Source organism: Hypanus sabinus, chromosome 2 (assembly GCF_030144855.1).
Source record: "Hypanus sabinus isolate sHypSab1 chromosome 2, sHypSab1.hap1, whole genome shotgun sequence".
NCBI lineage: Eukaryota > Metazoa > Chordata > Chondrichthyes > Myliobatiformes > Dasyatidae > Hypanus > Hypanus sabinus.
The window spans coordinates 3,145,799-3,217,887 of record NC_082707.1 but is presented as its reverse complement, the minus strand read 5'-3'; the positions used below and the strand labels follow the sequence as shown (position 1 = coordinate 3,217,887).

The 72,089-nt window shown below is 45.0% G+C and overlaps 1 long non-coding RNA gene across 1 annotated transcript; it reads right to left on the bottom strand.

Moving 5' to 3' along the window:
- Positions 1–58,185: 58,185 nt before the first annotated feature.
- On the bottom strand, positions 58,186–65,421 carry LOC132406126 (uncharacterized). Its single transcript, XR_009516072.1, has 2 exons — positions 64,510–65,421; positions 58,186–58,756 (listed from the first exon to the last, which is right to left on the bottom strand). It is a non-coding gene; the product is annotated as an uncharacterized LOC132406126 (long non-coding RNA).
- Between the last annotated feature and the right edge of the window lie 6,668 nt (positions 65,422–72,089).

The window sequence follows — 72,089 nt, the reverse complement described above, 5'->3', positions numbered from 1 at the left end:
CAGTCTCCAGGTCCAAGTTCCCAGTCTCCAGGTCCAAGTTCCCAGTCTCCAGGTCCAAGGTCCCAGTCTCCAGGTCCAAGGTCCCAGTCTCCAGGTCCAAGGTCCCAGTCTCCTGGTCCAAGGTCCCAGTCTCCTGGTCCAAGGTCCCAGTCTCCAGGTCCCAGGTCCAAGTTCCCAGTCTCCAGGTCCAAGTTCCCAGTCTCCAGGTCCAAGGACCACGGCAGTCCAAGTTCCCAGTCTCTAGGTCCAAGTTCCCAGTCTTCAGGTCCAAGGTCCCAGTCTCCAGGTCCCAGGTCCAAGTTCCCAGTCTCCAGGTCCAAGGTCCCAGTCTCCAGGTCCAAGGTCCCAGTCTCCAGGTCCCAGGTCCCAGTCTCCAGGTCCAAGGTCCCAGTCTCCTGGTCCAAGGTCCCAGTCTCCAGGTCCCACGTCCAAGTTTCCAGTCTCCAGGTCCAAGGACCATGGCAGTCCAAGTTCCCAGTCTCCAGGTCCAAGGTCCCAGTCTCCTGGTCCAAGGCCCCAGTCTCCAGGTCCCAGGTCCAAGTTCCCAGTCTCCAGGTCCATGGCAGTCCAAGTTCCCAGTCTCCAGGTCCAAGGTCCCAGTCTCCTGGTCCAAGGTCCCAGTCTCCAGGTCCAAGGTCCAAGTTCCCAGTCTCCAGGTCCAAGGTCCAAGACCCCAGTCTCCAGGTCCCAGGTCCAAGTTCCCAGTCTCCAGGTCCAAGGTCCCAGTCTTCTGGTCCCAGGTCCAAGTTCCCAGTCTCCAGGTCCCAGGTCCAAGTTCCCAGTCTCCAGGTCCCAGGTCCAAGTTCCCAGTCTCCAGGTCCCAGGTCCAAGTTCACAGTCTCCAGGTCCCAGGTCCAAGTTCACAGTCTCCAGGTCCCAGGTCCAAGTTCCCAGTCTCCAGGTCCCAGGTCCAAGTTCACAGTCTCCAGGTCCCAGGTCCAAGTTCACAGTCTCCAGGTCCCAGGTCCAAGTTCCCAGTCTCCAGGTCCCAGGTCCGCGGCGGTCCTAGCCCCCAGGGTCCCAGTCATGGCCGTGACAATCCAAGTCCAAGGTCCGCGGCGATTCAAGTCCCTAGCCTCCTAGTCTGAGGTTCGTGTTCCTCTTTGTCATCCTCGATTTCCCGGTTCTCTGTGTAGCGAGTAATAAACGCTATTTTATTGAACCTAAGGAAGACGAGTTTGTGTCCTGCTTGTGGGTCCTCTCCCAGCACCCTTGCCCCCACCTTTGTGACAGTTTCTACTTGTGCTCCAACCTCCCCATCCTCTGCCTCTTCACTTTGGTTCCCACCCCCCAGCAATTCTAATTTAAACTCTCCCCATAGTATTAGCAAACCTCCCTGCCAGAATATTAGTCCCCCTTGGATTCAAGTGCAACCCATCCTCTTTGTACAGGTCACTCCTGCCCCGAAAGAGGTCTCAATGATCCAGAAATCTGAATCCCTGCCCCCTGCTCCAATCCCTGAGCCACACATTTATCCTCCACCTCACTCTATTCCCATACTCACTGTCACGTGACACAGGAAGCAATCCTGAGATTACTACCTTTGGGGTCCTGCTTCTCAGCTTCCTTCCTAAGTCCCTGTATTCTGTTTTCACAATCTCCCCCCTTTTTCTACCTATGTTGTTGGTACTAATATGCACCACGACCTCTGGCTGTTCACCTTCCCACCTCACTGAGTACTGAACACTCATTTCTAAGTACTCAACAACTCTGGTTTTCAGTATCATTTATGTATCTATTTGCTTGTTTATTATTGTTTCTGTTTTGCAGTTGGTTTTTTGCACGTTGACTGTTTGTCAGATTTTGTGAGGCGTCTTTCATTGAATCTGTTGCGTTTCTTGTACTTACTGTGAATGCTGGCAAGACAAATAATCTCAGGGTGGTATATGGTGACAGAAGACCATAATGTCAAGGAGCAGAATTAGACCAATCTGCTCTGCCTTTTCATTATGGATGACCCAATTTTCCTCTCGGCCCAAACCTCCTCCCTTCTCCCAGAATGCCTTCATGTCCCAACCAATCCAGAATCAATCAACCTCTACCTTAAGTATACGTAAAGGCTTCCACAGATTCACCACTCCTGGCTAAAGAAATTCCTCCTCCATTTTAAAAGGATGCCCCTCTATTCTGAGGCTGTGTTCTCTGGTCTTAGACTCCCCCTCCTTAAAAAACCCTCTACAGCCACTCTATCAAGGCCTTTCATGATTCAGTGGTGTATCTAAGGTATGGCACGTGCCCTGGACGCCACTTGAGGGGGGGGGGGGGGGTGGGCGGCACTGAGCAGTTTCTATTAAAGTCAGACAAGCCATCACCGGAGGGTGAAAAAAGAATTTTCTTCAGATGTATGATCTGTCTTTGATGATCATGGGTGAGGAGCACTAGGGTGGCCTTATTTCAGAGCATTGTGTCAGAAGACCATGAAACGTTCCTTCACGAAGAAGGAAAGTGGAGCTGAAGGACAGAAGAGATGAAAGTTGGAGGTGGTGGAAGCCAAGAAGTCAAGCAAGTTTTTCATGCCCTTCTTTGAAAAGCCTGGAACAAGTAGTTCAGCACGTTCCATGGAGTCGCCTGTACCTGCTACAGATTTGTTAGAATCCAAAGGTGGATCAAGTACAAATACGTCACAAGCTGAGGAGGAAGTAAAGTCAGATAAATCCAAGTATGTCAGGATTAAAAGTGAGGCTGTCACAGAGAACGTGGACATGACAGGAGGGGAAGATGATGATGATGGTGGTGGTGGTGATGTTGAGTTTATTGATGAGATTTTACCTGACGACGCTGAAGCTAGTGAACTGGATGGTGTCAAAGAGCCTTGAACTGTCATACCAGAAGTGGTTGAACAGCATGACATTGGACTTCCGAAGTTCGACAAGGATACTGGAAAAGCAATTCTGCCTGATGAGTTGAGAACAGAAATAATAAAGCTGGGTTCGAAGTATTTCCAGAACAGTGAGGGGCCTTTCCTACCAACAAATAACCACTCAATGAACAAAACTTGGTTCAAAAGGAAATTGGGAAATGGTCGTGGTGAACAAGTGACTCACTCATGGCTGGTCTATTCCCCTTCTAAAAAGTCTGCATTTTGTATCTGTTGTCTTCTCTAGTCCCGGTCAGACCATCAATCCTCATTGGAGCAGGAACTTGGATTCAACCAGTGGAAAGCACCTGAAAGGATTAGTGTTCATGAAAATGCCAAGAATCATCGGGAATGTTTCACACAGTGGAAAGAAATGGAAGGAAATATAGCTGGAAACAGGAGTTATTGATGTGGTATTTCAGTCACGGATTGAGAAGGAAAAGTAGAAGAGGAGCGCTATCTTGACGAGAATCCTTCGTCAAGCATGTGTGATTGATAACACATAATGTGATAGCACATAAAATTCCTTGCAACTCAGAACCTGGCTTTGTGAGGACACAGGGAGTCACTTCAGCTAGACAATGACTCCAATGTGGAAAATTTCCTTGGCTTACTGAAACTACTGACCATCTTTGACCCTTTCATAAAAGAACACCTCACTCCTTTGGAAAGTCATCCTGGATCCATGTCTTATCTTTCACCAGGTGTCCAGAACGAATTTGTCCACATGATGGCATCCACTGTTTGCTAAAGTTTACTGAGAAGCATTCGTAAAGCCAAATACTATGGTCTCATGTTTCACTCGACTCCTGATCAGGCACACAGTGAGCAGATGTCAGAAGCAGTGAGGTATGTGGAAGTTGATTTTGAGAGGAAAGCAGTCTGTGTTAGAGAGTCCTTCCTTGGTTTTATCTAGATAAGCCAGAAGGATGCTGAGAGCTTGGTTGAAGACATCTTGAAACAGCTAGAGAAGGACAAAATGGAGCTATAAGATTGACGGTCACAGTGCTATGACAATGCTGCTGTGATGGCTGGACACAAAAGTGTTGTTCATCAAAGAATAAGTGAGAAAAACAACCTGGAAGTGTTCGTGAATTGTGACAATCACTCAGTCAACTTGGTGGGTGTACATGCAGCTAAGCAAGATACAATGATGGTCATGTTTTTTGGAACCATCTGAGCTCTCTGTGTTTTTCTCTTGTTCAACACAGCGCTGGGAAAATCTCAAAGGCCGTGCCTGTGGTTGTTAAGTGGAAGTCTGAAACCAGGTGGAGTGCAAGGACAGAAGCAGTGAAGCCTGTCAAGGAGTACCTTGAGGAGATACTTCAAGTTCTCCAGGACATGATAGACAATGAAAACGAGACCAGTGAAACAAGAAGTGATGCAAGGCAGCTGTACAACCACATGTTGAGTTATGATTTTCTGATTTTGCTAGGATTTTGGAACAAAGTATTCATTCACATTGACCATATTCAAAAGAGGCTGCAGGATCCTAGCATGAACTTCCACGATGCTGCCCTGGATTTGAAAGCCCTCTGAGATCATTTTTATGGATCCTCCTCGCTTGCCTCCCGAAAAAGACCACAAATTCCCTCTCAGCTCAGATACAAGATAGCATAGCAATTCTCCATTGGTAATTTCCCCACTTATCTGCAGTTATAACCCAAACATTCCAGATACAGAAACCCATTACAGCATTAAATAACATTACAGAGAAGTCATTTCATTATAACAATACAGAGAAGCCATTTTGTTAGCCTGAACAGTTAACACCACAGTTACTGGTACTGAGAGCCCTACTTGAGGTAAGGACATGTTCGGCACAACTTTGTGGGCTGAAGGGCCTGTATTGTGCTGTAGGTTTTCTATGATGAAAGAGAAGGGTTGGTCAGTGAGTCACTTGAAGGAGTCGATTTCTGTCAAGAATGGAATATTGAAGTTGAAAGACGTCAGAGACAAAAGAAACAAATGGCTGATGAGAACTCGAGAGACGCTTGGTTAACAGGTAAGGAGGAAATGGAAAGAGTCATGAAGGGAACACTCAACCACCTTCACAGAGAAACAGACAAAAGGTTCGCTCGTTTGCACAACACTGACACCAAGTTTGGGTTCCTTCTCGATGTCGAGGGAATGTGCTACAGCACCGACAGTAACAACCTAAAGAAGTGTGAAAATTTGGGTGAATTGCACTGCTCTAATATTGATGGATTGTAGCTATATGAAGAAATTTTGGATTGCAGAATGTTGTAATCAAGGCAGGTCAACATGAAGAGCTTCTTGAATTTATTGATCAGTAAAAATGAAACAACGTTCCTCCAGGACCCTGGTGCTACATGAAACAACACAAAACTACACTAGACTTCAGACCTACAGGGACTACATAAAGTGCACAAAACAGTGCAAGACAGTACAATAATTAATAAACAAGACAATAGGCATAGTAAAGGGCAAAGTACAATATAATAATAAATAATGTAAATATAAACAATATTTAGCAGGAATTAAGAAAGAAATGAGCAAAAATTGCAAAGGGAGTGGAGTGGTGTTCAGTTGAGTGTGTGTGTGAGGGAGCGAGAATAAGAATCAGGTTTCATATCACTGACATGTGGAATTTGTTGTTTTGCAGCAGCAGTACATTGTAATAGCTAATAATAAAACACAAAAAAGAAATATATATACACACACACACACACATATAATTAAATAAGCAGTGCAAAATGAGAACAAACATAGTGAGGTAGTGTAATGAAATATAGTCACTGTCATGCCTTCTTTGTAATTGTATCAATATGCTGGGCCCAGGATAGATCTTCAGAGATGTAAGCACCCAGGAACTTGAAACTGCTCACCCTTTCCACTACTGATGCTGTGATGAGGACTAGTGTGTTTTCCTGACTTTCCCATCCAGAAGTCCACAATAAATTCCTGAAGTCCAAAAGACTGGTGAAAAGGGCAAGGATCCAGGGATTCTAACAATAACTTGCTGACTTGTGTAATGAAAACTTGCTTGAGCTACTCAAGGTTGGCAAGTATTACAGTGCTACAGCAGTATTGTGAAACACTTCACAGACAGTATACAGTTGATGTTGGTACAGCTGTAACTTTTAAGCAGCTACAGTCCCTGCTTAGTGAGGACTTTTATTTACATCCAAGCTAAATTCAGAAGCACGCCTGCAATTATTTCTTCATTCCAGTTAAGCGCACAACATGCAGTAAGCTGAAAAGTATCTTCCGGATTATGAATAAAATGTGGTTCTGTCGCTGCCAAAGTATCACAAAATAGGAGGAGCAGGAGCCATTTGGCGTGAAACAACAGGCGCAGGATCAGTAGAGTAGGGTCTGAGGAGTGTGGCAGAATAGAGGGATCTGGGAAAATACCACACGTGTCAAAGGTAGGTAGAATCTTAAAAAGAGCTTTCACACATTGGCCTTCTTAAATCAAAGTATTGAATACAAGAGTTGGATGTCATGTTAAAGTTGTATAAGACGTTGGTGAGGCCTAATTTGGAGTACTGTGTGCAGTTCTGGTCACCGACCTACAGAAGAGATGTAAATAAGATTGAAAGAGTGCAGGGAGAATTTACAAGGACGTTACTGGGCCTGGAGTTGGAGGGAAAGGTTGAATAGGTTAGGACTTCTTTCCCTGCAGCATAGGAGAGTGAGGGGAAATTTGACAGAGGTGTACAAAATTGTAAGGAGCATAGATAGGGGGAATGCAAGCAGGCTTTTTCCACTGAGGTTGGTTGAGGCTACAAGCAGAGCTCATAGGTTAAGTGTGCAAGGTGAAAAGTTTAAGGGGAATATGAGGGGCATTTTCTTCACTCAGAGAGTGGTGTGAGTGTGGAACAAACTGCTAGTGCAAGTGGTGGATGCAGGTTCAGAGAAGTTTGAATAGGTACATGGATGGGAAACCTGGGGTCCAGCTGAGAGTTGATGGTATGAGGCAGAATAACAGTTCAGCACAGAGTAGATGGGATGAAGGGCCTGTTTGTGCGCTGTAGTTCTCTGTGCATCTGTAAGAGCCATGTATCTATTTTCTGTCTCTATTGCATATTGTGTGGCATGTTTATTATGGGTAATTTGTCATATGGGTTGGGGCATCGAAGCAAATGAGTGTAGTTACATATTCATGCTTCATCTAAATTCAGTTTAGTTTAGTTAGAGCCAGAGATCCAGCCAGAATGATGCTTTTTTGTTGAGGTCACTAATGCTAACACTTAGGCCGTTATATCATTATGAGACCGCTTATTTTGTTATTTCGCTAGTTTTAGATTTGTCAGTTTTCTTTTGCTGTGAGAATTCTCATCTTTTCCAGTTTCTTACTAAAGGATTGAATGTACTGGTTTGAATTTTGAAACTTTGAGTTCACTCAAACTGTTCTCATAAGGCATGCTCCCCAATCCAGGCAACATCCTTGTAAATCTCCCCTTCACCCTTTCTATAGTTTCCACATCCTTCCTGTAGTGAGGTGACCAGAACTGAGCACAGTACTCCAAGTGGGTCTGACCAGGGTCCTATATAGCTGCAACATTACCTCTCGGCTCTTAAACTCAGTCCCACATTGGATGAAGGACAATGCACCTTCTTAACCACCTTCATCCTTCTTAACTACAGAGTCAACCTGCGCAGAAGCTTTGAGTGTCCTATGGACTCGGACCCCAAGATCCCTCTGACAGTTCACACTGCCAAGAGTCTTACCATTAATATTATATTATGTCTTCAAATTTGACCTACCAAAATGAACCACTTCAGACTTAACTGGGTTGAAGTCCATCTGCCACTTCACAGCCCAGTTCTACACCCTATTAATGTCTCGCTTTAACCTGTGACAGCCCTCCACACTATCCACACCTCCAACCTTTGTGTCATCAGCAAACTTACTAACCCATCCCATCACTTCCTCATCCAGGTTATTCATAAAAATCACAAAGAGAAGAGGTCCCAGAACAAATCCCTGAGGCACTCCACTGGTCAGCGACCTCCATGCAGAATATGACCCGTCTACAACTACTCTTCACCTTCTGTGGGCAAGTCCATTCTGGATCCACAAAGCTAAGTCCCCTTCGATATGACAAGGTTCCGCATGGAAGGTTAGTTAGGAAGGTTCAATCGTTGGGTATTAATATTGAAGTAGTAAAATGGATTCAACAATGGCTAGATGGGAGATGCCAGAGAGTAGTGGTGAGTAACTGTTTGTCAGGTTGGAGGCCGGTGACTACTGGTGTGCCTCAGGGATCTGTACTGGGTCCAATGTTGTTTGTCATATATATTAATGATCTGGATGATGGGGTGGTAAATTGGATTAGTAAGTATGCAGATGATACTAAGGTAGGTGGCATTGTGGATAATGAAGTAGTTTTTCAAAACTTGCAGAGAGATCTAGGCCAGTTAGAAGAGTGGGCTAAACGATGGCAGATGGAGTTTAATTCTGATAAGTGTGAAGTGCTACATTTTGGTAGGAATAATCCAAATAGGACATACACGGTAAATTGTAGGGCATTGAAGAATGCAGTAGAACAGAGTGATCTAGGAATAATGGTGCATAGTTCCCTGAAGGTGGAATCTCATGTGGATAGGGTGGTGAAGAAAGCTTTTGGTATGTTGGCCTTTATAAATCAGAACATTGAGTATAGGAGTTGGGATGTAATGTTAAAATTGTACAAGGCATTGGTAAGGCCAAATTTGGAGTATTGTGTACAGTTCTGGTCACCGAATTATAGGAAAGATGTCAACGAAATAGAAAGAGTACAGAGAAGATTTACGAGAATGTTACCTGGGTTTCAGCACCTAAGTTACAGGGAAAGGTTGAACAAGTTAGGTCTTTATTCTTTGGAGCATAGAAGGTTGAGGGGGGACTTGATAGAGGTATTTAAATTATGAGGGGGATAGATAGAGTTGACATGGATAGGCTTTTTCCATTGAGAGTAGGGGAGATTCAAACAAGAGGACATCAGTCGAGAGTTAGGGGGCAAAAGTTTAAGGGTAACACGAGGGGGGATTTATTTACTCAGAGAGTGGTGGCTGTGTGGAATGAGCTTCCAGTAGAAGTGGTAGAGGCAGGTTCGATACTGTCATTTAAAGTAAAGTTGAATAGGTATATGGAGGGTTATGGGCTGAGTGCGGGTCAGTGGGACTAGGTGAGAGTAAACGTTCGGCATGGACTAGAAGGGCTGAGATGGCCTGTTTCCATGCTGTAATTGTTATATGGTTATATGGATCCCATGCCTCTGTATCTTCTCAATAAGCCTTGCATGGAGTACCTTATCAAATGCCTTACTGAAATCCATATACACTACATCTACTGCTCCACCTTTATCAATGTGCTTAGTCACATCCTCAAAAAATTCAGTCAGGCTTGTAAGGCATGACCTGCCTTTGGACAAAGCCATGCTGACTATTCCTAATCATTTTATGCTTCTCCAAATGTTCATAAATCCTGACTCTCAGGATCTTTTCCATCTACATACCAACCACTGAGGTAAGACTCACTGGTCTATAATTTCCTGGGCTATCTCTACTCTCTTTCTTGAATAAAGGAGCAACATCAGCAACCCTCCATTCCTCTGGAACCCTTCCAGTCCCCATTGATGATGCAAAGATAATTGCCACAGGCTCAGCAATCTCCTCACTCGCCTCCCACAGTAGCCTGGGATACATCTCATCTGGTCCCAGAGACTTATCCAACTTGATGCTTTCCAAAAGCTTCAGCACATCCTCTTTCTTAATGTTTATATGCTCAAGCTTTTCAATCCACTGTAAGTCATCCCTACAATTGTCAAGATCCTTTTCCGTAGTGAATACTGAATATTAAGTATCTCTGCTATCTCTTCCAGTTCCATACACACTTTTTCACTGTTACATTTGATTGGTCCTATTCTCTCATGACTTATCCTCTTGCTCTTCACATATTTGTAGAATACTTGCAACGTCAAAGATATCTCGCACATTTAGATCTGTTAGTTCTTTCACAGTGTCCATATATTTTCTTACTAGCCTTCCTCTACCACGTTTCCCAGGCATTCTATTTCTCCCTTTCTGATAACATGGCCCAGGAATTTAGGTTTCCTCTCATTTAGCGTTCTCATTAAAGGTCTTTTTATATGGGCACGTTGGATTTCTGTCTCATTAGTTACCCTATCTCTATATGATATTTTCAGCGTTCTTCTAAGAAACCACATTGCTTCTAAGTTTCTTTGGAGTTCTGGTTTTATAGTCCATGTTTCAGAAGCATACAGCAAGACTGACCAGATGTAACCAGAATTGTGATAACTATCTCCAAAATGCTCTCCCACTGACAGTCCTAACACCTGACCAGGTTCATTTTTCAATAAATCAAGAACAACCTCTCCTCTTGTAGGCTTATCTACATATTGTGTCAGGAAACCTTCCTGAACACACCTAACAAACTCAACCCCATCTGAACCCCTCACTCTAGGGAGATGCCAATCAATATTTGGGAAATTAAAATCTCCCACCACAACAACCCTGTACTATTACACCTTTCCAGAATCTGTCTCCCTATCTGCTCCTCGATGTCCCTGTTACTATTGGGTGGACTATAAAAAACACCCAGTAGAGTTATTGACCCCTTCCTGTTCCTAACTTCCACCCACAGAGGCTCAGAAGACAATCCCTCCATGGCGTCCACCTTTTCTGCAGCCGTGACACTATCTCTGATCAACGGTGCCACACCCCCACCTCTTTTACCTCCCTCCCTGTCCTTTCTGAAACATCTAAAACCCGACAGTCTAAGTAACCATTCTGGCCCCTGAGTCATCCAAGTCTCTGTAATGGCCTCAACATCAAAGCTCCAAGTACTGATCCATCCGCTTTTTCATGATGCTTCTTGTATTAAAATATACACATCTCATCGGTCTGAGCACCTGCCTATCTTCCCTCTCGCACTGTCTCCAAGCTTTCTCTGTTTCTGAGCCATCAGCCCCTTCCTCCGTCTCTTCAGTTTGGTTCTCACCCCTCAGCAATCCTAGTTTAAACTTTCCCCAATAGCCTTAGTAAACCTTCCTGCCAGGATATTGGTTCCCTTGGGATTCAAGTGCAACCCGTCCTTTTTGTACAGGTCACTCCTGCCCCAAAAGAGGTCTCAATGATCCAGAAATTTGAATCCCTGCCCCCTGCTCCAATCCCTCAGCCACACATTTATCCTCCACCTCATCCTTTTCCTATATTCACTGTCGCGTGGCACAGGCAGTAATCCCGAGATTACTAACTTTAAGGTCCTGCTTCTCAACTTCCTTCCTAACTCCCTGTAGTCTGTTTTTGACAAACAGACAGACATACTTTATTGATCCCAAGGGAAATTGAGTTTCGTTACAGCTGTGCCAACTAAGAATAGTGAAGAAATATATAAAACCATAAATAATTAAATAATAATAAGTTAATCATGTCAAGTGGAAATAAGTCCAGGACCAACCTATTGGTTCAGGGTGTCTGACACTCCGAGGGAGGAGTTGTGAAGTTTGATGGCCACAGGTAGGAATGACTTCCTATGACTTCCTAAATGTGAAGTTATCCACTTTGGAAGCAGGAACAAGAGGGCAGAGTATTGTCTGAACGGTGTAGAGTTAGGTAAGGGAGAAATGCAAAGAGACCTAGGAGTCCTAGTTCATCAGTCAATGAAGGTGAATGAGCAAGTGCAACAGGCAGTGAAGAGGGCAAATGGAATGTTGGCCTTTATTACAAGGGGAATTGAGTACAAGAGCAAGGATGTTCTTTTGCATTTGTACAGGGCCCTGGTGAGACCACACCTGGAATATTGTGTACAGTTTTGGTCTCCAGGTTTAAGGAAGGACATTCTGGTAATTGAGGAAGTGCAGCGTAGATTCACTAGGTTGATTCCTGGGATGGCAGGGCTGTCTTACGCAGAGAGATTGGAGAGATTGGGCTTGTACACACTGGAATTGAGGAGATTGAGAGGGGATCTGATTGAAACGTTTAAGATAATTAAAGGATTTGATAGGATTGAGGCAGGAAATATGTTCCAGATGTTGGGAGAGTCCAGTACCAGAGGGCATGGATTGAGAATAAGAGGTCAGTTATTTAAAACAGAGTTGAGGAAGAACTTCTTCTCCCAGAGAGTTGTGGAGGTGTGGAATGCACTGCCTCAGAAGACGGTGGAGGCCAATTCTCTGGATGCTTTCAAGAAGGAGCTAGATAGATATCTGATGGATAGGGGAATCAAGGGATATGGGGACAAGGCAGGGACTGGGTATTGCTAGTGAATGATCAGCCATGATCTCAGAATGGCGGTGCAGACTCGAGGGGCCGAATGGTCTACTTCTGCACCTATTGTCTATTGACGCTCAGTGTTATATCTCGGTGGAATGAGTCTCTGGCTGAATGTACTCCTGTGCCTAACCAGTACATTATGGAGTGGATGGGAGACATTGTCCAAGATGGCATGCAACTTGGACTGCTTCCTCTTTTCAGGCACCACCATCAGAGAGTCCAGTTCCACCCCCACAACTTCACTGGCCTTACGAATCAGTTTGTTGATTTTGTTGGTGTCTGCTACCCTCAGTCTGCTGCCCCAGCATACAACAGCAAACATGATAGCACTGGCCACCACAGACTCGTAGAACATCCTCAGCATCATCTGGCAGATGCTAAAGGACCTCAGTCTCCTCAGGAAATAGAGACGGCTCTGACCCTTCTTGTAGACAGCCTCAGTGTTCTTTGACCAGTCCAGTTTATTGTCCGTTCGTAACCCAAGGTAGCTGTAATCCTCCACCATGTCCACACTGACCCCTTGGATGGAAACAGGGATCACCGGTGCCTTAGACCTCCTCAGGTCCACCACCAGCTCCTTATTCTTTTTCACATTAAGCTGCAGATGATTCTGCTTTCACCATGTGACAAAGTTTCCCACCATCGCCCTGTACTCAGCCTCATCTCCCCTGCTGATGCATCCAACTATGGTAGAGTCCTCCTTTCAGGTTTTCAGGACCTCCTCCATTTTCCTGCCTATGTTGTTGGTACCAATATGACCACAATCTCTGGCTGTTCACTTTCCTACTTCAGGATATCGTGGATGCAATCAGAAACATCCTGGACCCTGGCACCTGGGAGGCAAACTACCATCCATGTTTCTTTCCTGTGTCCACAGAATCACCTGCCTGAACCCCTAACTATAGAGTCCCCTATCACTGCTGCCATCCTTTTCCTTTCCCTACCCTTCTGAGCCAAAGGATCAGACTCTGCCAGAGATGCAGCCACTGTTGCTTTCCCCAAGTAGGTCGTCCCCACCAACAGTACTCAAACAAGAGTACTTATCATTAAGGGGGACAGCCACAGGTGTACTCTCTGGTATCTGACTCTTGCCCTTCCCTCTGTTCCTGACTATTACTCACTTACCTGTCTCCCCAGGCCCTGGTGTGACCACCTGCCTATAACTCCTCTCTATCACCTCCTCACTTTCCCTGACCAAAGGTCATGGTGCTGCATCTCCAGTTCCCTAACCCGGTCCCTAAGGAGCTGCAGCTCGATGTACCTGGCGCAGATGTGACCTTCCAGGAGGCTGGGAGTCTCCTAGACATCCCACATCTGACACTCAGTACAGAACACCGGCCTCACAGACATACTTCTTGTTTCTATTTCTCACAGGTAACCTACCTTGCATTGACCTGTTATTGCCTGAGCCCCACTGAGACAAAGCCCTCCTACTTAGTCTACCTCTGCTCTGTCATCCCCTACTCTGATGCCCGCTCTATAAAGCTGTCTCCTTTTTAAACACTTCAAGCTGGTTCGAGTAGGTTATACAATTGGTACAACATTGTGGGCTGAAAGGCCTGTATTGAGCTGGAAGGTTCTGTGTTGTAGTTTATTTTATTTAGTGGTACAGAGCAAGTCGTCCATTCCATCCTTCGAGCCACACAGCGCATCGCCCGACAAACCCAATTAACCCGAACCTAATGGCAGGACAATTTACAATGATCCAGTAATTCCTGAGAAGTACTGTGATATTTCTTGGTTTCTGAAATACAGTGGATTCTGGTTAAATGGAGGAGGCGCATATTTGGGACAACTCTGTACTGATCTTGTTCACATACAGTCAATGAAAAGAACACAGCATGTTACACTACATGAACTCCTCCATCGATAACTATTAGCAACCAGAAGGACTAATAATGTTCCAATTGGTTTAGCATTTTATTTAAATATAGACTTTTATGTGACTGCATGTTTACTTGTTTTTTTTACGTGCAATGAGTGCCTTGCATTGTATGTGACCGTTGGCACTGTGTACACCTTGGCCCCGGAGTAACGCTGGTTGGTTTGGTTGTACTCATGAGTACTCAAGTATGGTTGAAGGACAATTAAATGTAATTGAGAAAGTGAAGATTTGACCCTGACTGGACATGTTTCAGTTGGATGTTAAAGAGCAGGGAGAAGCGGATTGTAATTGAGAAAGTGAAGATTTGACCCTGACTGGACGTGTTTCAGATCGGTGTTAGAGAGCAGGGAGAAGCGGATTGTAATTGGGAAAGTGAAGATTTGACCCTGACTGGACACGTTTCAGTTGGATGTTAAAGAGCAGGGAGAAGCGGATTGTAATTGGGAAAGTGAAGATTTGACCCTGACTGGACACGTTTCAGTTGGATGTTAGAGAGCAGGGAGAAGCGGATTGTAATTGGGAAAGTGAAGATTTGACCCTGACTGGACACGTTTCAGTTGGATGTTAGAGAGCAGGGAGAAGCGGATTGTAATTGGGAAAGTGAAGATTTGACCCTGACTGGACACGTTTCAGTTGGATGTTAGAGAGCAGGGAGAAGCGGATTGTAATTGGGAAAGTGAAGATTTGACCCTGACTGAACATGTTTCAGATCGGTGTTAGAGAGCAGGGAGAAGCAGATTGTAATTGACCAAGTGCTTCCCGTTCCTGAAATCTTTGTTGTTGCTGGACAGTAATCTGACTTTGGTACCATATACCTCGATAAAGGCCTGTTTCAAATTGTTACACTGCAATATTAAATGTAAGTTGATGGGGAAGATCCTGAGAGGTAGGATATATGAACATTTGGAGAGGCATAATATGATTAGGAATAGTCAGTATGGCTTTGTCAAGGGCAGGTCGTGCCTTACGAGCCTGATTGAATTTTTTGAGGATGTGACTAAACACACTGATGAAGGAAGAGCAGTAGATGTAGTGTATATGGATTTCAGCAAGGCATTTGATAAGGGACCCCATGCAAGGCTTATTGAGAAAGTAAGGAGGCATGGGATCCAAGGGGACATTGCTTTGTGGATCCAGAACTGGCTTGCCCACAGAAGGCAAACAGTTGCTGTAGATGGGTCCTATTCTGCAGGGAGGTCGGTCACCAGTGGGGTGCCTCAGGGCTCTGTTCTGGGACCCTTACTCTTCGTGATTTTTATAAATGACCTGGATGAGGAAGTGGAGGTTTGGGTTCGTAAGTTTTCTGATGACACAAAAATTGGGGGTGTTGTGGATAGTTGTGGAGGGCTGTCAGATGTTACAGGATAGGATGCAAAACTGGGCTGAGAAATGGCAGATGGAGTTCAACCCAGATAAGTGTGAGGTGGTTCAGTTTGGTCGGTGAAATATGATGGCAGAATACAGCATTAATGGTAAGACTCCTGACAGTGTGTAGGATCAGAGGGATCTTGGGGTCTGAGTCCATAGGACACTCAAAGCTGCTGAGCAGGTTACTCTGTGGTTAAGAAGGCATACGGTGCATTGGCCTTCATCAACCATGGGATTGAGTTTAAGAGCCCTGAGGTAATGTTACAACTGTATAAGACCTGGTCAGACCCCACTTGGAGTACTGTGCTCAATTCTGGTTCCTCACTACAGGAAGGACGTGGAAACCATAGGAAGGGTGCAGAGGAGATTTACAAGGATGTTGCCTGGATTGGAGAGCATGTGTATGAGAACAGGTTGAGTGAACTTAGCCTTTTCTCCTTAGAGCGATAGAGGATGAGAGGTGATCTGATAGAGATGCACAAGATAATGAGAGGCATTGATCATGTGGATAGACAGAGGCTTTTTTCCTGGACTGAAATGACTAGCATGAGAGGGCATAGTTTTAAGGTACTTGGAAGTAGATACAGAACAGATGTCAGGGGTAAGCTTTTTATGCAGAGTGGTGAGTGCGTGGAATGGGCTGCCAGTGACGGAGGTGGAGGCAGATACAATAGAGTCTTTTAAGAGACTCCTGGATAGGTACATGGAGCTTAGAAAAATTGAGGGCTCTGGGTAAGCCTAGGTAGTTCTAAGGTAAGGACATGTTCGGCACAGGTTTGTGGGCCGAAGGGCCTGTATTGTGCTGTAGGTTTTCTATGTTTCTATGTAAAATTTTTGTGCTTTGACTAGTCCCACAAGGACCATAAGGACATAAGACATAGGGACAGAACTAAACCATTCAGCCCATCGAGTCTGCTCCACCATTCCATCATGGCTGTTTTATTATCCCTCTCAACCCTATTCTCCTGCAATCTCCCCGTAATCTTTGACACCCTGACTAATCAGAAACCTTACTTCTGCTTTAAGTATTCCAAATGACTTGGCATCCACAGCTGTTTTCTACAGACACTGACTTCTACAGGTTCACCACCTTCTGGCTAAAGAAATTCCTCATTCCTGTTCTAAGTGGTGTCCCTGTAATAGGGCTGTGCCTGCTGGTCCTGGGCTCCCCCACTCTCAGAAACATCCACTCTATCTAGGCATTTCACTATTCGATAGACTCCCCTTCATTCTTCTAAACTCCAGTAAGTACAGGGCCAGAGCCATCAAACACTCCTCATAAGTTAACCCCTTCACTCCCAGTAACCTCCTCTGGACTCTCCAATGCCAGCGTAACTGGTCAGGGATAATGTCACAGCAGTGCTCAGTCAGGACAGACTGCATCACTCATCTATTGAGGCTTTATGAGTGGAACCGAGGAATAAGAAAGGTATGACCAAGTTACTGGGGCTTTGTTATAGACCACAGAACAGTTCACGGGATTGAGCAACCAATTTCAAGAGACTTTTGTAAGAAACATTTTTTTATAATAAATAATTTTAACTTTCCACATATTGACTGGGAATACCATTCTGTAGAAGGACTAGATGGGATAGAGTTTGTCAAATGAGTTCAGGAAAGTTTCCTTCATCAGTATGTAGAAGTTCCAATGAGAGCACACGCGATACCGGATCTGCTATTAGAGAATGAGGCAGGGCAGGTGACAGGTGTATGTTTAGGGGAACACTTTGTATCCAGTGATCATAATGCTATTAGTTTCAAAGTAAATATGCAAGTAGATGGATCTGGTCTATGGATTGTGTTTCTGATTGGAGAAAGGATCTGGCACGTGTGGATTGGGACAGGCTGTTTCCTGGCAAAGCTGCACTTGGTAAGTGGGAGTTCTCCAGAAGTGAAATGTTGAGAGAACAAAGCTTCTATGTACCTGTTAGAATAAAAGTTAAATATAACAGGTTTAGGGAACCTTGGTTTTCAAATGATATTGAGGTCCTGGTTAAGAGAAAAAGTGAGGTGTATTACAGGTTTAGACAGGCAGGTGATTATGGAGTACATATGGAGTGCTTATGGTTCCTGATGAAGGGTCTCGGCCCAAAACGTTAGCTATTCTTTTCTCACGGATGCTGCCTGACCTGCTGAGTTCTTCCAGCGTTGTGTACGTATTCTTTGATCCACAGCATCTGCAGTTGTATTTTTATGGAGTACAAGACATGCATGAGAACGTCTAAGAAAGAAATCAGGAGGGTTAAAAGAAGGTATGACATTGCCCTAGCAGTCAAACTGAAGGAGAATACCAAGGGATTCTACAGATATAGAAACTTAGAAAACCTACAGCACAATCCAGGCCCTTCGGCCCACAAAGTTGTGCCGAACATGATTAGTGCTGAGATGATTATTGAGTTCAGGAAGAGGGAGCCAGAAGTCCATAAGCCAGTCCTCATGTTAAGAGCAAAAGGATTGCAAAGGACAAGATTGGTCCTCCAGAAGATCAGAATGGTAATCCATGTGTGGAGCCAAAAGAGATGGGGCAGAGCTGAAGTAGATTTTTCCATCCGTGTTTACTCAGGAGATGGACAAGAGTCTGTAGAGGTGAGGTTGTGCCGCAGTGAGGGCATGGACCCTATACAGAGGAGGAGGTGTTTGCTGTCTTTGGGTGAATCAGGGTGGATAAATCCCCAGGGCCTGACAAGGTGTTCCCTGTGACCCTGTAGGAGGCAAGTGCAGAAATTGCTGGAGCCCTAGAAGAGATATTTAAAACATCCTTAGCAACAGAAGAGGTACCAGACGACTGGAGGATAGTCAATGTTGTTCCACTGTTTAAAAAAAGCTCTATAGGCCAGTGAGTCTGACATGACTTGTGGGAAGGTTTGTGGAAGAATTCTAAGGCATTGCATATGAGTATTTGGATAGACATGGACTAATTAGGGATAGACAGCATGTCTTTGTGCATGGTAGGTCATATCTAGTCAATCTTATAGAGTTTTTTGAGGAGGTTACCAGGAAACTCAATGAAGAGAAGGCAAGGGAGGAGGTGTAGGAACACTTGTTCTGCTTGCAAGGGTAAGTACCAGGTGGGAGTGGGGAGGGATGAATGGACAATGGAGTCCATTCATAGGGCGATCCCTGTGGAAAGCAGAAAGTAGGTGAGGGGAGGGAAAGATGTACTTGGTGATGGGATCCTCTTGGAGGAATCGGAGGTTTTGGAAAATTATGTGCTGATGAGGTGGTAGGTGAGGACAAAAGGAACCCTATCCCTGGTAGGGTGGTGGGAAGATAGGGTGAGAGCAGATGTGCATGAAATGGAAGAGATGCGGTTGAGGGCTGCATTGATGGTGGAAGGGAAGCCCCCTTCTTTGAAAAAGGAGAACATCTCCTTCGTTCTAGAATGAAAAGCCTCATCCTGCGAGCAGATGCGGCGGGAATGGAGGAATTGAAAGGAGATGGTGTGATAGGGTGGGAAGAGGTATAGTCCAGGTAGCTGTGAGAATTAGGGGATTTATAAAAGATATCAGTCTCCGGAGATAGAGACAGAGAGTTCGAGAAAGGGAAGGGAAGTGTTGGAAATAGACCAGGTAATTTTGAGGGCAGGGTGGAAGTTGGAGGCAAAGTTGATGAATTTGACGAGTTCAGCACGGGTGCAGGAAGCAGCACGAATGCAGTCATCTAAGTAGCGTAGAAAAAGTGTGGATGGTCACCAGTGTAGACATAGGACATAGACTGTTCCAAGTAGCTGACAAACAGGCAGGCATAGCTGGGATCCATACGAATGCCCATGGCTACACCTTTTGATTGAAGGAAGTGGGAGGAGCCAAAGGAAAAATTATTGAAAGTGAGGACAAGTTCTGCTAGGTGGAGGAGGGTGGTGGTGGAGGGGGAACTGGTTGGGTCTGGTGTCCAGAAAGAAACAGAGTGCTTTGAGACCATCGTGATGGAGGATGGAGATGTGCAGGGACTGGACATCAATGGTGAAAATAAGATGATCAGGACCAGGGAACTTGAAATAATTGAAAAGATCAAGAGTGAGGTGTCATAGATGTAGGTAGGAAGGGACCGAACCAAGGTGGGGGGGGGGGGGGGGAATAAAGCAAAGTTGTGGTATGCAGACACAAGTTTAATGGGGCAGGAACAGGCAGAAACAATGGATCTAGCTGGACAATCAAGTTGATGTATATTGGGTAGGAGATAGAAATGGGAGGTGTGGGGTAAGGGAACTATAAAGTTGTTGGCAGTGGATGGGAGATTCCCAGAGTTAATAAAGTCGGTGATGGTGTGGGTGACAATGGCCTGGTGTTCCTTAGTGGGGTCCTGTTCGAGGGGTAAGTAAGGGAGGTATCTGAGAGTTGTCGCTGGTCCTCAGCAAGGTAGAGGTTAGTCTGTCAGACTGCTACAGCACTTCCCTTATCTGCGGGTTTGATGGTGAGGTTAGGATTAGTGCGGAGGGAGTGGTGAGCCCAGCGTTCAGAAAGAGTATGATTGGAATAGGAGAGGGAAGTGGCAAATTTGGGACGGTTGATGCCCTGTGGGCAGATGGCAATGAAAAGGTCCTGAGCAGGCAGAAGATCAGAGCAGGATGTCCAGGAGGAGGAGGAGGGCTGAAGACAGGAGAAGGGTCATTGGTACGGGGTGGGGAGTCCTTCCCAAAGAAATAGGCTCGGAGACGGAGACAGAGGCGGCGGAAGAAGAGATCAGCGTCATGACGGGTGTGGAACTCACTGAGGTGTTGGTGCAGGGGGAAAAAGGTGAGGCCCTTACTGAGGACAGAACGTTCTGTCCCAGAGAGGGGAAGGTCAGAGGGATATGTAAAGACTCAGAATGATGAGAGCTGGGATCGGGTTGGTGGTGTCTGAGAAGCGAAGAGGGTTGGGGTGTTCGGGGTTGGTGGGGTGGGAGGAAGATTGAGACTCCATGGACCCAGGAGTTGATGGTGGGGGCTGAGAGACAGGGTTTTGCAGATTGCTGGTGGGGAAGGAGAGTTGGGGGTTCCAGTGGCAGCACATGAAGACCTGGCCTGGATGTGCTGTTGGTCAAGGTCTAGGCTGGAGTCTGAGTTTGAGGTTGTCCAACTAGCTGTTTGGAGGTGTCTGGGGTCATTGGAACCAGCATTGACAGTGGTGGAATCTGTGTTCTGAATCCAGTCGGAATTGTTGGAATCAGTGTTGACAATGGTAGTGTTACCAGTGCAGAAGTGCCCCTGGCCATCAGGGTTGGGGATGGATTCAGAGAGATTCATAATCTGGAGATGTCTGATGGTATTGAGGTGGCAGTGGGGCAGTCTGGGTATTACTCTGTATTCCTGTGCTAAGCCCAGAATAAAGCCTCTTTCTAAAGGCTCTATTTCTACTCCTCAGGGTTGGTTAAGTACTCTGTAATTTACTGTCAATTGCACCAGGCTCACAGTTGATAGCCTCCCCCTGCCTAAATTAAACTAAAAATATATCAACACACGAACATTTGGTTTCATAACCACAAGATGCTGGAAATCCAGAGCAACACACACAAAATGCTGGAGGAACTCAGGAGGTCAGGCAGCATATATGGAAGTGAATAAACAGTTGACATTTTGGGCCGAGACCCTTCATCAGGACTAGAACAGAAGGGGCAAGATGTCAGAGTAAGGACAGGGGAGGGGAAGAGGACAAGCTGGAAGGTGATGGGGGAAGCCAGGTGGGTGGGGGAGGTAAATGGCTGGAGAGGAAGTTATCTCCTAGGAGAGGAGGTGAGACAGAGAAGGAGGTGATAGGCATGTGAGGAGAAGAGGCCAGAGTGGGGAATTGAAGGAGGAGGGAAAAATATATTTACTGGAAGGAGAAATCAATGTTCATGCCATCAGAATAGAGGCTAACCCTACCATTCACTATGTAATTCCTATCATGGTTTGCCTTCCCAAAGTGCCACATCTCTGCTGTCTGCATTAAATTCCATCCGTCATTTTTCAGACCATTTTTCTGCTTGTCCAGATCTCTCTGTAAGCTTTGATAGCCACATTCAAATACTCTGCTAATATTCTAATAATCTGTGTTAACAGAGGCCAGCACACCATACGAGTACAGTCGCAGTACATCTGCCCCTACGGCTTCCAGCCAAACACCAGTTATCAGGCACTTCCGCATCACCATGGCAACTTCAGCCATTTTGGATTGAACTCCTGACATCTGTTCGATGAAAAGTCGTACAAACGTCAGTTTAAGTTATGATGGCTTCAGGCATTAGGAAACATAAAATCAATTCAAACTACTCTGCAGACCTTGACAATGTTAGAGTCTACACAAAGTCCTCTTGGCTTAGACCTTCCAGAATAGTTAGATTTGTTCCCTGAAAAGGTTTTGAAGTTCCTTAGATGTATGAGTCAAGAGTCAAGGATGTTAAATGTCATTTCCATTATACAACTGAAAAGGAGAATGAAATAATTGTTACTCCTGATCCAACATAGCACAAAGTACACGGTAAGATAAAGAACACTGTAATAATAGTGGGTTAATGAGTGGAGGTGTTGATCAGTCTTACTGCTTGGGCAAAGTAACTGTTTTTGAGTCTGGTGGTCCTGGTCTGGATGCTATGTAGCCTCCTCCCTGATGGGAGTGGGACAAACAGTCCATGAGCAGGGTGGAAGGATCCTTTATGATGTTACTGGCCTTTTTCCAGCACTGTTCTCTCTCTCTCTGTACATATGTGTATGTGTGTGTGTGTGTAGTATAGCGATGTCTTGTCTATTGTGGTGGGTAGGCTGGTGCCAATAATGAGTTGGGCAGTTCTAACTACCTGTTGTAGAGTGTCCTGTCCATCATAAGACCATATGTCATAGGAGCAGTATTAGGCCATTTATCCCATCGAGTCTGCTCTGCCATTCAATCATAGCTGATCCTTTTAAACCCTCCTCAGCTCCACTCCCTGGTCTTCAACCATAACCTTGTCCAATTAAGAACCTATCAATCTCTGCCTTACATACAGCCAATGACCTGGCCTCCACAGCTGCATGTGGCACACACAAATTCACTACCCTCTGGCTAAAGAAATCTCTCCACATCTCTGTTTTAAATGGGTGCCCCTCTATCCTGAGGCTATACCCTCTTGTCCTAGACTTCCACACTGTGGGAACATCCGTTGCACATCTACTCTGTCTAGGCCTTTCAACATTCGAAAGGTTTCAATGAGTTTCCCTCCATCCTTCTGAATTCCAGTGAGTACAGACCCAGAACCATCAAACGTTCCTCATATGATAACCCTTTCATTCCTGGAATCATCCTTGTGAACCACCTCTGGAATCTCTCCAATACCAGCACATCTTTTCTTAGATGAGGAGCCCAGGAATGTTCACAAAACTCAAGGTGAGGCCTCACCAGTGCCTTATAAAGCCTCAGCATCACATCCCTGCTCTTGTTTTCTAGACCTCTTGAAATGAATGCTAACACTGCATTTGCCTTCCTCACCACCAACTCAAGCTGCAAGTTAACCCTTAGGGTGCTCTGCGCAGGGACTCTCAAGTCCATTTACATCTCAAATTTTTGGATTTTCTCCCAGTTTAGACAATAGTCTGCACATTTGCAACATTGTATTTAATTTGCTTCTGTCAGTGTTCCTGAGTTACAGGATGGGGTTGCCACCTCATGCCCAAACCTTTTCCTTTCACAGCTGATCTTGGGACTTGGGTCTTGGTCATGACGGAGTTGTCATGGGCCACTGGTCACACTTTATGTTCAGATGCAGACTGAGGTTTATCTACCTCATGGAAACATTTTGATGTTTATCATCAAACTTCTTTTGGAAGTTAGGAATGAGGCACAAATCTTCAAAACTCAAAGTTCAAAGTAAATTTATTATCAAAGTACCATGTCACCATATACAACCCTGAGGTTCATATTCTTGCAGGCATGCTCAGTAAATAAAAAAAAAAGCATAATGATATCAGCAAAAGACTGCATCAACAGGGTGGACATTGAGTGTGCAAAAGACAAGCAACTGCTAAATATATACACGATAAAAATACTGAGAACATGAGAAATGGAGTCTTTGAAAGTGAATCCATGGCTGTAGAAACAGTTCAGTGTTGGGGTGAGTGAGGTTGAGTGAATTTACCCCTCTGGTTCAAGAGCCTGATGGTTGAGGGGTAATAACAATGGTGTGGGTTCTGAGGCTGCTCTACCTCCTCCTTGATGGCAGCAGTGAGAGGAGAGCATGGCCTGGGTGGTGGGGTCCCTGATGATGGATGCTGCTTTCCTGTGACAGCACTCCATGCAGATGTGGGGAGGGATTTACCTGTGATGGTCTGGGCTGTATTCACTATTTTTTGTATTTTCTGTTTGGGGTATTGGTGTTTCCATGCCAGGCCGTGCTGCAGCCAGTCAATACACTCTCCATCACACATTTGCCAAAGTTTTAGATGTCATGCCAGATCTTCATAAGCTTCTAAGGAAGTAGAGGTGCTGCCGTACTTTCTTTGTAATTGTACTTACGCGCTGGACCCAGGAAAGGCCCTTTGAAATTATAACACCAAGGAATTTAAAGTTGTTGACCCTCTCCATCTCTGACTGCCCGATGACATCACAAATGGTTCATTGAGCATTAATAGAACAAAATGAGTTGAAATCAGACAACAGAGGCTGAAGCTAGTAGCAGAAGGGAGAAAGATAACCCACAAATAAGAAACATTCCTTTCAAATTTATAGATAAGAGTCAACCAATCATATAGCCCCTATTCAAATAATGCAGCACAAAATAAGCTTCCAGAACTTTCTGGAATGTTAAATCGAACTGAAATCATGAGGGAACACACTAAACAACTGCATATACATACTGTGACCGCTAGGAAACATACTAAACCGTTACATTCACATAAGTAGTTATAAAGTACTAGCAGGTAATATAATTGTTAAACTGCAAAGAGAATAGCGATGAACAGTCTAATCCAACATGTGTCCTTTGTGTTATCAGCTAACACAACCAATGCACATGCTCAGGGAAGCCTGAGCATGTCCAACACATAGCATGTTGGTAATGTTATTCAGAACAACACAAGCAACAGCAATAACGACAGCAAAACAAGCCCTTTCCCAAGCTCACACCCACTTACTCTGTCACACCACACAGTCAGGTCTCCAACCCCAGGGCAGGACGCCTACAGGCCCTCAGTTCTTGGTCCCAGACTCTCACTCATCATGTCTCCAACCTCCTGTGTCTGGCCTGGACTCACAGACTCAACCTTGGGCTTCTGACCTCCAGACTCTTGGACCTTTCTGGCTTCTATCTCTAGACTGCCCAACCCCTGGACTTTATCTTGAGGCTTTACTCTTTGGACTTGACTAACCTCTAGTATTGAGTCTAGGACTTGCCAATCACGGGTTTGATCTTCAGGCCTTGACCCCTCAATCACAGGCCTCTTTCCATCTGACCTGTGGGATTTCACCCAACGAAGGGCAGCACAGAGCACCCAGAAAGTCCCATTAGATGGGCTGCTCATTGACAATGCACTGGCCAGGCCACGTTTGAATAGTGGGAGTAATTTGGGGTTCACTCTCACTGAGCATAGAACATTACAGCATAGCGTAGATGCTTCAGCCCACGATTGTGTGCCGATCCTTTAACCTATGCTGTGATCAATCTAACCTTTCTGTCATGTATAACTCTCCAAAGATGCCTTATTTACATCTTCCCTGTAGGTAGATGACCAAAACTCCACACAATACTCCAAATTAGGCCTCACCAATGTCTTAGACAACTTCAACATAACATCCCAACTTCTGAACTTAGTACATTCATTTATGAAGACCAATGTCCAAAAGCTTTCTTTACAACCCAGTCTACCTGTGACGCCACTTACAATGAATGGAGCTATATTCCCAGAAACCTCTGCTCTACTACATTCCTCAGTGCCCTACCACTCACTGTGTTGGTGTGTGGCCAAGGGGTTAAGGCGTTCGTCTAGTGATCTAAAGGTCACTAGTTCGAGCCTTGGCTGAGGCTGTGTGAGTGTCCTTGAGGAAGGGGCTTAACCACACAATGCTCTGCGATGACACTGGTACCAAGCTGTATGAGTCCTAATGCCCTTCCCTTGGACAACATCGGTGGCATGGAGAGGGGAGACTTGCAGCTTGGGCAACTGCTGGTCTTCCATTAAAAAAAAACCTTGCCCAGGTTTGTGCCCTGGAAACTTTCCAAGGTGCAAATCCATGGTCTATCGAGACTAACAGAGGCCTACACTACATACTACTCACCATGTAAGTCTGATGCCTGTTTGTCCTCCCAAAGTGCACAATTCTCTGCATTAAATTTCATCTGCCATTTTCAGCACATTTTTCCAGCTTTGATAGTCTTCCTCACAGTCCACTACACCCCTGATCTTGATGTCATCCGCAAATTTACTGATCCAGTTGACCACTTTGTCATCCAGATCATTGATATAGATGACAAACAGCAAAGGACCCAGCACCAATCCCTGCGACACACCACTAGTCATGGGCCTCCAGCGAGAGAGACAACCATCTGCTTTAGCTTCCACCACAAATCCAATGTTGAATCGAATTGATTACTTCATCCTGAACACCAGGTGACTGACCATGATCAGAGAACATGTTCATGTTGTTTGGGCCCATGATGTTGTCCCAAGCTTGTAACCTGCTCAAAGATCAACCTAACCCTACCCTCCTAAACAGACTTCCATTTCTCCACCATCTTTCTGCCTATCTTGGAGTCTCTTAATTTTCCACAAACTATCTGCCTCCACCAACATCTCTGGCAGAGTTTTCCATGAATGCTGCACTCAGCACGAGCCTCAGGACCCACACCACCAGCTTCCTAATATTTACTTAATTATTGTGTTTGCACAGTTTGTTGTCTTTTGTACCTTGGTTGTTTTTCCATCCTGTTGGATGCAGTTTTTCATTGCTTCTATTGCGTTTCTTGTATTTAATATGCATGCCCACAGGAAAATGTATCGTAGGGTTGTGTGTGACAGAGATGTGCTTTGACAATAAATTTACTTTGAACTTTGAATTTTGTAATGTCAAGGTATATAAAGCTGTAGGATGATGGGACTAGTTCCATGTAATTGATGGTTGCCATGGAGACAGGGCCGTTCCTGCGCTGTGTGATCTGGGCATGGTATCGGGCGGCTGGGGAATGCTCATCATACGACGGCAGAACAACTCCCCACGCTCAAGCACCAGGGCTTGCATGTCAGCACACGCATCAGGCCTTCTGAGGAACTTTGATTATCATCAAATGGCTCATTCTCTGTGGTTTCTGCTCCTTCCCTCCCAGTGACAGAATGAGTGAGTTATGGAGATCTCTACTGTGCTCTCTGCTTGATTTGTTTTGATAGTACTTGCTGACTCCCCTTCCACTTGTTGTCAGGAATGTGGCAGGCCTATAAGATTGTTTAATATCATTTCCAGAACACAAGTGTAAAGGGGTAAACGGGAGGAAGTCTTTTTTGATGCCAATGGCGCAGTCTTCCACAAAGAGGGGAGAGAGGCTGTGGCAGTAGCAGCCTGCTGCCCAGGACAGCAGAGCCTCCCGTATTGGGGAACTCCCTGCTTGTGGATGGCTCAGAATGGGAACTAGAACATAGCCCACTGTGTTATACCAACCTTTAGACCTGCTCTAAGATCATTCTAACCTTTCCTTCCTCATAGCCTTCCATTTTTCTATCATCCACGAGGAGCATTTAGGTCTGTACTTGCTGGAGTTTAGAAGAATGGGGAGGGGAAGGAACCTCTTTGAAACCCATCAAATTTTGAAAGGCTTAGATAGAGTGAACATGCAGAGGGTGTTTCCTAGAGTAGGGGAGTTTGGGACCAGACAGCACAACTTCAAGATAGAGATACGTCCATTTTGAATAGACATGAGGAGTAATTTCTTTAGCCAGAGGGTGGAGAATCTGTAGAAATCACTGCCACAGACATCTGTGGAGACCAATTCATTGGGTATATTTAAAGCTGAGGTTAAAGGGTTCTTGTTTGGTCAGGGTGTCAAACATTACAGGGAGAGGGCTGGAGAATGTGGTTGAGAGGGAGAATAAATCAGCCATCAGGAATGGTGGAGCAGGGTCAATGGGCTGAATGGCCTAATTCTGCTCCTATGTCTAATGGTCTTATGTGCCTAGCTAAGTTTCTTAAATGTCCCTAATCTATCTCTCTCTACCAGAGCCTGTCAGGGCATTCCATATACCCACCAATCTCTGTCAAAAAACTTCCCTCTGACATCCCCCTATACTTTCCTCAAATCTGTGAAAACTATGCCCTTTCATATTAACAATTTCCACCCTAGGGAAAAGTCTCTGGCTGTCCACTCAATCTATGCCTCTTATCATCTTGTACACTTTTATCAAGTCACTTCTCATCTTCCTTTGTTCCAAAAAGAAAAGTCCTAGATCTCTCAACCGATCGTCATGAGACATGCTCAAAGTTCAAAGTAAATTTATTACAAAGTACATATATGTCACCATATACAGCCCTCAGATTTGCTTTCTTGCGGGTTTACTTGGGGCATCAAGGGATATGGTTAGAAGGGAGGTGTATAGGGTTGAATGGGATTCAGGATCAACCATGATGGAATGGTGGAGCAGACTCGATGGGCAGAATGGCCTAATTCTGATCCTATGTCTTACAGTCAAATTCAATAAATCCAATAACCGTAATAGAATCAATGAAAAACCACATCAACAGGGCAGACAATCAGTGCGCAAAAGACAACAGACTGTGCAAATATAAAAAGAAAGAAAATAGAGATAATAAAAATAAATAAACAATAAATCTTGAGAGAAAAGATGAAAAATCTTTGAAAGTGAGTCTGTTTGTTGTGGGAACAGTTCAGTGTAAAGCTGAGTGACCTGAAGCTCCTGTACCTTCTTCCTGATATCAGCAGTGAGAAGAGAGCATGACCTGGGTGGTGGTTGTTGCTCTGTGTAGAAGTGCTCAATGATCGGGAGGACTTTACCTGTTATCGACCAGGCTGTATCCACTACTTTTTGTAAAACTTTCTGTTCAAGGGCACAGTTTGACTTCTTTTGTGCACTGGTTGTTTGTCAGTCTTTATTTATATATAATTTTTCATAAATTCTGTAGTATTTGCTGTTTTCCTGTAAATGCTTACAAGAAAATGGTAGCATATGTTAACATAAATGTGATTGGATCATAAATCTATTTGAGCTTTGAACAAGTTACACATTCACTTCCCAGTCAGGACTGTGAAGTCAGCAAACATGAGGAAATCTGCAGATGCTGGAAATTCAAGAACACACACAAAGTGCTGGTGAAACACAGCAGGCCAGGCAGCCTCAGTCCTGACGAAGGATCTCCGCCCGAAGTGTCAACTCTGCTTCTTCCTATTGATGCTGCCTGGTCTGCTGCGTTCCACCAGCACTTTTCGTGTGTTGTGAGATGAGCAAGGTAGGTATTTCTTCTCTGACAGAAGTCAGAGCTGCACCCTATCAACTTCTCAGCTGCTGAGTCTTAAATTCTTATCCTGGTGTTAAAATCCTCCAAAGTTCAAGTTTAATTGTCATTCCACCTTGCCCATGAATAAAGCCAAATGAAACAGCCACACAGACCACACAACACGTGCAAAAATCTTAGCTAGGGCACCTAAGACTTTTGCACAGTACTGTAACTTCAGTATGCTACTTGCAGTTTTCAATTTACATGTTCTTGTTTGACTATCTGCTCTATTGACAGAACTCCAGACTTCTCCCTAACAGCAAGCTTAAAAGGCGTTGAGCACATTAGGGGGAGAAATGGATGGCCATTTACTGTGTGTGCCAAGGACTCTTGCACAGTTCTGTATAGGGTAGCAGTATACATACAGTTACACAAAATGTATATCTAGCCCAAGTCCCTGAGTGACATGTCCTGCAGATTGATGGTGCATGGATAATTGTTGGCAAGAACAAGCTCTCAGTCCACAGATGAATGCACGCAAACACGAAGTATGCCTCATCTTCCTCTGTGAATAGAGAAAGGCATCACCGAGGGGAGGGACATGCCCTCAATCCAGCATGGACGTCACGCCACATCACCTCCGGCATCTCCTTTCCTAGATTGCAACTTGAAGCCTAGTCTGCACTGCAACAGAGACCATGCAGCTGCCCTGCCATCAGTCTCCCCAATGAACCAGTTAACCGGGTTTGCAGTATTCTACATACCAATATCCAACGTGGTCTTGTGATGACAAGAAAGATGTCCAAAACAATCAGTCACCATTAGATTGTATACCGCCTTCGAGTATCAGCCCCGAAGCCTTTCTGGCACAGGTAGTATATGAGTCACTCTTCCCTCGAAGCCGCACTGGTGCACGGTTGCACAGTTACTGAAATGCTCCCGTGCACATAGCCTCTGTTGCTGCGCTGCCCGAATTGGACGCAGGTTACAAACTGTGGAAGCTTTTCTTTGTGGTACTGAATTTCATTATACACTTCAATTAACAAATAAGATCCAAAGTATGTGATTTTTCAATTTTCTTCTAAATATTCATAGTGTGTATATTACAGAAACATTTAAAGTTCCACGCAGATTTCAGGATGTGTAAAAATTTCCTGCTCGGAACAATGGCTGGTCCGTGCAACTGTAAAATGATTTAGAGGGAATGTTGGAAAGGGTCCACACCAAACCCACCTCCTCCACGATCAAGCAATTCACTGATAAGGTACACTTACAAAAGCTGGAGTTCTTAATGCCCAGCAGTGCCTTGTGATCATAAAAAAAAGATATTTAAAAAAGAGAAAACCACTTGTAGTGGGTCTCTGAGAGGCTGCCATCTTACCCATGGCGGAGACTCTCCCTATCCCTGTAAACCACTGCAGTTCACTGCCTCCTCCATTCCTGGCATTTGACACATCCGTCCTGTTCCACAATCCCTCCTGCACTCTGTGACCCAGAGCATCTGGGTGTTAGCTCTGTCTCTGAACAGGGCATTACATGTTGAGTTCAGGTAGAGTAACCCTTTCCTTACCTCACTGCACAGACTGGACCATGCAGAACTCACTGAGGTTGGCAGAGGGAAGTGGTCTTCAGCACCACTTTACTCCCATCTATCCTTCTCCCTTCTCTCGCTCATAGAAAGTGGAACCTAGTTAAAAGAATCACAGAGCACAGAAATAGACCCTTTGTCCGAAATGATCCAAGCTGAGCAAGGTGGTTAAGAGGAGACTACAGGAGCAAGATAGGTCAGCTTGTCAAATGGTGTTGCAGCAACAACCCCCCACTCAGCATCAGTAAGACCAAGGAATTGATTATTAATCCTGATTCCCATTCAAATGCAAGCTGCTCCCGTTTGTCCATGTTCTGCCCATCCCTCTTACCCTTTCCTATGTTGATAATGTACCTGCCTCAGCCACTTCCACTGGCAGATCGTTCCATACACAAAACACACTTGGATGAAAACATTGACAATCAGGTTTTTAATTAAATCTCTCTCCTCTCACCTTCAGGTTTTTAATTAAATCTCTCACCTCTCACCTTAAACCTATGCTCTGCAGTTCCTCATTTTGCAACCTTTGGGAAAAGACTGTGCGCGTTCACCCTGCCTATGCCCCTCCTGATTTTATGAGCATCTGTAAGATTATCTCTCAATTTTCTACATTTCAATGATACAGGTCCCAGCCTGCTCAACCTTTCTCCAAACTCAGTTCCTTGAGTCCTGGCAACATCCTTGTAAATCTCTGGGTTCTCCCCAGTTTCAAGTTTAATTGTCATACTTGAATATCCATGAGTACAGCATCTGGCATCTTTCTTACAGCAGGCTTACAAAACAATTACAATATTTCAATGCTGCCTCACCAATGTCTTGTACACTGCAGCAGCATGTCCAGCTCCTAGAACTAATGCCCCGACTGATGAGTGGCAATGTGCCAAAAATCTTCTCTCTCTCTGCGTGCCACACCACTGTCAGGGAAACAGGTACTGTACTCCTCGGTCTCTCTGTTCTATAACACTTCCCAGCGCCACATCATTCACTGGCGATCCTCCCTCATCTACTTTAGCATAGTGCAACACCTGCACTTAACTGAATTAAACTCCATTTGCCATTCCTCGGCCCATTTTCCCAGTTGTTCAAGATCCCTCTGTAAATCCTGATTACCATCTTCACTGTCAATGAACCTTCTATTTCAGTGTCACCTGCAAACTTACAAAAGGCATCCCAGTTGTTTAGCAGTTAGTGCGACATTATTACAGCTCAAGACGTCAGTAAGAAGTTCGTAAGTTCTCCCATGACCATGGGTTTTCTCTGAGTGGTCCAGTTTCCTCCTATGGTCCAATAACGAGCCGGTTAGTAGCTTAATTGGTCATTATAAATTGTCCTGTGATTAAACAGGTGGGTTTGCTGGGTGGCGTGGCCCAATGGGGTAGTAGGGCTTGTTTGTGTTGTATCTCTAAGTAAAATTAACTTAAAAACCAAACCTTTTACATTCTCATCCAGATGATTGATATAGCTGACAGACAATAAGCCTAGCACAAGCCCTTGGGGTTCACCACCAGCCAACAGCTCCCATCAACACCCTTTGCCTCCTACCGTTGTGAATTGTGTATCTAATTAGCTAGCTCTTATTGTTGCAGCGGCCCAGGGGAGGTGATGTCTAGGTGGTGTCCTTCCAGGTGAGGTGACACTTCACCTGTGAGTCTGCTGGGGACATCTACTGTGTCTGGTGCTCCTGGTGCAGTCTCCTGTATATTGGCGAGACCCAACGTAGTTTGGCAAACTGCTTTGCCGAGCACCTATGCTCCGTCCACCAGGACAAGTGGGATCTGGCGGAGCACCCATTTTAATTCCAATTCCCATTCCCGCTCCAATATGTTCATCCATGGTCTCCTCCACTGAGTAGTGAGACCATACACAGGCTGGAGAAGTAACACTTTATATTCCATCTGGTTAGCCTCCAACCAGATAGTATGAACATTGATTTCTCAAAGTTCTGGTAGTGGCCACCCCCTACCCCCTCACCATTCCTGATCCCCTTTTCCCTCTCTCACCTTAACTCCTGGCCTGCCCATCACCTCCCTCTGGTGCTCCTCCGCCTTTTCTTTCTTCCATGGCCTTCTGTCCTCTCCTATTAGATTCCGCCTTCTCCAGCCCTGTACCTCTTTCATCAATAAACTTCCCAGCTCTTGACTTCATCCCTCTTGGTTTCACCTATCACCTTGTGTTTTTACCTCCCCTCTCCACACCTTCCAACTCTGACTCCTCATCTGTATTTCTCCAGTGCTGCTGAAGCGTCACGACCCAAAACGATGACTGTACCTTATTCCATCGATGCTGCCTGGCCTGCTGAGTTCCTCCAGCATTTTGTGTGTGTTGCTCAGATTTCCAAAATCTGCAGATTTTCTCTTGTTTCTTTCTTAGATAAGTGGCCCAAAACTGCTTAGAATACTCCAGATGCAGTCTGACCATCCTTGCTTTTTATATTCTAATGCTCACAAAATGAATGCTAACATTGCATTTTCCTTCCTTAAGCAGAGGAGAAAAGTTCATTGAGGACCTCACCCACATCCTAGGGCTCCACGAAAGATATCGACTTTGGTCTTCGAACGACCCAATTTTCTCTCTCTGGTTACTCTCTTTCCTCTAATGTACTTGTAAAATGCAGAGGACACAAAGATTGCAGCTGTGGATAGTGTAGAAGACTGTCGTAGATTAAAATGAAACATTGACAGGATGCAGAGCCGGGCTGAAAAGTGGCAGATGGAGTTCAATATGGAAAAATGTGAAGTGATTTACTTTGGAAGGTGAAAGTTGAAGGGGAAGCTCCAAAGCCTGATGGTTGTAGGGTAATAACTGTTCCTGAACCTGGTGGTGTGGGACCTGATGGTTGTAGGGTAATAACTGTTCCTGAACCCGGTGGTGTGGGACCTGATGGTTGAGGGGTAATAACTGTACCTGAACCCGGTGGTGTGGGACCTGATGATTGAGAGGTAATAACTGTTCCTGAACCCGGTGGTGTGGGACCTGATGGTTGAGGGGTAATAACTGTTCCTGAACCTGGTGGTGTGGGACCTGATGGTTGAGGGGTAATAACTGTTCCTGACCCTGGTGGTGTGGGACCTGATGGTTGAGGGGTAATAACTTTTCCTGAACCTGGTGGTGTGGGACCTGATGGTTGAGGGGTAATAACTGTTCCTGAACCTGGTGGTTTGGGACCTAAAGCACCTGTACCTCTTGCCTGATGGTATTTAAACAACAGACCAGAAGAAAGGCCAAGATAGAGTGAATGTAGAGAGGATGATCCCTCAATGAGGGAAATCTAGGACAGCCTCAGAGTGGAGGGATGTCTATCTAGAACAGAGGTGATGAGGAATATCTTTAGTGAGTGTGATGAGTCTGAGGATTTGATTGCTGTGGGAGCCAAATCATTGGGTATATTGAAAGTGGGCATTTGTAGGCTCTTCGTTCTTCAGGGCATGAATGGAGACAGGGAGATGGCAGGAGAATGGGGCTGGGAGGAAAATTATCAGCCATGATAGAATGGTGGAGAAGACTCAATGGGCTGCACGGCTCAATTCTTCCCCTATGGCCTTTGCATAATTCATTTAAAACGAATATATTCACTAACTCTGCCATGGACCGTGCCAGGGCTGGGTGTGAAAGGAGGAGGCTGCGAGTGAATGGCTGATTTTTCAGAGCGAAGTGAGTTTTTTACTACTTGGGTTAAAGAGAGGTGAGACTGCGGTGACATCAGCCAGTACAGCGTGAAAGGTTTAAAAAGAAGACCGCCATATCCAGGGGGCAGCAAAGTGATAGGGCTTTGGCTCAATGGGCTTAGGTGGTAACGGGACGAGGCAAGGTAAGTTTCACTGTTATTTGCGGAAAGCAAAGTATGAGTGTGAGGCCGGTGTTCTGTGCTCAGTGTCAGATATTGGGGATCCTGGAGTCTCCCAGCCTCCCGGACAGCCATATCTGCACCAGGAGTGTCGAGCTGCAGCTCCTAAGGGATCGAGTTAGGGAACTGGAGATGCAGCTCCATGACCTTCGCCTGGTCAGGGAGAGCAAGGAGGTGATAGAGAGGAGTTACAGGCAGGTGGTCATGCCAGGGCCACAGGAGACGGACAAATGGGTCACAGTCAGGAGGGGGAAGGGGAAGAGTCAAGTACTAGAGAGTACCCCTGTAGCTGTACCCCTTGACAATAAGTACTCCTGTTTGAGTACTGTTGTGGGGGACAGCCTGCCTGAGAGAAGCAGCAGTGGATGTGCCTCTGGCACAGAGTCTGGCCCTGTAGCTCAGAAGGGTAGAGAAGGGAAGAGGAAGGCAGTAGTGATAGGGGACTCTATAGTTAAGGGATGACTTAACTACAGGCGACTTTGTGGATGCAGGAAAGAAACTCGGATGGTAGTTTGCCTCCTGGGTCCCAGGGTCTGGGATGTTTCAGATCATGTCCAAGCTATCCTGCAGTGGGAGGGAGAACAGCCAGAGATCGTGGTACATATTGGTACCAATGACATAGGAAGGAAAAGGGAAGAGGTCCTGAAAACAGACTAGGGGGAGTTAGGAAGGAAGTTGAGAAGCAGGACCGGAAAGGTAGTAATCTCGTGTTTACTGCCTGTGCCACATGACAGTGAGTAGAGGAATAGAATGAGATGGAGGATAAATGCATGGCTGAGGGATTGGAGCAGGGGGCAGGGATTCAGATTTCTGGTTCATTGGGACCTCTTGTGGGGCAGGTGTGACCTGTACAAAAAGGATGGGTTACACTTGAATCCCAGGGAGGCCAATATCCTAGCCGGGAGGTTTGCTAAGGCTACTGGGGAGAGTTTAAACTAGAATTGTTGAGGGGTGGGCACAGAACTGAAGAGACTGGGGAAGAGGAGGTTGGCTCACAAATAGAGAAAGCTTGTAGACAGTGCGAGAGGGAGGATAGGCAGGTGATAGAGAAGGAACGCGCCTAGATTGAAGGTTTGAGATGTGCCTGTTTTAACGCAAGGAGTGTTGTGAACAAAGCAGATGAGTTTAGAGCGTGGATCAGTACTGGGAGATATGATGTGGTGGCCATTATAGAGACTTGGATGGCTCAGGGACAGGAATGGTTACTTCAAGTGCCGGGTTTTAGATGTTTCAGAAAGGACAGGGAGGGAGGCAAAAGAGGTGGGGGCGTGGCACTGTTGATCAGAGATAGTGTCACGACTGCAGAAAAGGTGGACGCCATGGAGGGTTTGTCTACGGAGTCTCTGTGGGTGGAGGTTAGGAACAGGAAGGGTCAATAACTTTACTGGGTGTTTTTTATAGGCCGCCCAATAGTACCAGGGATATTGAGGAGCAGATAGGGAAACAGATCCTGGAAAGGTGTAATAACAACAGAGTTGTCATGATGGTAGATTTTAATTTCCCAAATATAGAGTAGCATCTCCCTAGAGCAAGGGGTTTAGATGGGGTTGTTTGTTAGGTGTGTTCAGGAAGGTTTCTTGACACAGTACGTAGATAAGCATACAAGAAGAGAGGCTGTACTTGATCTGGTATTGGGAAATGAACCTGGTCAGGTGTCAGATCTCTCAGTGGGAGAGCATTTTGGAGATAGTGATCATAATTCTATCTCCTTTACAATAGCATTGGAGAGAGATAGAAACAGACAAGTTAGAAAAGCGTTTAATTGGAGTAGGAGGAATTATGAGGTTACCAGGCAGGAAATTGCAGGCTTAAATTGGAAACAGACGTTCTGAGGGAAAAGAACAGAAGAAATGTGGCAAATACTCAAGGGATATTTGTGTAGAGTTCTGCACAGGTACGTTCCAATATGACAGGGAAGTTATGGTAGGGTACAGGAACCGTGGTGTACAAAGGCTGTAATAAATCTAGTCAAGAAGAAAAGAAAAGCTTACAAAAGGTTCAGAGAGCTGGGTAATGTTAGAGATCTAGAAGATTATAAGGCTACTAGGAAGGAGCTTATGAAGGAAATTAGGAGAGCCAGAAGGGGCCATGAGAAGGCCCTGGCGGGCAGAATTAAGGAAAACCCCAAGGCATTCTACAAGTATGTGAAGAGCAAGAGGATAAGACATGAAAGAAGAGAACCTATCAAGTGTGACAGTGGGAAAGTGTGAATGGAACTGGAGGAAATAGCAGAGGTACTCAGTGAATACTTTACTTCAGTATTCACTATGGAGAAAGATCTTAGTGATTGTAGGGATGACTTGCAGCAGACTGAAAAGCTTGAGCATGTAGATATTAAGAAAGAGGATGTGCTAGAGCTTTCAGAGAGCATCAAGTACCCCAGGCTAGGAGGCGAGGGAGGAGATTGCTGAGCCTCTGGCAATGATCTTCGCATCAACAATAGGGACGGGAGAGTTTCCCGACGATTGGGTTGCAGATGTTGTTCCTTTATTCAAGAAAGGGAGTAGAGTTAGCCCAGGAAATTATAGACCAGTGAGTCTTACCTAAGTAGTTGGTAATTTGATGGAGAAGATCCTGAGAGGCAGGATTTATGAACATTTGGAGAGGTATAATATGATTAGGAATAGTCAGTATGGCTTTGTCAAGGCAGGTCTTGTCTTATGAGCCTGATTGAATTTTTTGAGGATGTGACTGAACACATTGATGAAGGAAGAGCAGTAGAGGTAATGCATATGGATTTCAGCAAGGCATTTGATAAGATACCCCATGCAAGGCTTATTGAGAAAGTCAGGAGGCATGGGATCCAAGGGGACATTGCTTTGTGGATCCAGAACTGGCTTGCCCACAGAAGACAAAGAGTGGTTGTAGATAGGTCATATTTTGCATGGAGGTCGGTGACCAGTGGTGTGCCTCAGGGATCTGTACTGGGATCCCTACTCTTCGTGATTTTTATAAATGACCCTGAAGAGGAAGTGGAGGAATTGGTTAGTAAGTTTGCTGATGACACAAAAGTTGGAGGTGTGGAGAGCTGTCAGAGGTTACAGCGGGACATTGATAGGATGCAAAACTGGACTGAGAAGTGGCAGATGGAGTTGAACCCAGATAAGTGTGAGGTGGTTCATTTTGGTAGGTCAAATATGATGGCAGAATATAGTATTAATGGTAAGACTCTTGGCAGTGTGGAGGATCAGAGGGATCTTGTGGTCCGAGTCCATAAGACGCTCAAAGCAGCTGCGCAGGTTGACTCTGTGGTTAAGAAGATGTATGGTGTATTGGCCTTCATCAATCATGGAATTGAATTTAGGAGCTGAGAGGTAATGTTGCAGCCATATAGGTAATGTGGTCAGACTCCACTTGGAGTACTCTGCTCATTTCTGGTCGCCTCACTACAGGAAGGATGTGGAAACCATAGAAAGGGTACAGAGGAGATTTACAAGGATGTTAAGACATACAAAAAAGCTGGATGAACTCAGCAGGTTGGGCAGCATCTGTTGAAAGAGACTCCTTCTTTAGTCCTGATGAAGGGTTTCAACCCGAAACATTGACTGCTTCTTTCAATGGATGCTGCCCGACCTGCTGAGTTCATCCAGCTTCTCTGTACGTCTTGATTTGACCACAGCATCTGCAGTACACTTTGTGTTTACAAGGACGTTGCCTGGATTGGGGAGCGTGCCTTATGAGAACAGGTTGAGTGAACTCGGCCTTTTCTCCTTGGAGCAACGGAAGATGAGAGGTGACCTGTTATAGGTGTATAAGTAATAGGAGGCATTGATCATGTGGATAGTCAGAGGCTTTTTCCCAGGGCTGAAGTGATTGCCACAAGAGGACACAGGTTTAAGGTGCTGGGGAGTAGGTACAGAGGAGATGTCAGAACTAAGTTTGTTACTCAGAGAGTGGTGAGTGTATGGAATGGGCTGCCAGCCACGGTGGTGGAGGTGGATATGATAGGGTCTTTTAAGAGACTTTTTGATAGGTAGATGGAGCTTAGTAAAGTAGAGGGTAAGCCTAGTAATTTTTAAGGTAGGGACATCTTCAGCAGAACTTTGTGGGCCAAAGGGCCTGTATTGTGCTGTAGGTTTTTTAATTTTCTATGTTTCTGTGGTTGGGCATGGAACTAGCAACCCCATTCCTTAAAAAAACTAAGAGCTGCGGAGACACCAACAGAAGTTCCAAAGACCTCATCCCTGGGAGAGGAAGGAAAAGATGAGCTACACTTGGGATAATTTGAAAAATTAGCCCAAGACAGAGCTGCTGCCAACAGCCTATGCCCCAGTAAGGTAATGGGCTTAGGCAAACAAATAACTAATATGGTCATTGGTCCCAAAGTGCTCCTCACTGATACCTTTATCCTGCTCCATTTCCAAAAGGCAGGAGTTGTGTAGGAAAGCCCTTGGTGTGTTAGCAATCACAGCTGAGGTGATTAGCTCCAACAGTCTTCCCACGATATGTAGTGACAATCACATGGCAACTGTGATCTCTGCAGGTGTTGCTCTTGGCAACTGGCCAGAAAAAGTTCTAGCTGAATTATTTTTCTGTTACTGGTAAAACCAACATTTCATGCCCATCCCTCACTGCCCTTGTCAATTTGGTAACTGTGATGTAGAAATATGTCATTGTCCCTTCACTATCACTGGGTCAAAATCCAGAGACAATAAGATGGTGGTAAGGAAGACAGATACAATGTTAGTATTTATTTCAACATGGCTAGAATAAACAAGCAAGGGTTGGTCAGACCGCACTTGGGGTATTCTGAGTAGATTTGGCCACCTTATCTGAGAAACTATTTCCTTATTTATTGAGATACAGCACGGGGTATGCCATCTAGTCCTTCAAGATGCACTGCACAGAAAACCCCCAATTTAATCCTAGCCCAGTCATGGGGCAATTTACAATTAACCTACCAACTGGTACATCTTAAGGAAGAAGTCAGAGCACGAAGAGAAAACTCACAAAGGTTCTGACACAAAACCCACACAAAAGATGTGCTGGCATTGAAGAGCATCCAGAAGATGGGTAACTTATGAACCATGAGTGAGGTACCGTTTGGATGTTAGGTAAGGTATATTTGGATGATGGGTGATGTATGTTTGGATGTTGGGTGAGGTATGTTTAGACGATGGGTGAGGTACCATTTGGACGTTAGGTGAGGTATATTTGGATGATGGGTGATGTATGTTTGGATGTTGGGTGAGGTACGTTTGGACGTTGGGTGAGGTATGTTTAGACGATGGGTTAGGTACATTTGAACGTTAGGTGAAGTATATTTGGATGAAGGGCGAGGTACGTTTGGATGTTGGGCGAGGTACATTTGGACGTTGGGTGAGGTACGTTTGGATGTTGGGTAAGGTACATTTGGACGATGGGTGAGGTATGTTTGGATGGTGGGTGAGGTACGTTTGGATGTTGGGTGAGGTATGTTTGGACATTGGGTGAGGTATGTTTGGACGGTGGGTGAGGTACATTTGGACGATGAATACAGTATGTTTAGACGATGAGTGAGGTATGTTTGGACGATGAGTGAGGTAAGTTTGGATGGTGGGTGAGGTACGTTTGGATGGTGGGTGAGGTATGTTTGGACGGTGGGTGAGGTACATTTGGACGATGAATGAGGTATGTTTGGACAATGAGTGAGGTATGTTTGGATGGTGAGTGAGCTACGTTTGGACGGTGGGTGAGGTACATTTGGACAATGAATACAGTATGTTTGGACGATGAGTGAGGTGTGTTTGGATGTTGGGTGAGGTATGTTTGGATGGTGGGTGAGGTACGTTTGGACGATGGGTTAGGTACGTTTGAACGTTAGGTGAAGTATATTTGGATGAAAGGCGAGGTACGTTTGGATGTTGGGTGAGGTACGTTTGGATGTTGGGTGAGGTACGTTAGGATGTTGGGTAAGGTACATTTGGACGATGGGTGAGGTAGATTTGGATGATGAATACAGTATGTTTAGACGATGAGTGAGGTATGTTTGGACGATGAGTGAGGTAAGTTTGGATGGTGGGTGAGGTACGTTTGGATGTTGGGTGAGGTATGTTTGGACGGTGGGTGAGGTACGTTTGGACGATGAATACAGTATGTTTGGACGATGAGTGAGGTATGTTTGGATGGTGGGTGAGGTACGTTTGGATGTTGGGTAAGGTATGTTTGGACGGTGGGTGAGGTACATTTGGATGATGAGTGAGGTATGTTTGGATGGTGGATGAGGTACGTTTGGACGGTGGGTGAGGTACATTTGGACAATGAATACAGTATGTTTGGACAATGAGTGAGGTATGTTTGGATGGTGGGTGAGGTACGTTTGGATGTTGGGTGAGGTACATTTGGACGTTGGGTGAGGTACATTTGGATGATGAATACAGTATGTTTAGACGATGAGTGAGGTATGTTTGGACGATGAGTGAGGTAAGTTTGGATGGTGGGTGAGGTACGTTTGGATGTTGGGTGAGGTATGTTTGGACGGTGGGTGAGGTACATTTGGACGATGAATGAGGTATGTTTGGACAATGAGTGAGGTATGTTTGGATGGTGAGTGAGCTACGTTTGGACGGTGGGTGAGGTACATTTGGACAATGAATACAGTATGTTTGGACAATGAGTGAGGTATGTTTGGATGGTGGGTGAGGTACGTTTGGATGTTGGGTGAGGTACATTTGGACGTTGGGTGAGGTACGTTAGGATGTTGGGTAAGGTACATTTGGACGATGGGTGAGGTACATTTGGATGATGAATACAGTATGTTTAGACGATGAGTGAGGTATGTTTGGACGATGAGTGAGGTAAGTTTGGATGGTGGGTGAGGTACGTTTGGATGTTGGGTGAGGTATGTTTGGACGGTGGGTGAGGTACATTTGGACGATGAATGAGGTATGTTTGGACAATGAGTGAGGTATGTTTGGATGGTGAGTGAGCTACGTTTGGACGGTGGGTGAGGTACATTTGGACAATGAATACAGTATGTTTGGACAATGAGTGAGGTATGTTTGGATGGTGAGTGAGCTACGTTTGGACAGTGGGTGAGGTACATTTGGACAATGAATACAGTACGTTTGAACGTTAGGTGAAGTATATTTGGATGAAGGGCGAGGTACGTTTGGATGTTGGGTGAGGTACGTTTGGATGTTGGGCGAGGTACATTTGGACGTTGGGTGAGGTACGTTAGGATGTTGGGTAAGGTACATTTGGACGATGGGTGAGGTACATTTGGATGATGAATACAGTATGTTTAGACGATGAGTGAGGTATGTTTGGACGATGAGTGAGGTAAGTTTGGATGGTGGGTGAGGTACATTTGGATGTTGGGTGAGGTATGTTTGGACGGTGGGTGAGGTACATTTGGACGATGAATGAGGTATGTTTGGACAATGAGTGAGGTATGTTTGGACGGTGGGTGAGGTACATTTGGACAATGAATACAGTATGTTTGGACAATGAGTGAGGTATGTTTGGATGGTGGGTGAGGTACGTTTGGATGTTGGGTAAGGTATGTTTAGACATTGGGTGAGGTATGTTTAGACGATGGGTTAGGTACGTTTGAACGTTAGGTGAAGTATATTTGGATGAAGGGCAAGGTACATTTGGACGTTGGGTGAGGTACGTTAGGATGTTGGGTAAGGTACATTTGGATGATGAATACAGTATGTTTGGACGATGAGTGAGGTATGTTTGGATGGTGGGTGAGGTACGTTTGGATGTTGGGTAAGGTATGTTTGGATGGTGGGTGAGGTACATTTGGATGTTGGGTGAGGTACGTTTGGACATTGGGTGAAGTATGTTTGGACGGTGGGTGAGGTACGTTTGGACGATGAATACAGTATGTTTGGACGATGAGTGAGGTATGTTTGGATGGTGGGTGAGGTACGTTTGGACTGGGTGAGGTATGTTTGGAGGGTGGGTGAGGTACGTTTGGATGTTGGGTGAGGTATGTTTGGACGGTGGGTGAGGTACATTTGGACGATGAATGAGGTATGTTTGGACAATGAGTGAGGTATGTTTGGATGGTGAGTGAGCTACGTTTGGACGGTGGGTGAGGTACATTTGGACAATGAATACAGTATGTTTGGACGATGAGTGAGGTATGTTTGGATGTTGGGTGAGGTACGTTTGGACATTGGGTGAGGTATGTTTGGAGGGTGGGTGAGGTACGTTTGGACGATGAATACAGTATGTTTGGACGATGAGTGAGGTATGTTTGGATGGTGGGTGAGGTATGTTTGGATGTTGGGTGAGGTACGTTTGGACGTTGGGTGAGGTATGTTTAGACGATGGGTTAGGTACGTTTGAACGTTAGGTGAAGTATATTTGGATGAAGGGTGAGGTACGTTTGGATGTTGGGTGAGGTACATTTGGACGTTGGGTGAGGTACGTTAGGATGTTGGGTAAGGTACATTTGGACGATGGGTGAGGTACATTTGGATGATGAATACAGTATGTTTAGACGATGAGTGAGGTATGTTTGGACGATGAGTGAGGTAAGTTTGGATGGTGGGTGAGGTACGTTTGGATGTTGGGTGAGGTATGTTTGGACGGTGGGTGAGGTACATTTGGACGATGAATGAGGTATGTTTGGACAATGAGTGAGGTATGTTTGGATGGTGAGTGAGCTACGTTTGGACGGTGGGTGAGGTACATTTGGACAATGAATACAGTACGTTTGAACGTTAGGTGAAGTATATTTGGATGAAGGGTGAGGTACATTTGGATGATGAGTGAGGTATGTTTGGATGGTGGATGAGGTACGTTTGGACGGTGAGTGAGGTACATTTGGACGATGAATGAGGTATGTTTGGACAATGAGTGAGGTATGTTTGGATGGTGAGTGAGCTACGTTTGGACGGTGGGTGAGGTACATTTGGACAATGAATACAGTATGTTTGGACAATGAGTGAGGTATGTTTGGATGGTGGGTGAGGTACGTTTGGATGTTGGGTAAGGTATGTTTAGACATTGGGTGAGGTATGTTTAGACGATGGGTTAGGTACGTTTGAACGTTAGGTGAAGTATATTTGGATGAAGGGCGAGGTACGTTTGGATGTTGGGTGAGGTACATTTGGACGTTGGGTGAGGTACGTTAGGATGTTGGGTAAGGTACATTTGGACGATGGGTGAGGTACATTTGGATGATGAATACAGTATGTTTAGACGATGAGTGAGGTATGTTTGGACGATGAGTGAGGTAAGTTTGGATGGTGGGTGAGGTACGTTTGGATGTTGGGTGAGGTATGTTTGGACGGTGGGTGAGGTACATTTGGACGATGAATGAGGTATGTTTGGACAATGAGTGAGGTATGTTTGGTGAGTGAGCTACGTTTGGACGGTGGGTGAGGTACATTTGGACAATGAATACAGTATGTTTGGACGATGAGTGAGGTATGTTTGGATGTTGGGTGAGGTACGTTTGGACATTGGGTGAGGTATGTTTGGAGGGTGGGTGAGGTACGTTTGGACGATGAATACAGTATGTTTGGACGATGAGTGAGGTATGTTTGGATGGTGGGTGAGGTATGTTTGGACGGTGGGTGAGGTACATTTGGACGATGAGTGAGGTATGTTTGGACGATGAGTGAGGTATGTTTGGATGGTGGGTGAGGTACGTTTGGATGTTGGGTAAGGTATGTTTGGACGGTGGGTGAGGTACATTTGGACGATGAGTGAGGTATGTTTGGACGATGAGTGAGGTATGTTTGGATGGTGGGTGAGGTACGTTTGGATGTTGGGTAAGGTATGTTTGGACGGTGGGTGAGGTACATTTGGACGATGAGTGAGGTATGTTTGGACGATGAGTGAGGTATGTTTGGATGGTGGGTGAGGTACGTTTGGATGTTGGGTGAGGTACGTTTGGATGTTGCGTGAGGTACATTTGGACGGCGGGTGAGGTACATTTGGACAATGAATACAGTATGTTTGGACAATGAGTGAGCTATGTTTGGATGTTGGGTGAGGTACGTTTGGATGTTGGGTAAGGTATGTTTGGACGGTGGGTGAGGTATGTTTGGACGTTGGGTGAGGTACGTTTGGACGATGAATACAGTATGTTTGGACGATGAGTGAGGTATGTTTGGACGATGAGTGAGGTATGTTTGGATGGTGGGTGAGGTACGTTTGGATGGTGGATGAGGTACGTTTGGACGGTGAGTGAGGTACATTTGGACGATGAATGAGGTATGTTTGGACGATGTGTGAGGTATGTTTGGATGGTGGGTAAGGTACGTTTGGACGATGGGTGAGGTACATTTGGACGATGAATACAGTATGTTTGGACAATGAGTGAGGTATGTTTGGATGGTGGGTGAGGTATGTTTGGATGTTGGGTGAGGTACGTTTGGACATTGGGTGAGGTATGTTTGGACGGTGGGTGAGGTACGTTTGGACGATGAATACAGTATGTTTGGACGATGAGTGAGGTATGTTTGGATGGTGGGTAAGGTACGTTTGGACGATGGGTGAGGTACATTTGGACGATGAATACAGTATGTTTGGACAATGAGTGAGGTATGTTTGGATGGTGGGTGAGGTATGTTTGGATGTTGGGTGAGGTACGTTTGGACATTGGGTGAGGTATGTTTGGACGGTGGGTGAGGTACGTTTGGACGATGAATACAGTATGTTTGGACGATGAGTGAGGTATGTTTGGATGGTGGGTAAGGTACGTTTGGACGATGGGTGAGGTACATTTGGACGATGAATACAGTATGTTTGGACAATAAGTGAGTTATGTTTGGATGGTGGGTGAGGTATGTTTGGATGTTGGGTGAGGTACGTTTGGACATTGGGTGAGGTATGTTTGGAGGGTGGGTGAGGTACGTTTGGACGATGAATACAGTATGTTTGGACGATGAGTGAGGTATGTTTGGATGGTGGGTGAAGTACGTTTGGACGTTGGGTGAGGTATGTTTAGACGATGAGTTAGGTATGTTTGAACGTTAGGTGAAGTATATTTGGATGAAGGGCGAGGTACGTTTGGATGTTGGGTGAGGTACGTTTGGACGATGGGTGAGGTACATTTGGATGATGAATACAGTATGTTTGGACGATGAGTGAGGTATGTTTGGATGGTGGGTGAGGTACGTTTGGATGTTGGGTAAGGTATGTTTGGACGGTGGGTGAGGTACATTTGGATGTTGGGTGAGGTACGTTTGGACATTGGGTGAGGTATGTTTGGACAGTGGGTGAGGTACGTTTGGACGATGAATACAGTATGTTTGGACGATGAGTGAGGTATGTTTGGACGATGAGTGAGGTACATTTGGATGATGAGTGAGGTATGTTTGGACAATGAGTGAGGTATGTTTGGATGGTGAGTGAGCTACGTTTGGACGGTGGGTGAGGTACATTTGGACAATGAATACAGTATGTTTGGACAATGAGTGAGGTATGTTTGCATGTTGGGTGAGGTACGTTTAGACATTGGGTGAGGTATGTTTGGACGGTGGGTGAGGTACATTTGGACGATGAGTGAGGTATGTTTGGATGGTGAGTGAGGTACGTTTGGACGATGAATACAGTATGGACGATGAGTGAGGTATGCTTGGATGGTGGGTGAGGTACATTTGGATGTTGGGTGAGGTACGTTAGGATGTTGGGTGAGGTACTTTTGGATGCTGGGTGAGGTATGTTTGGACGTTGGGTGAGGTACATTTGGACGATGAGTGAGGTAGGTTTGGACAATGAGTGAGGTATGTTTGGATGGTGGGTGAGGTACATTTGGACGATGAGTGAGGTATGTTTGGATGTTGTGTGAGGTATGTTTGGATGTTGTCTGAGATATGTTTAGATGTTGGGTGAGGAATGTTTGGACATTGAGTGAAATGTGTTTGGACATTGGGTGTTGTACATTTGATTGATGGGTGCGGTATGTTTGGATGTTGTGTGAGGTACGTTTCGATGTTGGGTGAGGTATATTTGGAGGATGCGTGAGGTACGTTTTGACGTTGGGTGAGTATGCTTGGACGGTGGATAAGGTATGTTTGTTTGATGGGTGAGATTTGTTTGGATGATGGGTGAGGTACCTTTGGACGATTGGTGACATTTGTTTGGACGTTAAGTGAGATATGTTTGAATGAAGGGTGAGGTATGTTTGGACAATGGTTGAGGTACGTTTCAACTTTGGGTGAGGTACATTTGGACTTTAGGTGAGATATGTCGGGACGATGGATGGGGTATGTTTGGATGATAGGTGAGATTTGTTTGGATGTTGGGTGAGGTATGATTGTACGCTGGGTGAGGTATGTTTGGACGATGGGTGAGGTTTATTTGAATGATGGGTGAGGTATGTTTGGACGATGGGTGAGGTACATTTGAACGTTGGGTGAGGTACACTTGAATGTTGGGTAAGGTACATTTGGGAATTTGGGTGAGATACATTTGGATGTTGGGTGAGGTATGTTTGGACGTCAGGTGAGATACGTTTGGACCTTGGATGGGGGTTGGTTGGATGTTTGGTGAGGTATGTTTGGATGACGGGTGAGGTATGTTTGGACAATGGGTGAGATTTGTTTGGATGGTGGGTGAGGTACCTTTGGACAATTGGTGATGTTTGGAAGTTGGGTGCGGTTTGTTTGGATGTTTTGTGAGGTCTGCTTGGACGTTGGGTGAGGTTCATTTGGATTTTGGATGAGATACGTTTGGATGTTGGGTGAGGTATGTTTAGATGATTGCTGAGGTACACATGGACGTTATATGAGGTACGTTTAGACGATGGGTGAGGTATGTTTGGATGTTGGGTGTTGTAAATTTGGATGATGGGTGCAGTATGGTTGGATGTTGGGTGTTGTACATTTGAATGTTGGGTGAGATGTGCTTGGATGTTGGTGAGGTAGGTTTGGATGTTGGGTGATGTACATTTGGATGATGGGTGAGGTATGTTTGAAAGTTGGGTGAGATAGGTTTGGATGTTGGGTGAGGTAGGTTTGGATGTTGGGTGAGGTACGTTTGGATGATGGGTGATGTACATTTGGATGATGGGTGAGGTATGTTTGAAAGTTGGGTGAGGTAGGTTTGGACAATGGGTGAGATATGTTTGGACAACAGGTGAGGTACGTTTGGATGTTGGGTGAGGTACATTTGGACTTTGTGTGTGATATGTCTGGATGATGGATAGGGTATGTTTGGAAGATGGGTGAGATTTGTTTGAATGATGGGTGAGGTACGTTTGGATGTTGGGTGATGTATGTTTGAACAATGGGTGAGGTACTTTTGGACATCGGGTGAGGTATATTTGGATGTTGGGTGAGGTACGTTTGGACGCTGGGTGAGATATGTTTGGACGATGGGTGAGGTACATTTGGATGATGGGTGTGGTATGTTTACACAATGGATGACGTATGTTTTGCTGATGGGTGAGGTATGGTTGGACAATGGTTGAGGTACTCTTGGACTTTGGTTGACGTACATATTTACATTGGGTGAAATATGTTTGGACGATGGATGAGAGTTGTTTGGACAATGGGTGAGGTATGTTTGGATGAGAGTTGAGATGAGAGTTGGATGAGACAATGGGTGAGGTTTGTTTGGATGATGGGTGAGGTACATTTTGACTGGGTGAGGTACATTTGTACTTTGTGTGAGATATGCCTGGACAATGGATAGGGTATGTTTAGACAATGGGTGAGATTTGTTTGGACGATGGGTGAGATACGTTTGGATGTTGGGTAATGTACATTTGTACGTTGGGTGAGGTATGCTTGGACGATGGGTGAAGTACATTTGGACGATGGGTGTAGCATGTTTACACAATGGGTGTGGTATGGTTGGACAATGGTTGAGGTACTTTTGGACTTTGGTTGACGTACATATGTACGTTAGGTGAGATATGTTTGGATGAGAGTTGGATGAGACAATGGGTGAGGTATGTTTGCCTGTTGGGTGAGAGACATTTGGATGTTGGGTGAGGTAGGTTTGGAGAATGGGTGAGGTACATTTAGACCTTGGTGAGGTACATTTCGACGATGAGTGAGGTGCGTTTGGAAGTTGGGTGAGGTACGTTTGGATCTTGGATGAGGGTTGGTTGGACGTTGGGTGAGGTACGTTTGGATCTTGGATGAGGGTTGGTTGGACGTTGGGTGAGGTACGTTTGGATCTTGGATGAGGGTTGGTTGGACGTTGGGTGAGGTACGTTTGGATCTTGGATGAGGGTTGGTTGGACGTTGGGTGAGGTACGTTTGGATCTTGGATGAGGGTTGGTTGGACGTTGGGTGAGGTACGTTTGGATCTTGGATGAGGGTTGGTTGGAAGTTGGGTGGGGTACATTTGGATGATTGGGTGGATGTTGGATGAGGTACATTTAAACGTTGCATGAGGTAGGTTTGGACTTTGGGTGACGTATATTTGACATACTCCGTCTGACTCATTGGTTCATTGGCAAGACCAACAGTGGGGCAGATGAATGGCCTCAGATGTTGTGAGGATCAGGTTCTCATGCCACCGCATCACCCATTGCAAGCACCCATGGGAGCAGGACTAGTATGGAACAGAACAGAGGCGTGGCAGGTGCACTGGAATCCATGCTGGATTGGGATTGGCCCTGCAGGCCAGCTCTCCTGTTAGTGCTGCTCTCCAGGGTTCACTCCCTGGATTCCATTCGTCTGTGGCTGCTGGAGAATGTGATGAGGAACTGCTGCAGGTTTATCCTTGTGGGAACGTGGCTCAAGGACAGCATCCCGGATCTACAGACCATGCTACTCAGGAAGCAGTGCTCATTTTATTTTTATCACTGTACATGCTATCGTTACTCTACGTGCTGTGTGTGACTGTGTTCTGCACCCTGGCCCCTGCTCCATTTAACTATATATATCTGCATGGTTGAATGATGATTGAAGTTGAAGGGTAGATTGAATATCTGGTCATTAGTGTTTAATGTGGGTTAAACTGAGTTGGATGATGATCTTTGGTGAACGGTCATCTGCCACAGATGTAGGTGTTTTAGCAGTTCCCACACACGCCCATGTGCTTTCTCGGGAACCAGTTCTGAATATACAACAACAGTGTGATTATTATATAGTGCAAAATTCAGCTAACCTCAGTAGCAGATTCCTAGGCCTGAGTATCACATCTGGGAACACAGTGAGTTCTGAGTAATCACACATCAATGCCTCCTTGCTCCCAGTGTGCAGGGGCTGATGCTTTGTTAGAAACCGATTAAACCCCCAGTGCAAGGGCAGCAAAGCATCTGTACTCCATCATTAAACCTTCACTTCAAGGGGTTAAAATGCACCATGTAGTCCTCAGCTCCAAGGCTGGCACTTACAGTCTTCCCTTGAACAAAATCAAAGTACGTAAGTGTCACTATGGATGGCAGAGGTTTTAGTCCATGCGCAGGTCAATAGGACCGGGCAGTTTAATAGTTTGGCATGAACTAGATGGGCCAAAGGGTCTGGTGTAGTGTTCTATGAATCTATGACCTGGACCATAACATCCCTTCTCCTGTACTCAATACTTTGATCTGTGAAGGCCAATGTGTCAAAAGCTTTTTTTATGAACCTGGCTACCTGTGATGCCACTTTCAATGATTTATGGACCTACATTCCCACATCCTTTTATCCTACCGTACTCTTCAGTGCCCAACTGTTCACTGTGTGAAACATACAGTATCCTGAAGTGCAACACGTCACACTTGTCTGCATTAAATTCCATCTGCCATGTTCAAACGCTTCAGTCCGCTGTAAGTCATTCCCACGACTGCCAAGGTCCTTTTCCCTGGTGAATACTGAAGCAAAGTATTAATTACATACCTCCACTACCTCCTCCAACTCCATATCCACGTTTCCACTGTCACACCTGATTGGTCCTATTCTCACATGGTTCATGCACTTACTCTTCACATACTTATAGAATGCCTTGGGGTTTTCCTTAATCCAGTTCATCAAGGCCTTCCTATGGCCCCTCTCGCTCTCCTAATTTCATTTTTAAAGCTCCTTCCTGGCACCGTTGTAATTTTCTAGAACTCTATTTCCTGAACATTTGCCACATTTCTTCGCTGAAAACATCTGCTCCCAATTTATGTTCCCAAGTTCCTGCCTAATAGCATCATATTTCCCCCTACCCCAATTAAATATGTTCTCAAATTGTCTGCTCCCATCCCTCTCCGGCGCCATGGTAAAGGAGACAGAGTTGTGATCACTATCTATAAAATGGTCTTCCACCAAGAGATCCAAAACCTGACCAGGTTCATTTCCAAAGCAAGTACAGCCACTCCTCTAGTTGGCTTATCTATATATTGTGTCAGGACACCTTCCTGAATGCACCTAACAAACTCCACCCCATCTAAGGAGATGGCAGTCAATATCATGAAAGTTAAAATCTCTCATCACAATGACCCTATTATTATTGCACCTTTCCAGAATCTGGCTCCCTTTCTGCTCCTCAATGTCTCTGTTACTATTGGGGGGGTCTATAAAAAACACCCAGTTGAGTTATAAAAACATAGAACATAGAAAACCCACAGCACAATACAGGCCCTTCAGCCCTCAAAGCAGTGCCCAACATGTCCTTACCTTAGAAATTACCTAGGGTTACCCATAGCCCTCTATTTTTCTGAGCTCCACGTACCTGTCCAACTCCAGGGGTAGTCATAATGAAGGGTGGTAGTGGGGACAAGTTCCCACTGCTAAACAAATGCTCTTCATGGCGTGTGTCTCAAACAGCCTCTGACAACCAAGTCCAACTCCTGGCCTTCACGTGTGGCGTAGTTTTTATGCCCGGCGGAGCTGTTCTCACTGACAGGAGAAGGGGCAAAGGCCACTGGCGCCTTAAAACCAGTTGCTCCGGGCGGATGGGGCTTGTTAACCACGGATGGTAGCTCATCTAGGAGAGGGAATACTCCGATTTCAAACCTCCAGCTGCCTTGTGGTTATACCCGCTCACGGGAAAGGCTTTGGGAGTAAACCCCGAGGAAAAATCCGGAGTCGGAGTCCCAAAGGCGGCTGACTCTGTACTCGGCACCGGCACGGCAACTCCTGCGATGCTGCTGGCACCAAACCGTATCGACCTCCGTCGTTCCTTTGGACCTGTCGTCAGCATGGAGAGGGGGGTCCCACTGCATGGGCAACAGATGGATTTCCGTATCAACTCTGCCCTGGCTTGCGCCCTGGAGAAGCCACTTCCGGTGACTACCAGAGACGCAGTATCAATGGTCGACCACAACCGATGGAGACCACAGACACAAATGTACCTATCCAGGAGTCTCTTAAAACAGCCTATCATATCTGCCCTCATAACCTTCGCTGGCAGCCCATTCCACGCACTCACCACTCTCTGCATAAAAACTTATCCCTGACATCTCCTCTGTACCTACTTCCAAGCACCTTAAACTTGTGCCCTCTCATGCTAGCCATTTTAGCCCTGGAAAAAAGCCTCTGACTATCCACATGATCAATGCCTCCACACTATCAAGAGTCTTACCATTAATAGTATATTCTGCCATCATATTTGACCTACCAAAATGAACCACCACACACTTATCTGGGTTGAACTTCATCTGCCACATCTCAGCCCAGTTTTACATCCTATTGATGTCCCACTGTACCCTCTGACAGCCCTCCACACTGTCCACAATTGCCCCCTTCCTGAGTCTCAATGCTCCAGAAATCTGTATCCCTGCCTCCGCTCCAATCCTTCAGCCATGCTTTTATCTGCCACCTCACTCTATTCCAATACTTACTGTCGTGTGGCACAGGCAGTAATCCCGAGATTACTACCCCTGAGGTTCTGCTTATCAGTTTCCTCCCTAACTCCCTGTAGTCTATTTTCAGGATCTCTTCCCTTTCCTACCTATGTTATTGTTACCAATATGTACCACAACCTCGGGCTGTTCACCTTCCCACTTTAGGATATCGTGGACTCATTCAGAAACATTCCAGACGTTGGCACCTGGGGGACAAACTATCATCCATGTTTCTTTTTTGCGTTCACAGAATCGCCTGTCTGTCCCCCTAACTGTAGAATCCCCTATCACTGCTGCTGTCCTCTTGCATCCAGTGTTTCCCACATAGTGCAAAAGGTTAGGCCCCATGAGATCCAGAAAAGTTGGTGAAATTAATCCAAAATTATCTTGGGAATAAGAAATGAAGATGATATCAACAATCTTGCACTCAATGTCAGCAAATCCATGGAAGTGGTGTGGGCTTTAGGAAGGGGAAGTTAGGTGAGCACACACTATAAAACTATTCAGAAAGCTGTCCTGGACACACATCAAAACTGTCACCCTCTTTGAGCCTTTTACACTAAGGCAATCCCAGGCAATATTTGTTCTGCAAATGCACACCACTTTTCATTTGTATTCATTACATGAAGCTTAGTGTAAATGCTTCTAATCTGTGATTTCTTAGAGGATGTGAAATTCTTGGAACTGCTGGGACACGTTCTAACTACCTGGAAGATTGCAAAGAGATAAACTCTGATAACTCCTGAGAACAAGCAGAGCATCACAGTCTGAACAAAGTTTAATGTGCTGTTGTACGAAATGCCTTTGGGAAAACATTGACTCATTTTCTGTTACACTGAATAAAAAATGCCACGTAAATCAAGAAAAATGATGCTAAAGACTCGGGTGACTGTAAAAATTGTAAATGAATTGTTTGCAGATCAGCTAATGCAATTCTGTAGGGTGCAACACCACCAGCCCGCCTACCACCATTCCAGTATTGGCAGAGGACCAGGCTGCCACAGCCCTATTTTCTTCAGATTAGAACTAGTCAGAGGAGTATTTCAAGATTCTGGATCTGATGCAGCACACAAAAAAAAAACACAATAAGAACAGAATAATAAGAAAATACAATAAATATAAATACATAAGATAGCTTATATACATAGATTGATTGTATATCCATAAAGTAACACTAGGCACAGGAGTGTCTGTACATAAGGGAACTGACAGGAAATGATAAAGTAGTGGTGGCTGGGGGTGTGGAGGGGTGGTTTAGTGGGTGGAGGTGTTGATCAGCCTTACTGTTTGGGGAAAGTAACTGTTTTTGAGTCTGGTGGTCTTGACATGGATGCTATGAAGCCTCCCCCTGATGGGAGTGGGACAAACAGTTCATGAACGGGAGGTGGGATCCTTCATTATGTTACTGGCCCTTTTCTGGCACGTTTCTGTATAAATGTCCTTGATGATGGGTAGGCTGGTGCTGGTGATGCTTTGGGCAGTTCTGACTACCCATTGTAGAGTTTTCCTGTTTGTCACAGTGTAGTTTCCATACCCTGCAGTGATATAGCATGTTAGGATGCTCCCTACTGAACATCTGTGGCTTGATGTGAGTACAGATGTACAAAGTCCAGCTTTCCTCAGCCTCTTTATTAAACAGAGGAATTGGGGAGTTTGTAGAGTGTGTTCTGCATCCATGAGAGGCTCCTGTAACAGTCTGCGAAAGTGGTGCTAACCCTACTTCACTGAACCACTGCAGTGACCTGGCAAAACAAAATGTTTAATTGTGTCTCTTCAGATTGCAGTTGAGAGCCAGCTATCTTTGCCTGTGACTGAAGTCACATTGCACAGAATCAGAATCAGGTTTATTACCATTGACGAATATTGTGAAATTTGTTGTTATGCAGCAGCAGTACATTGCTATACATAAAAATCTTCAAAGTGTTTACAATATAAATTATATAAAAAATATATCAATAAGTGCAAACAGTGAGGTGTGTCCATGGTTTCATTGTCCTTTCTGAAATCCGATGGCAGAGGGGAAAGTGATGCTCCTGAAACATTGAGTGTGTGTCTTCAGGCTCCTGTACCTCCTCCTCGATGGCAGAGGGGAAGAAGCTGTTCCTGAAACATTGAGTGTGTGTCTTCAGGCTCCTGTACCTCCTCCTCGATGGCAGAGGGGAAGAAGCTGTTCCTGAAACATTGAGTGTGTGTCTTCAGGCTCCTGTGCCTCCTAACTGATGGTAGCAATGGGAAGAGGGTATGTCCTGGGTGGTGGGAGTTAATAATGACAGATGCCACCTTCTTTTGAAAGTGTCCTCGCTGCTGGGGGGGTTACTGCTGGCTGAGTTTACAAGCCTCCCAGATGACTGCAGTTACACATTCCTTCACGTAATACTGAGTCATCTGGGTTTTGCCAGCTTCTCAACAAGCAAAAACAACAGTTCTGGAGCCTGAAACACAAACTCACTTCAACTCGTCAAGCAGCGTTTGTTGGAAAAAGGGTCACTTGTTTCTGCAGGGCAGACACCTGTTCACCAAACACAACAAAATCAAAGCCTGAGTTCAAATTTACTTTCAAAGTATGTATAGCACATACAACCTTACAGGCAGCCATAAAACAAGGAATTACAATAGAATCCACACCACACCAGAAAGACCGACAAACTCCTGATTTGCAAATGAGGACAAATTACACGAGTAGTTAAAACAGAAGTAGACAATAACACTTAGAACATGGACTACAGAGTCCCCGAGAGTGAGGTCTCAGCTCTGAAGCCCGTTCAGTGCTGAGGCGAGTGTCTATAGCTGCAGACCACAGCTGAGGAATCAGTCCAGGGAAGCAGGTCCATGAGCCCGATGGCCACAGACTAGCAACTGCTCCTGAACCTGGCAGCGTGGGTCCTGAGACTCCCGCACGTTCCACCTGATGGTGGTAACAAGAAGAGAGGGAGACAGGTCAAACACAAAGAAACTGCACTCAACACCAGTTTGTTTTCCACTCAGCCTCAGGGGCCAAGATGCAAAACACAATACCAACAGTACACTACACATAGAACATATAGTTGCAATTTCAAAAAAATTTAAAGTCACAAAGAAAAAAAAAACCCAAGTTCCTGAGTGGCATGACTGTAGATTGTGACATAAGCTTTTTCTTTTACTGAGCAAGCACAGGAGAGCAGCACCGAACAAGCACAGGAGAGCAGCACCGAGCAAGCACAGGAGAGCAGCACCGAGCAGGCACAGGAGAGCAGCACTGAGCAGGCACAGGAGAGCAGCACTGAACAGGCACAGGAGAGCAGCACCGAGTAGGCACAGGAGAGCAGCACCGAGCAGGCACAGGAGAGCAGCACCGAGCAGGCACAGGAGAGCAGCACCGAGCAGGCACAGGAGAGCAGCACTGAACAGGCACAGGAGAGCAGCACTGAACAGGCACAGGAGAGCAGCATCGAGCAAGCACAGGAGAGCAGCACCAAGCAGGCACAGGAGAGCAGCACCGAGCAGGCACAGGAGGGCAGCACTGAGCAGAAACAGGAGGGCAGCACTGAGCAGGCACAGGAGGGCAAGCACTGAGCAGGTAAAGGAGAGCAGCACCGAACAAGCACAGGAGAGCAGCACTGAGCAGGCACAGGAGGGCAGCACTGAGCAGGCACAGGAGAGCAGCACCGAGCAGGCACAGGAGGGCAGCACTGAGCAGGCACAGGAGAGCAGCACTGAAGGCAGGACCTAGCCCCCAACCCTGTATGGATTTCTGGCATCTCCTTCAAGGCCCATGTATCTCACCACAACAGGTGAGTCTGAGCAATGTGGGCCTTGTCTGTACACGGCCTAAAAACTACACAACACTTAAAATGTTTTTTGCAATATGTATACTATGAATATTTTGAATAAAAATTGAAAAATCACATACTTTTGCTTTTATTTATCAATTGAAAGGTATAATGAAATACAGTGCACCAAAGAAAATCTTTCATGTTTTGTAATCCTTTTCTCATCTGTCTTTATTACAAATCTGTTGTCCATACACACAGTCCAGATTAATTTCACACCCAGATTAAAGGTACCCCTTAATCATCATTAGGTCATCCAAATGTTCCATTTCTAGTCTGTTTCTGGATTTACATTTGCTTGAACTCATAAAATTGAATCCACATTTGTAGTCAGCACTAGAAGTTTGATGATGTCAACAAGAGTTGACAGTTCTTCAAATTCTTTGTTTCTGAACATGCAGTTCGCCCTATCAGTTAACTTTCTCAGAAATGACAAATTTGAAATCACGGTATTGCTGTGATATTTTCGAATCAAAGCTTTCATGGTAGTTCCATTGTATAACTTAGCTAAGTTATACAATGTTCTCCTTTCCAAATTCAAAATTGGTTGCACAGGCAATAACACCAGTATCAAAAGCTTGCTAATCTCTTTACTGATCAAGAGGAGATCTATCATCCAAATGATTACACACACACAGAATGAACTGAATAATCAGCACAGTATTAACGTCAGAATTTATAGAGGCAAGCAGATCTTTCACTTTGTCACTCCAAATGTCATTGCCAAGATACTGCCACCATTAAATTAGCATAGAATTTAAAATTATATTGGCATAATTTCAAAATTGTATCAACATTACATAAAATTCCAGCTACGTGGCAACAAATACTATGTGCACACCCACACAGCTTACAGGAACCAGTATCCCAGACAATCACCCTCAGCTTTTCATTAGCCGCACACTGTCTTGGTGCGATGGTATGCCAGAAGACCAAGTGACAACACAACTCCGGTACGTAAGCGCTATCAGGCAACTAGATGATGAGGTAGTCTTGCAGTACTTAATCTTCTTAGTATCCAGCAGTGACTTGTGATCGTAAAACAAGACGAAAAACTATACATTTGATTGGACTCGGTGGCTGCTGTATCTTACCACTGCCATCTTATAGAACACTACAGAAAAGTACAGGCCCCTCAGCGCACGATACTGTGGCAACCTTTCAATCTACTCCTTCCCTCCCACAGAGCCCTCCAGCTTCCTTTTATCCGTGTGCCTATCTAAGAATCTCTGAAATGCCTTTAAGGCATCTGCCTCTACCACCAGCTCTGGCAAGGTGTTCCATGCACCAACCAATCTGTGTAAAACAATTACCTCTGCCATTCCTCCTATACTGTGACCAAGTAAATTTATTATCAAAGTACATACAGCCCTGGGATGCCTTTTCTTATGGGCAATCCCAGTAAATACAAAGAGTCACAATGGAATCACTGGGAAATAGTACAACAAGGAGGACAATCACTTTCCTCTGATCATTTCCATCTGGGGAAAAAGGCACTGTCTGTCCACTTGATCTATGCCTCTCATTATCTTGTACAACTCTTTCAAGTCACCTCTCATCCTCCTTCGCTCCAAAGAGGAAAGCCTGAGCTCAATCAAACTATCCTCATAAGACATGCTCTCTAATCATGGTAACACTTTTCTGCACACTCTCTAAAGCTTTCACATCCTTCCTATAATGAGGCAACCAGAACTGAACACATTATTCCAAGCGTGGTTTGACCTGTTTTACGGAGCTGCAACATTTTCCTCCCGGCTCTGTAACACAGCCCCAGACTAATGAATGCCAACTCTCCACACACCTCCTCAACTGCTCTATCAAAGTGCACAGCAACTTTGAGGATCTACGGATGTGGACCCCGAGATCCAACTGCTTCTCCACACTGCCTGGCAACCTACTGTTGATTATCTGTTGTATCTGATGGTGACAGGAAAACTGTATGGGAGAGTTTTTAAAAACCGTTGCACTTGGACAGTTCTGTTCTCTGAACGTTGGAAGTCCTGGTCCAGTGGTACAAGTAGTCATCATGAACTAGAGTTTTCCTTGGTTACAGTGGATGACCATGATTTCTTCTGTGCCTCGTCATGCCCTTCGCTCTCCACATGTTGCAGATCTACCTTCCTGCCCTTGGATGTTCTGTAGGTCTCCTTCTCCCAGTCTGCCAGAGCTGCCTTCGCATGCTAGGTCAGGCATGTCCCTATCTCACTGGGGTATGAGGCTGCCAGCTACCCTCACCTGGTTTAGCCCGCCTGTCGAAGCGGTGTACTGGGGTGTGGCCACTGTCACATGCAAACAGCTACTTAGAGCCACAGGTGAGAGCAGAGTGTCCAATGGGGCCCAAAGCTGCCCCAAAATGGACACAACCTGCCCCACCCTATACACCCCAATGAACCCAATGTTCTGCCAGAAGGCTGGGGGAGGGGATGGTTTCCCGGTGGATCATGAATATTGGAGACGGTGAAGGGGAGTCATGGGGGAGGAAGTGGGTATGGAGAGAGACACTGCGGATGGAGAGTCTCAGGGCCAAGAGGTACAAAATCAAGTGCTGTGGACAACACTCAAGAGTCAAGATTCAAGGTAGTTTAATATAATTTCCTGTACAGAAATGAAAGTCAAATAAAATAATTGTTACTCTGTGTCCAATGCAGCACAAAACAAAATACAATAAGATAAAGAACACAATTCAAGTTCAAGCCAACCAACGGCAATGCTTCGCTCCTGGGCAGCTGTAAACAGGCGACACCCTGGTCTGAGGCCTAGTTCTTACTATGACCGAGGCAATGGAGCTCCCCCACTGTCCGCCGATAAATCAGTGAATAGGACTTGCAGCATTCCTCATTAACAATGTCCAACAGGGTCTTGCGATCCCAAGAAAAGTGACTAAGATGATCACTTTCTGTTAAACAGCACACAATCTTTGCACACCAACTCCTCCAGCACATCTGCAGCACGATCTGCACCAAGTTCAGCTCCTGCAGTTTCTCTGCCAATCGGCAACTCGCTGATGGGGTAAACCTGTAGTACTTTCAGTTCTTAATGTCCACCAGGGTCTTGCAGTCATAAAAAGTATATTTAAAAAGGATAATAACACCTTTGGTTGACCCCATAGAAGCTGTTGTGATTGAATGTGCCAAATCTAAAAACAATAATAAAAAACACAATAAATATAAATACATAAAATAGCTTATGTACATAGACAATTTGTAAGTCCATAAAGTGATGCTAGCCTGTACACAAGGTGACTGATGGGAAATAATAAAGTAGTGGTGGAGTTAGTGGGTGAAGATGTAGATCAGCCTCACTACTTGGGGGAAGGAGCTGTTTTTGAGTCTGGTGGTCCTGGTGTGGATGCTACGTAGCCTCCTCCCTGATGGGAGTGGGACAAACTGTCCATGAACAGGGTGGGTAGGATCTTTCATGATGTTACTGTCGCTTTTCCAGCACCTTTCTGTTTATGTGTCCTTGATGGTGGGTAGGCTGGTGCTGGGGGTGTGTTGGGCAGTTTTGACTGCCCATTGTAGAGATGTCCTGTCTGCCCACCGCAGGGCAGTTTCCATTCCCTGCAGTGATACAGCTTGTTAGGGTGCCCTCTACTGGACATTTGTAGATCACTTGGAGGGAGATTGGTGGGGATGGTCAATGTCAAGGATTTGCATGGGGGTCAAATGGGGGTCAGAAGGGGAGAAATTAATCACACAGATTTCTAAGTTGCAACAGTACACAGAGAAAGGAGCTTAGCTGTCCAATCCATGTTTTTCAACTCACCCTATTACAAACAGAAGTTCTGTGCAGTTTTGGGTCCCTTATCTAAGAAACGATGCCCTGGCATTGGAGAGGGTCCAGAGGAGGTTCACGAGAGTAATCCTGGCTAGTGTCCATGATGGAGCTGAGTTTACAACTTTCTGCAGCATTTTCCAATCCTGTGCCGTGTCCCCCTCATAGCAGATAGTGATGCAACCAGTTAGAATGCTTTCCACAGTACATCTGTAGAAATCTGTGAGTGAGATTTTCTAGGGGAGTATCTCCCCCTGCAGACTGTACATGAACGCTACATCCCTTTGAGCCTGCTGCTGCCCCACTCTCGAGCGGCTGACATAACTCCTCACCTTCCCAGAAGCACGCCCCGTCGCCGATGGCAGAGGCACAGACCGGCTCAGTACAGGGCAGAGTGGCTGGGAGTTTGTGAACTCCTCCTCTCCAAAAGGTGCATCTATGCCATTTCCTTTTCAAAGTTCAAAGTAAATTTATTATCAAAGTGCAAACAGTATATGTCACTATTTACAATTCATTTTCTTGCAGGCATTCCCAGGAAAATAAAGAAATACTATAGCTCTTGGGCACCGGGCCAGATTGAAGGGGTCAGGGTGTCGGGGCCCGAGGTGAGGAGCTCGCTATTCCACAACATTTACTCGCGCCGTGCTGAACTGTGGGTTTTGGCTCTCCTTGTGAACTTCAGTTCAGAACGCTATTTGCTTGTTTGCGTGATCTTTTTCCTTTCTGCATTTTGCGTGTTTCACAGTCTTCTTTCTTAATGAGTTCTTTTAGGCTTTGTGTTTTGTGGCTGCTCTTGAGGTGGTGAAGCTCACAGTTGTATGATGTGTACACACATTGATATTAAATCTGCTTTGAACTTTAAACTTTAAAAAACTATGCATAAGTGAATAAAGACTGACAAAAAAAGAAAAAAATTGTGCAAATAAGGAATCAATAAATAGATAGATATATAAGCAGCAGAAGCATCAGTTTGCAGCTTGTGGAATCAGCTGTTTTGCGATCCTCTGACATCGTTGATGAAGGCAGAGGATCAGATTGTGATTCAGATTCAGACAGACATTTAAGCATTGAGTGAAACGCATTGTTTGTGTCAACAACCCAACCAGCTGGGTACAAGCCACAAATGCCACCACACATTCTCATGCCAGCAGAGCATGCTCACAATATTCAGCAGGACAAGACAGAAAACAGCAAGCAACAAAAACAACGGCAGCAAAACTTGGCCCAAAACATCAGCTGTTCATTTCCATAGATGCTGCCCAATTCAGAGTTCCACCAGCATTTTGTGTGTTTTGCTCTGGATTTCCAGCACCTGCAGAATATTTTGGCTATATAGAGAGTAAAAGAAGCCCTTCCCCCTGTCACACTCCCACAAATTTGGCCAGTATCCAGCTTCAAATCAAGACTTCAGGCCTGAATCCAATTTAAGAACAGAACTCCGGGCCTCCATTCTCCAGGGATTGAATTCATTTCCAGAACAGGACCCCAGGCCTCCATTCTCCGGGGCCCAAATCCATCTTCAGAACAGGACAGGAACTATGTGGTGTGCCTCAGGGGTCTGCACTGGGTCCAATGTTGTTAGTCATATACATTAATGATCTGGATGATGGGGTGGTAAATTGGATTTGTAAGTATGCAGATGATACTAAGGTAGGTGGTATTGTGGATAATGAAGTAGGTTTTCAAAGCTTGCAGAGAGATTTAGGCCAGTTAGAAGAATGGGCTGAAAGATGGCAGATGGAGTTTAATGCTGATAAGTGTGAGGTGCTACATTTTGGTAGGAATAATCCAAATAGGACATACATGGCAAATGGTAGGGCATTGAAGAATGCAGTAGAACAGAGTGATCTAGGAATAATGGTGCATAGTTCCCTGAAAGTGGAGTCTCATGTGGATAGGGTGGTGAAGAAAGCTTTTGGTATGCTGGTCTCTATAAATCAGAGCACTGAGTATAGGAGTTGGGATGTAATGTTAAAATTGTACAAGGTATTGGTAAGGCCAAATTTGGAGTATTGTGTACAGTTCTGGTCACCGAATTATAGGAAAGATATCAACAAAATAGAGAGAGTACAGAGGAGATTTACTAGAATGTTACCTGGGTTTCAACAACTAAGTTACAGGTAAAGGCTGAACAAGTTAGGTCTTCAATTTTGAACCGTAGAAGGTTGAGGGGGGATTTGATAGAGGTATTTAAAATAATGAGGGGCATAGATTGAGTTGACGTGGATAGGCTTTTTCCATTGAGAGTAGGGGAGATTCAAACAAGAGGACATGATTTGTGAGTTAGGGGGAAAAACTTTAAGGGTAACTCGAGGGGGAGTTTCTTTACTCAGAGAGTGGTAGCTGTGTGGAATGAGCTTCCAGTAGAAGTGGTAGAGGCAGGTTCTGTATTGTCATTTAAAGTAAAATTGTATAGGTATATGGACAGGAAAGGAATGGAGGGTTATGGGTTGAGTGCGGGCCAGTGGGACTAGGTGAGTGTAAGCGTCGGCACGGACTAGGAGGGCCGAGATGGCCTGTTTCTGTGCTGTAATTGTTATATGGTTATATGGAATGGGCTGCTGGCGACGGTGGTGGAAGTGGATTCGATAGGGTCTTTTAAGAGACTCCTGGATAGATACATGTATCTTAGAAAAATAGAAGGCCATGGGTAACCCTGGGTAATTTCTAAAGTAAGTGCATGTTCAGCACAGCATTGTGGGCTGAAGGGTCGTATTGTGCTGTAGGTTTTCCATGTTTCTATGACACCAGGCTCCATTCTCCAGGGCCCAAATCCAACTCCAGAACAGGACCCGGGCCTCCATTGTTCATGACCCAAATTAGGGCAGAACTAGGTCATTCAACCTATTGAGTCTTCTCCATCATTCCATCATGGCTGATTTATTATCCCTCTCAAACCCATTCTCCTGCTTTGTCCCTGTAACCTTTGATGCCCTGACTAATCATTTGGATGGTAAATTGATGGGAGGGATACGGAGGTCTATGGAGCTAGGCAGAATAACAATTTGGCATGGATGAACAGGCTGAGCCGTAGTGCTCTGTGACTCTGTGGCTGTATGGTTCTGCATTCACAGGATCAAACTTTCATCAGAAAATTGGTTTATTATTGTCACATGTACTGATGTGCAGTAAGATCAGATCATTGCAATGTCCAGGGTGGGTGGGATTTTTCATTACGCTTCCTACTTTACTGAGGCAGTGAGAGGTGTAGACAGAGTCCGTGGAGGGGAGGCTGGTTTCCGTGATGTGCTGAGCTGTGTCTGCAACCCTCAGCGGTTTCTTGCAGTCACAGTACCAAGTCATGATGAATCTGGACAGGATGTTTTCTATGGTTCATCAATTAGAAGTCAGTAAGTGTCGACAGCAACATGCCAAGCTGCCTGAGAAAGTAGTGGTGTTGACAAGAATTTTTGACTGTGGCATCTGCATGGTTGGACCCAGAAAGGCTACTGGTGATGTTCACATGTAAGATCTTGAAGCTCTTGACATCAACACTGTTGATGTCGACATCAACCCCTCTCCTGAAGTCAATAATCAGATATCCACACAGAATGCTGGAGAAACTCATCAGGTTAGACAGCATCTGTGGAAATGAATAAACAGTCAACATTTTGGGCCAAAACCTTTCTTCAGACTGGAGAGGAAGGAGAAGGATGCCAGAATAAGAAGTCGGGGAGAGGGGAGAGGAGTGCAGGCTAGACAGTGCTAGGTGAAGCCAAGTGGATGGGGGAAGTTGGATGAACTAAAAAGCTGGAAAGTGATAGGTGGAAAAGATAAAGGGCTGGAGAAGAAGGAATCTGATATGAGAGGAGAGTGGATGCTGGGTGAAAGGGAAAGAGAAGGAGTAGGTAGTGTTGAGGAAGCAATGTGATTGCAGCAGGACTTAGACAAATTGATCGAATGGGCAAAAAAGTGGCAGATGGAATACAGTGTTGGGCAATGCATGATATTGCATTTTGGTGAAAGGAACAATAGGACAGACTGTTATCTGACTGGGAAGAAGGTTCAAACATAAGAGGTGCAGAGGGACTTAGGAATCTTCATGCAAGATTCCCACAAGATTAATTTATAGGTGGAGTCTGTAGTAAAGAAGGTAAATGCAATGTTGACATTTATTTCAAGAGAAATAGAATATTAAAGCAAGGAGATAATGCTGAGGCTTTATAAGATGCTAGTCAGGCTGCAGTTGGAGTATCGTCAACAGTTTTGGGCCTCATATCTCAGAAGGGATGTGTTGTCAAGGATGGTTCCAGGAACAAAGGGGTTAACAGATGAGGAGCGTTTGGCAGCTTTGGGCCTGTACTCACTGGAATTTAGAAGAATGTGTGGGGATCTCATTGAAACCTATCAAATGTTGTAAGGACTAGATCAGATCGGGTGGATGTGGAGAGGAGGTGTCCTGTGGTGGATGTATCCAGAATTGGAGGGCACAGCCTCAAAATTGAGGGGCGACCAGAGGTGAGGGTTTTTTTTAGCCAGAGAGTAGTGAATCTGTGGAATACTCTGCTACAGACTGTATTTAAGGTGGGAGTTGATCATTTCCTGATCAGTCAGGGCATCAAAGGATTTAGTGAGATGTCAGGTGCATGGGGTCGAGTGGGATTCAGGATCAGCCGTGATGGAATGGCGGAGTAGACTTGATGGGTTGAATGGCCTAATTCTGCCTCTTTGTCTTATGGCCTTATGGATCATTGAATGTGTATTAAGTTCAGTTTATTGTCATTCAATCACACACACGTGTGCTGCTGAACAAAACAATGTTCCTCCAGGCCAAGGAGCACAACTCTGTACATATAACTCACACACAACACATAAAACATATCAGCATAAATAAATTAGCAAATAATAAAAGACATTCTACAAGACTGACATTCAGCAAAAGTTGCCTTTACAACACAAAAAAAAGTGAAACAGTAAACTGTATAATGCTGTGGTGCTTCATTAGTGATGAGAATCATGACCCATGGACTCATTTTCAAGAGTTTTCATCTCATGTTCTCAATATTTGTTGTTTATTTATTATTATTATTATTATTATTATTATTATTATTTCTTTTTTTCTTCTATAATTTCACAGTTTGCAGTATTTTGCACATTGGTTGATTATACTGCTACCTGCAATTTTCCGTTGATTCTATTGTGCTTCTTTGAAGTTACTGTGAATGCCCACAAGAAAATACTGGCTTTGGAGGCAGTGCAGGGGAGGTTCACCAGGTTGATTCCAGAGATGTAGGGGTTAACCTATGAGGAGAGATTGAGTTGCCTGGGACTATACTGTCTGGAATTCAGAAGAATGTGAGGGGATCTTATCGAAACATACAAAATTTTGAAAGGGATAGATAAGATAGAAGTAGGAAAGTTGTTTCCATTGGTAAGTGAGACTAGAACTAGGGGACATTGCCTCAAGATTCAGGGGAGAAGATTTAGGACGGAGATAAGGAGAAACTGTTTTTCCCAGAGAGTGGTGAATCTGTGGAATTCTCTGCCCAGGGAAGCAGTTGAGGCTTCTTCACTAAATATATTTAAGAAACAGTTAGATGGGTTTTTACATAGTAAGGGAATTAAGGGTTATGGGGAAAAGGCAGGTAGATGGAGCTGAGTTTACTGACAGATCAGCCATGATCTTATTGAATGATGAGGCAGGCTCGATGGGCCGGATGGCCTACTCCTGCTCCTATTTCTTATGTTCTTAAAATGAATCTCGGGGTTCTATATGGTCTCACATCCTGGGGGAAGAAACTGTTTCCCATATTAACAGTGCTTGTCCTAATGCTACAGTACCTCCTGCCTGCTCGTTGGGTGGGTGGTAGGATGCTGAGGGCCCTGCCTGCACACTGAGATGTGATAGAGCTTACCAACATGGAGTGTTGCTTTAATGAGGTTGACCTTTCAAACTGCGTGATGTGATTCTGCACAGCAGGGGAGTGTCCCAACTTCTCACATACTGATGAAATGATAAACTTTTAAGAAATAAACCACCATCATTTATAGAATCAAAATTCAAGACTAGAGATAGTTTAATGTCACTTCCAGGACACAAGTGTAAAGGTGAACAAAATAATTGTTACTCCAGATCTGATAGAGCACAAAAAAACACAATCAGATAAAGAACAAAATAATAAAATAAACACAAAATAAATATAATTTTGAATCAGAATCAGAATCAGGTTTATTATCGTGAAATTTGTTAACTTTGCAGCAACAGTTCAATGCAATACATAATATACCACTCCTTGAAGATGTCCTGGGTACTTTGTAGTCTAGGACCCAAGATAGAGCCAACTGAATTTACGAATCTCTACAGCTTCTTTCGGTACTGTGCAGTAGCCCCTCCATACCAGACAGTGACGCAGCCTGTCAGAATGCTCTCCACGGTACATCTATAGAAGCTTTTGAGTGTTTTTGTTGACATACTAAATTTCTTCAAACTTCTAATGAAGTATAGTCGCTGTCTTGCCTTCTTTATAGCTACATCGATATGTTGGGACCAGGTTAGATCCTCAGAGATCTTAACACCCAGGAACTTGAAACTGCTCACTCTCTCCACTTCTGAACCCTCTGAGGATTGGTATGTGTTTCTTTGTCTTACCCTTCCTGAAGTCCACAATCAGCTCTTTCGTCTTACTGACGTTGAGTGCCAGGTTGTTGTTGCAACACCATATCACGAGTTGGCATATCTCACTCCTGTACGTCCTCTCATCTCCGTTTGAGATTCTAGCAACAATGGTTGTATCGGCTGCAAATTTATAGATGCTGTTTGAGCTCTGCCTAGTCACACAGTCATGGGTATAGAGAGAGTAGAGCAGTGGGCTAAGCACACACCCCTGAGATGCGCCAGGGTTGATCATCAGCGAGGAGGAGATGTTATCACCAATCCGCACAGATTGAGGTCTTCCAGTTAGAAAATTACGGATGCAATTGCAGAGGGAGGTACAGAGGCCCAGGTTCTGTAGCTTCTCAATCAGGATTGTGAGATTGATGGTATTAAATGCTGAGCTACAGTCGATGAACAGCATCCTGACATAGGTGTTTGTGTTGTCTAGTTGGTCTAAGGCTGTGTGAAGAACCATTGAGTCTGTAAACACGAGGAAATCTGCAGATGCTGGAAATTCTAACAACACACACAAAATGCTGGTGGAAAACAGCAGGCTAGGCAGCATCTATAAGGAGAAGTACTGTCCTGATGAAGGGTCTCGGCCCGAAACATCGACAGTGCTTCTCCTTATAGATGCTGCCTGGCCTGCTGTGTTCCACCAGCATTTTGTGTGTTGCCATTGAGATTGTGTCTGCCATTGACCTACTGTGGAGTTAGGCAAAATCCAGTGGGTAATACATAAGATAGTTTTTATACCTAGATTGATCATATGTCCATAAAGTGATGCTAGGCACAGCAGTGGCTGTTGATAAGGTTACTGGCTGGAAATGATAAAGTAGTGGGGTTCCACAAAGGGAGTTGGGTGCTAAGTTAATGGGTAAGATCTGCAGGGTTGTGATCTCAGGATTGTTACCCATGTCATGTGTTAGTGAGGACAGAAATAGGAATATTATACAGTGTAATATGTGGCTGAGGAGTTGGTGTAGGTGGGAGAACATAAGATTTTTGGATCATCGGTCTCTCTTCCAAGGAAGGTGGGACCTGTACAGGGACAGTTTGCACCTGAACTAGAGGGCGACTAATATCCTTGCGGGAAGGTTTGTTAACGCTGCAGGGTGGGGTTGCAAGGGATGGGAACCAGAGTGCCAGAACAGGTTTTGGAGGCAGATGTTGGTCAGACCTCAGACAAAGTCAGGAATCTAAAGGTAGAGCATGGTGTGACAAAAACGAAGAGGTTAGGTACAGGGCTGAAGGTGTTGAGTCTGAATGGGCGCTGCATACAGGATAAGGTAGATGAACTAACAGCACAGTTGCAGATTGGGAGGTAGGACGTTGCAGGCATCATGGAATCATGGCTGAAAGATTATAGCTGGGAGATTAAAGTCCGGAGATCAACATTGTATAAAAAAGATAGTCAGGAAGGTAGAGGGGGCGGCGTTGCTCTGCCAGTTAAAAAAAAAGAAATCAAATTATTAGAATGAGGTGACATAGAGGAATTTCTTTAGCCAGAGAGTGATGAATCTATGGAATTTGTTGCCACAGGCAGCTGTGAATATCGCTCTGCAGAACCCAGCAGGTGGGCTTTCCTGTTTGTGTTGTGTGTGTTATGGGACCATGAGAGTCCGTGTGTGATGTACACTCCTCAGAGTTTGAAACTGCTCACAGTTTCCGTATAACCATATAACATTTACAGCACGGAAACAGGCCATCTCGGCCCTTCTAGTCCGTGCCGAACGCTTACTCGCACCTAGTCCCACTGACCCACACTCAGCCCATAACCTTCCATTCCTTTCCTGTCCGTATACCTATCCAATTTTACTTTAAATGACAATACTGAACCTGCCTCTACCACTTCTACTGGAAGCTCGTTCCACTCTCTGAGTAAAGAAATTCCCCCTCGAGTTACCCTTAAAGTTTTTCCCCCTAACTCACAAATCATGTCCTCTTGTTTGAATCTCCCCTACTCTCAATGGAAAAAGCCTATCCACGTCAACTCTATCTATCCCCTCATAATTTTAAATACCTCTATCAAGTCCCCCCTCAACCTTCTACACTCCAAAGAATAAAGACCTAACTTGTTCAACCTTTCCCTGTAACTTAGGTGCTGAAACCCAGGTAACATTCTAGTAAATCTCCTCTGTACTCTCTCTATTTAGTTGACATCTTTCCTATAATTCGGTGACCAGAACTGTACACAATATTCCAAATTCGTCCTCACCAATGCCTTGTACAATTTTAACATTACATCCCAACTCCTATACTCAATGCTCTGCTTTATAAAGGCCAGTACACCAAAAGCTTTCTTCACCACCCTATCCACATGAGATTCCACCTTCAGGGAACTATGCTCCATTATTCCTAGATCGCTCTGTTCTACTGCATTCTTCAATGCCCTACCATTTACCATGTATGTCCTATTTGGATTATTCCTACCAAAATGTAGCACCTCACACTTATCAGCATTAAACTCCATCTGCCATCTTTCAGCCCACTCTTATAACTGGCCTAAATTTCTCTGCAAGCTTTGAAAACCTACTTCAATATCCACAAAGCCACCTATCTTAGTATCATGTGCATACTTACTAATCCAATTTACCACCCCATCATCCAGATCATTAATGTATATGACAAACAACATTGGACCCAGTACAGATCCCTGAGGCACACCACTAGTCACCGGCCTCCAACCTGATAAACAGTTATCCACCACTACTCTCTGGCATCTCCCATCCAGCCACTGTTGAATCCATTTTACTACTTCAATATTAATACTTAACGATTGAACCTTCCTAACTAACCTTCCGTGTGGAACCTTGTCAAAGGCCTTACTGAAGTCCATAAAGACAACATCCACTGCTTTACCCTCATCAACTTTCCTCATAACCTCTTCAAAAAATTCAATAAGATTTGTCAAACATGACCTTCCACGCACAAATTCATGTTGACTGTTCCTAATCAGACCCTGTCTATCCAGATAATTATATATACCATCTCTAAGAATACTTTCCATTAATTTACCCACCACTGACGTCAAACTGACAGGCCTATTATTGCTAGGTTTACTCTTAGAACCCTTTTTAAACAATGGAACCACATGAGCAATATGCCAATCCTCCGGCACCATCCCCATTTCTAATGACATTTGAAATATTTCTGTCAGAGCCCCTGCTATTTCTACACTAACTTCCCTCAAGGTCCTAGGGAATATCCTGTCAGGATCCAGAGATTTATCCATTTTTATATTCCTTAAAAGCACCAGCACTTCCTCCTCTTTAATTATCATAGTTTCCATAACTTACCTATTTGTTTCCCTTACCATACACAATTCAATATCCCTCTCCTTAGTAAATACTGAAGAAAGGAAATTGTTCAAAATCTCCCCCATTTCTCCTGGCTCCACACATAGTTGTCCACTCTGATTCTCTAAGGGACCAATTTTATCCCTCACTATCCTTTTGCTATTAATATAACTGTAGAAATCTTTTGGATTTATTTTCACCTTATTTGCCAAAGCAATCTCGTATCTTCTTTTAACTTTTCTAATTTCTTTCTTAAGATTCTTTTTACATTCTTTATATTCCTCGAGCACCTCATTTACTCCATGCTGCCTATATTTATTGTAGATCTCTCTCTTTTTCCAAACCAAGTTTCCAATATCCCTTGAAAACCATGGTGCTCTCAAGCTTTTAACCTTTCCTTTCAACCTAACAGGAACATAAAGATTCTGTACCCTCAAAATTTCACCTTTAAATGACCTCCATTTTTCTATTACATCCTTCCCATAAAACAAATTGTCCCAATCCACTCCTCCTAAATCCTTCCGCATCTCCTCAAAGTTAGCCATTTTCCAATCAAAAATCTCAACCCTGGGTCCAGTCCTAGCCTTCTCCATAATTAGATTGAAACTAATGGTATTGTGATCACTGGACCCGAAGTGCTCCCCAGCACGTACCTCCATCACCTGACCTATTTCATTCCCTAACAGGAGATCCAACACTGCCCCTTCTCTAGTTGGTACCTCTATGTATTTCTGCAAAAAACTATCCTGCACAAAATTTACAAACTCCAATCTATCCAGCCCTTTTACAGAATGGGCTTCCCAGTCTATGTGTGGAAAATTAAAATCTCCCACAATCACAACCCTGTACTTACTACAAATATCCGCTATCTCCCTACGAATTTGCTCTTCCAATTCTCGCTCCCCATTAGGTGGTCTATAATACACCCCTATAAGTGTTACTACACATTTCCCATTCTTCAATTCCACCCAAATACTCTCCCTAGATGAGCCCTCTAATCTATCCTGCCAGAGCACTGCTGTAATATTTTCTCTGACAAGCAATGCAACACCTCCCCCTTCTTGTCCCTCCGATTCTATCACACCTGAAGCAACGAAATCCAGGAATATGTAGTTGCCAATCACACCTAATAGCTACAACATCATATTTCCAGGTATCAATCCATGCTCTAAGCTCATCCACCTTTCTTACAATGCTCCTAGCATTAAAATAAATGCATTTAAGAAATCCTCCACCTCTTCCTCTCTGTTTATCTCTAACAGTACAAAGAACGTTACTGTCTTCTTTTTCTTCCTTCTCCCATACATCTGTTCCTACACTCTGGTTCCCCTCCCCGCTCGTATCTAGTTTAAATCCACTGGAGCCTCTCTAGCAAACCTACCTGCAAGAATATTTGTCCCCCTGCAGTTCAGATGTAAACCGTCCCACCGGAACAGGTCCCACCTTCCCTGGAAAACTGCCCAATTATCTATAAATCTGAAGCCCTCTCTCCTGCACCATGTCTTCAGCCACGTGTTGATCTGCACTATCTTACTATTTCTAAACCCGCCTGCACGTGGCACTGGTAGCAATCCTGAGATTGCTATCCTGGAGGTCCTGTCCTTTAACTTGGCACCTATCTCCCTAAACTCACCTTTCAGGACCTCCTCACTCTTCCTACCCATGTCATTGGTCCCTACATGGACCACGACATCCGGCTGCTCACCCTCCCTCTTGAGAATACGGAGACGATCCGAGATATCGTGGATCCTGACACCAGGGAGGCAACAGACCATCCCGGATTCTCGAACTCTTCCACAGAACCTCTCATCTGTCTCCTTAACTATCGAATCCCCTATCACTACTGCTCTCCTCTTTTCCCTCCTTCCTTCTGAGCTGAGGGTCCAGTCTCGGTGCCAGAGACGCAAGAACTGCAACTTGTCCCTGGTAGGTCGTCCCCACCAACAGTATCCAAAACTGTATACTTATTGTTGATGGGAACGGCCACAGGGGTGCTCTGCTCTTCCTGTCTATTCCCCTTCCCTCTCCTGACAGTCACCCAACTACCTGTCTCCTGACTCCTAGGGGTGACTATCTCCCTGAAACTCCTGTCTATTTCTGCCTCTGCCTCCCGAATGATCCGAAGTTCATCCAGCTCCAGCTCCAGTTCCTTAACTCAGTTTGTCAGGAGCTGCAGCTGGACGCACTTTTTACAGGTGTAGTCATCAGGGACAACAGTGCTCACCCTGACTTCCCACATACTGCAAACGGAGCACTCAACTACCCTAACTGCTGCCTCCATTACCTACTCCTAATTAGATCAATTAAAGGAGCTTTCCTGGCCTTACCTCACTTGGAGTGAAGCTTGTACTCAGCCTCTGCTCACTTTTTAAATTCCCCCGCTGATCTCAGAGGCCGACCTTCACCTGCTTGCACGGTCGTGCCCCGTTCAAACCTCGCCCCTGCCTGTTCTCACCGAAGCCTGATTGAGCCAAAGCCGTCCCACTCTGCCTCAGTCCACTCTGATAATAGCTGTCTGTTTTTTAAACCTTTGGCATGCTACGTCACACGCCTGCGCAGTCTAGCCTCTTTTCCTTGATCAGTTAAAACAAAACGGCTTCTCTCCGAAATGCCTTCACTTCTTCCCTCTTTGCCTCTTGCTTCGACTTCATGGCTCTGTGTAAAGAGGGGTGAGAGTTCTCTTGTACTTGATCGCCATCTCCTTTGTTTTGTTGACAGCGAGGGAGAGGTCATTTGCCTGAGACAAGGATATGATGGCAAAGAATCACACCTGTCAAAAATACTGACATCCTCGAGGGCTT